We start from the raw sequence: 72089 nt of genomic DNA, 5'->3' as shown, positions 1-72089 counted from the left end.
CTCTCTCCCTCTTTTTTTAGTCCATGGGTCTCACACTTGGCCAATCACTTGTTTTCTTCAACAATTCTGGGTGCTTGATTTTTCTTATTATTTGGGCATAAGCATCAGTTTTATGGAGGAGGCAACACATGAATCCCAGTGTCCACATTATCAGGGATATGCATGACAGAGTTACAGCAGCTGTAGTGATGCTGTATCTAACAACATTGTGTGATGTGGCACCAGGTGAAACCCTTGCTTCTTCCCAATACAAAATTATACCAAATATCTAGAACAATTGCTGCTTGCTCTGCCTGCTTACTCTTCCACTTTTGATATGTAGGTGGTCAGCATGGGCCTTGCAACTGCTGGCTGTGCTCAGAGTCAAGCAGGGAAATGAGCAGGTGCACTGGCCATTCATAACACTTAACATGCAATTGCACAGCGGTATTGCTAATGAAGCCAAAAGAAAGGTCATAAACAGACTTGTAGTTCTGAAGGTGCCTGGGTATTTCTGCCATTGCTGTTATGAGTCTTTCAGCAATGATGTTCCTTGGTATTTAATTGTTTTGAGATGGCATCTGTGAGTCCCAAAAGCCACTGCCAGGCTCTTAGCAGAGCAATGTGAAACCAGCATGTAGCTGATTGGAAAGGTTAATGTGACTCCTGCCATCATTTCTCTAGTGTTGCTGAGGTACATTGTTACAAGCTACACATCAATAACCTGCCAAAGTGAAAGCTGGAAATAGATTGAAGCTTTCCTGTGGCCAACTCCATTAAGGTATACTGAATTCCAGGCAGGACAGAAGATAATTTACAAGCCTCTTGAAATAGATGGTTACTGCCAGGCACCTGGTTTGAAGGCTGTGCAATTGGCAAAGTAGTCAATCAGTTATACAGAGCAATAAACATATATGTAAAGCAGGGTCTGGCAGGCCCAGAAGGCTGCTCAAAGATACTCTCAGCCAAGGTAACATTAATCTGACAGTACTGCTCCATCTTTTAAAGAAATACACATTTCCACCGAGATCTAAATATTATTGCCGCCTGGCATCAAATGCATCATAGTTGATTTCTGTATGGCAGCAGCCAGAGATACAGGAGTAGTAAACAAAGCAACAGTTCAACTCTTCACATTATTTATGTGTTCTCCTTCCCACTGCTGGCAGTAACAAACCATGCTCCACCTGTCTCACATGGATCATTTGCTAAGCAGAAGGCTGCTGTCTCCAAAAACCAGCTACTAGCACTCAGGTGCACAGTGGACTCTGGGTCTACTAGCCAGTCCCTACTAGCAGCCTGGCTGGGCAACGTGGACACTTGCGGTGGCAGGGTTAGTGCAGTGACAGCACACTTGGCCAGTCCACGGTCTTAGCACAAATCCGTCATCACTATTGTGCTAGCATGAGCAGGCTCCAAGAGCAGGAACTCGCCGGGGGTCTGTCACACCAGGCTTCACTAAAGTGTTCAACTTTTGATTTCCCCGAGAGCTGATGTGAAATAGAGGGTGCAGTGAGAAATCATACAAGAATAGCAGCTGCAGTTAAGCTGGATACTCACATCTGCAGACCTCCTCTTGCAAAGACTGCCTTGCTAGGGCCGCTGTCACATGGCAGCAGGAAATGAAATAAAGCTGCAAGCTCTTGTTTGCGTGCTCAGATCCCTGCCTCTATCTGGCACATGAGTATAAACAACAAAGAACAGCATAGGCAACTTCGATACTGGTCAACCTGAAAGACATCAATTACCCCAAAGGAAGGCAAAAATTCTGTACAGGATGAAGGCATTCACTACCAGCACTAAATCTACAGGGTCTAAATTGGAATTGCTTCTTTGACTATTTGGGGGTCTTTGTTTTCTTTCCTTAGAAACACTGTATTTAAAGAAGTAAGAGCAAGTAATGCAGTGTTTGTTGTTGTGTCACCTCATACATATCTTTTATTGATATGGTTTAATGATGCATGCCAGACCAACAGATTATTTATTTACCTGCAGTATCTCAATTTTTGCAATGACTCCAGGACCCTCAGGACAGCTTTCTGTTACATATGCTTAGGTTGTTAAATAAGGTCTAGCAGTCAGTGCTGGGAATACAGGTGACACAGTGCCAGCAGGTGAAGACAGCTCAAAGAGTTCTCACCCAGCCTGCACTTAGTCACTTGGTTTTGCATCTTTCCTGTGCTGGTGGCAAGGATGCATTATGAGCTGGGGAACTTGCTGACATAAAGATCATCATCTTTTGGGCTGCTGTCCCAGGCTGTCCTGCTATCTGGCAGCCAAGCATCTTACGTTCAGTTGCTTCCTATCATCTGCATGACTCGTCTGAGCAACACCCAGTTCGACTTATGCGCCAAAGGTTCATTTGTGAGATAGCAAATGTAATGAAGAACCAAGCAAAAAGTCAACTTTCATGTCAGCTGCCCCCAATACTAGCACAAAATTAAGAGGCTGGAGTGCTAAGAGCGGGTACTGGTGGACTACTTGTCCCACAGCAACAATGAGAGCCAGCCTGCCTTGTCTTCCTGAGGAAGACCCCAGTGTCCTCCCAGAAGCCACTCAGGGTCTGTAGAAATCAGTCCTAATAAGTGACATGTTGCCAGGGACTGGGATATCTTTAGGGAATGTCAAGAAGCTGAAGGACACATTATGAATAACACAGACTAGAATTTATGGCTCAGAAAATAGATGCTTCCGGGCACAAAATAAATATTCATTTTGCTTGAGAGAACTTTTAAAAAATTAAAACATACTGTCATCTCCTCTTTAAACTACATTTCTAGAGAAAAGAGGTGATGAGATTTTCTTTCTTCCCTCCCTGACATGTCAGAGCTTGACGAAATTTAAAATTAATGCAACACACAAAAAATTAAAAAAAACCCCACCCTCCCCTGTCTGCAGGTCCTATGAACTGGTGGAGGTGATCTGAGCCAGGGCAGCTGAGTTGCTTTATGCCAGGGTCTGAAATACAGAACAAACATAGGCAGAACAGATGTGACACTGGTCTGTACTCTCTGCCTCAGACATCCCAGCATCTGGAGGGGAATCTCAGACCCTTCTCTCTTGGGTGTGGTAAGTAAGCATGATCACGCTGTAAAACAGGCTGTGAAAAGCTACCCAGCCAGTGCCGCCTTCAGCACCTCCAACTCCCTGCGGAGCAGGCGAAAACTCTTTCTGTCCCCTGCTCCTGGGAGCACCCAGGGAAAGTGCTAGCAGGATCAGCAGCTGTCCGTGTGCCGCTGGGACCCAGCCACCCCACCACCCAAGTGCCGCTCGCTCCCACGGACTGAATAGGACCTGTATTATAGAGTATGGAATATCTTCATCAATGACATAGACAGTGGGATCGAGTGCACCCTCAGCAAATTTGCAGATGACACCAAGCCGAGTGGTGCGGTTGACATGCCTCAGGGAAGGGATGCCATTCAGAGGGACCTGGACAAGCTCGAGAAGCAGGCCCAAGTGAACCTCATGAGGTTCAACAAGGCCAAGTGCAAGGTCCTGCACCTGGATCGGAGCAACCGCTGGTATCAATACAGGCTGGGGGATGAAGGGATTGAGAGCAGCCCTGCTGAGAAGGACTTGGGGGTATGGGTGGATGAAAAGCTGGACATGAGCCGGCAATATGCACTCGCAGCCCAGAAAGCCAACCATATCCTGGGCTGCATCAAAAGAAGCGTGGCCAGCAAGTCCAGGGAGGTGATTCCGCCCCTCTGCTCCACTCTGGTGAGACCCTACCTGCAGTACTGCGTCCAGCTCTGGAGTCCTCAGCACAGGAAAGACATGGACCTGTTGGAGCCGCTCCAGAGGAGGGACACAAAAATGATCAGAGGGCTGGAACACCTCTCCTGTGAGGAAAGGCTGAGAGAATTGGGGTTGTTCAGCCTGGAGAAGAGAAGGCTCCGGGGAGACCTTACTGCGGCCTTTCAGTACTCAAAGGGGGGTTGTAAGAAAGATGGGGACAGACTTTTTAGTAGGGCCTGTAGCAATAGGACAAGGGGTAATGGTTTTAAACTAAAAGAGGGTAGATTTAGACTAGATATAAGGAAGAAATTTTTTACAATGGGGGTGGTGAAGCACTGGAACAGGTTGCCCAGAAAGGTGGTCGATGCCCCATCCCTGGAGGCCAGGGTTCAAGGTCAGGCTGGACGTGGCTCTGAGCAACCTGATCTAGTTGAAGATGTCCCTGCTCATTGCAGGGGGTTGGACTAGATGACCTTGAAAGGTTCTTCCAACCCAAACTATTCTATGATTCTACGATTCAATGATCTTTATTGTCATAATCATTCAGTGTGTTATATGATGAGAAAGATAATAGAAGGTGCTTTATTGAACCCATCAAGACTTGTGGTTCACTGAGGAAGCTGTGATTATTCTCCTCAAGCTACAGCTCACTCATGAAACACTCGGGTAAAATCTGCTGCTTGAAATGTGATGGGAACCCCAGTCTGCTCCATCTGGAATTCAAAGTATAATACTGACCCAATGCTCTTCATACAGCAGTGGGCAGCAATATGGTGATAAGTTAAGTTATACATGAAACTGAGCATCATCTGTTGACAGCTGAGTCACATGTACCCTGCTGCTGGTTCAGGGCAGCTTGCTGCTCCTGAGCTATGCTGCTTCTGCTAGGTATCATAATTAGTTATGTTAAGGTACCAAAAGATATAAATACATATCTGAAAGGCTCCACAGTGAGTGCTATATATCCTTTTATCTATCCTTGGGTGTTCAAATATGTTGGAAAATCTGGACTAGCAGGCTGTATTGTCTACAAACATTGATAAAACAAAATGAAACAAACAAACAAAAAAACAAAACAAAAACTAGCACTGAGCTGAGAATGGTGGCACATTGCCCACGCTCCATCTCTACCTTCAATTTAAGAATGGCCTCACATGGAGCAGCATTCATGCCTTCTTGGCTTTTGACACTGGGAGTAGTCATTTGCAATGACTTCTGGGAAGGATAGTGAGAAATACTGCTTTATTACCAAACCTTTCAGCAAACCCTTTGGATCCCTAAATCTCCACAGCCATTCTCTGGACTTGGGTTGCTTCACCATGGACTCATCCTCATCTTGTGCAGGCACTGTAGCAGTCCTAACTGGACCTGTCGTAAGATATGCATACAGTACGCAATGAAGTGGGTTGGTATCACCACATTGTACAACATTGTACGTATTTGGTTTATATGGCAAGGTTTTGGTAGGGGATGGGCTGTGGGGGTGGCTTCTATGAGAAGACACCAGAAGCTGCACCCATGTCAGACAGAGCCAGTTCAAACTGCTGGCCAAAGCTGAGCCAGTCAGCGACATTGGTAGCACCTCTGTGATAACATATTTAAGAAAGGATAAAAGATGCTGCACAACAGCGGTTGGTAGAGAGGAGTGAGGACACGTGAGAGAAACAGCCCTGCAGACCCCCAGGTCAGTGCAGAAGGAGGGGGAGGAGATGCTCCAGGCACTGGAGCAGAGATTCCCCTGCAGCCCGTGGGGAAGACCATGGTGAGGCAGGCTGTCCCCCTGCAGCCCAGGGAGGTCCACGGGGGAGCAGATCTCCACCTGCAGCCCGGGGAGGGACCCCACGCTGGAACAGGGGGATGCCCGAAGGAGGCTGTGACCCCGTGGGAAGCCCACGCTGGAGCAGGCTCCTGGCAGGACCTGCAGCCCCATGGAGAGAGAAGCCCAAGCTGGAGCAGGTTTTCTGGCAAGACTTGTCACTCAGCGGGAGACCCACGCTGGAGCAGTCTGTGCCTGAAGGACTGCAGCCCATGGGAAGGACCCATGCTGAAGAAGGTCATGAAGGACTGCATCCCATGGGTTACACACTAGAGCAGGAGACCTCATGCTGGAGCAGGGGAAAAGCATGAGGAGGAAGGAGCGGCAGAAACAAGGTGTGATGAACTGACCCCAAACCCAATTCCCCGTCCCCCTGTGCCGCTGGAGGGGAGGAGGTGGAGAAGTTGGGAGTGAAGTTGAGCCCAGGCAGACAGGAGGGATGGGGGCAAGGTGTTTTTAGATTTGTCCTTATTTCTCATTATCTTACTCTGTTATTAACTGGCAATAAATTAAATTAATTTCCCCAAGTTGAGTCTGTTTTGCCTGTGACGGTAATTGCTAAGTAATCTCCCTGTCCTTATCTCAACCCATAAGCTTTTCATTGTATTTTTCTCCCTCTGTCCTGCTGAGGAGGGGGAGTGATAGAGCGGCTTGGTGGGCACCTGGCGACCAACCGAGGACAACCACAGGGCGATTCAGCAGGGCTGGGTGCAACCTGGGACATGTGGCTAGAAAATACTTCCAAGTCACAGCCCAGGCGTGCACAAGACACACTTAAATCCCCACAATCAATCAAACACAGCCATGGATGAGAGCTGCCAAAAAGCCTTGCAGCTGGCTCTGGGAAAGGAGGCTGGTGAGAATGGGCTCCCATGAGGCACCTATCTCTGCAATGAAATGGACTGGCGAAGATTCACAGTAGGGCCAGAAAGCTGCACCATTTCTAACACAGTCTGCTGATGTGTTCCTCTTTCTTTTTATTGCTCCCTACTTAGCTGTGTTTTCCACTTTTTATCTCTAATACTGGTTTACCCACACCATGAGGTAGTACTCCTAGAGGGACCCTGGCTGATGCTGTGATGTGTTTTCACAGGCTGGGACCTCTGGGCAATTAGAGAGTGACTGGAAATCAGTGGAACAACTTCACAGCCACATCCCGTCAAGATTTGATCTAAGCAATTGTACAAAAATTGAGAACTAGTATCTTCACATACATAATGCATGCTTTGATTTTCTGCTTGCTTGGCGTCCTTCTAAAGAAGCTGTTGAAATATTCCATCAACAAATGAAGATTTCAGCAGCAGCCTGAGATAGCACCCTTAAGGAGAAGAAAGCAAAGCACGCGAGACACTCGATTTTCCTGAAGTCAAGTCCTTTTCAGCTCCACAACATTCATGTGACAGATCCTGACCTACGAAGAGTCCAACCCATTGATGAGAGCCCAAAGGCCAAGGTGATATCTGGCCTAGCTGTGGACAATGCTGTCCAGGCAGCTGAACTAACAGCAGCACCTCCCGAAGGCACAGCTGGAGGCATGTCCACAACAAGACATCATGCTGAGGCCAATGCTCTCTTTCCGAAAAAGAGCCGAACTACAAGGCAGAAACTTTATTTGTGCTGGACTTTGGGAAGAAAAAAAAAAAGAGTTTTTGGAAGCCCAAAGAAGAGGAGCTACAGGCTCCTAAGAAAGAGGTTTAATTTCCATGTTGAGAAATTTCAGTGGAATGCCAGCTTCGGTTAAAGTAATACTTTTTTTGCAGTGACTATAGCCAGTAGTAAAATAACTACTTGCAGTAGCTTTTCCCTCCCCCTCCACCCTACCCCAAATAAAGCAATGCAATTCAAATTAGGTACAGTGCATAGAAAGTTGCTTGAGCATTTGTAAGTAATTGAAAGAGGTGGTTTTTAACAGCGTGTTTGGGGTGCCCTGCTCAGGAACACTACCCATGGACTGCTATTAGCGCAGAGAGCCAAATCCTTCACTGATGGGAAATGGCATAGTCCCATTAACCCCACGTTGACCACACTGCTTCACCTCCCTCCTCCTGCCAAATCCTTCACTGATGGGAAATGGCATAGTCCCATTAACCCCACGTTGACCACACTGCTTCACCTCCCTCCTCCTGCCTTAGGGAAACCCTGTCTGGTTTGCCCAACAAAGGATACTTGAGCCTCAGAAGGAAAAACTCAAAGTTACTAATAACCAAATCAAGTACAATATATCAAGCCCATGGTCTGCAATCCATGCAGGTCTTTGCAGCCATTCAGGGTGTGCAAATGCCTCCATTTTACAAGGGAAGAAATGGTAGAGAGGCATAAGTGCCCATGTTGTCCATGGCATAAGTGCCATGGAGTAGTTCAAGACTATTCACTGGAGCTAACAGGCCCAGACTCCTCCAAGGAAGGTACCCAAGATGATTTTTCTCCTTTGGAGGAAATTCTCTATGAGGGACTGAAGGAGTTAATGTCTCAAACACTGTGGTGGGGCAAGTTCTGCTTAAGGATGAACTCTGCACAACCTGGAGGAACCCTGCCTAGCAAGGCACCCCGGGTGAAAAGAAGCCCCTCAGCAGCAGGAGGGGGAGGGCGTGCCGGAGGGTGCACAGCTCCCTGGTCTGAGGTGCTGGTCTGAGGTGCTGAGCAGGGCAGCTCACCATGCTGTTCCGATGAGCTGTTGCGATATGCCGAGCAGGACAGCTCACCATGCATGGCCAAAGATCACATCTGCAGGGAAGTGGCTCCCCAAATGACCCCCAAGCCCAAAGGCTCACTAACTGCTCATGACACTTAACTAGCCTAAGGCGTGCGAGTGCCCCCCCGAAGGAGATGATAAAAAGACACAAACTGAAGCCCCAGGCGCACAAGCCTGCTGGAACTGGACCGCTCGGCTGACTGGACCGACGCTGGACCCAGGACTGGCGACATCTTTCTTCCTTCCTTTTTCTCGCTCTCTCTTGTTCTGTCTTTCCTTTTCCATCATCCCTACACCTCATCCCTTTAAACATAAACTGCTGACCAAGCCTGGGACTAGGAGTGGATCCAGCCACCCCCAGGCTCCTCTCTGAGAAGGAGTCTGGAAAGCAAGGGGGTCCGCTCTGAACCCCCCGACCCAACGGGAGGGATCTCCTGCTGCCCTGAAGTGATGGACATGGTCACCGCGGGTGACACAGGTCACTGAGGTAGTTCCATGGCAATTCCTGTTGTGGGAAACCCCACCGCCTGCTGTTACACCTCCCAAGTTCAGTTTGCTTCTGTCATGAATAAAATGTTCAACTGATCGTTTGGTGTCGTTTCACCTTAATTTAGCCCGAGGGAATTCCGAATTCACCACGACTCCCTGGTCTGTCCAGCCCGGGTCGGGACACAGAGATGGGGCATACCTCTGCCCAGTGCTGGCCTCATATGGCCCTGGAGGCACTTGGGGTGATCACTACCATGTTCAGATGGGAACAGGTTCCTGCCTGAAAGCGGCAAATAGTCAGTACGAGATCCCTGACAACCTCCGGAGGTTCCCTATTTTGCCTCAGGGCTTTGTTTAAGCTGTGGACCTCTCAGCAGCTACGTGAGATTGACTTGAATCGCTGTTCAGGTGTGTAAATGCTTCAGGGCCAGCAGGGAGTACCACTCGGTCAGCCCGCATTGCTCTGTCACTTCACCCACTCACGGGGTGTGCAGCCCGCGCTGGCTCGCAGAAACGCTGCAGAGGACTTCACTGTGCTCCCAAAGCCAAAGTGTGGTTGGTCCGTGCAAATGCCTGTGGTTGCCAAGCAAACCTGTTGCCTCTCATAAAAAAAAAAAAATCCAGGTCAAACCTGTTTCCCAGAAGACCCTGTTGACAGCCACTAACTATTAACCTCATCCACATTATCCCAATCTCCTCTTGGTCTCTCCATTATTTTTGCTATATCTGGTAACACTTGCCAGGTCATTCCACTCACCGTCTGCACACATGCAAAATGTTAGCATGTCCCAGACTCTGGAAACTCCTCCACTGTTTCCAGATTTGCTCCTGCAGGAACCAGATCGAGTTGGACCAGCTTTGAGAGTGTTTGCTTGTGTTGGGGGGAGTTGGACTAGATCATGTCCTGAGGTCCTGGGCAAAATTGCTTTCCTTCCAATTGAAATTATTCCAGTATTAGTTAAGAATGAACCTCAGTGACCTGGATTGCCTCCTCAGCCGTTGTTTTTGGACCTGTGCATACAAATGATTGGGGCCTACTGATCAAAATGTGTTTGTCTGTAATAAACACGATTTGACATGGCGTGAAGTGTGGAATATTTCCTCCTGCTTCTGATCCATTCCAAAGACAGGCAAGGCAAAAATGCAGTTTGAGTGAATGTGCATTTTCTCCACCATAGCAAGTAAATTCCATTGCCTGGCATTCAGTCTACTCCATCCCTACAATCTCTCTTTTAGTCACCGTTCTCATAGACCTCCTTTGTTGTTTTCTTAAACCCTGCCAATCCTAGCCATGCACACATTGTAATATCTCATTTTTATTGACTGCTTTCTCTGTATGACTTTTTCAAGCTTTTATGCAGTTTGTAATTTTTCTGAGGTTTTTTTATTATAATTATTTTTCTTTGATGCCTTCATATTCCACCTAAGCAGGAGGGTTTGGGCTAAAGTTTTCACTGGCCAGAGCTGCAGTACCAGTGTGCCAAATAGTATATTGTGTGATTGCTGGTGTGAGCGCTACTTTTTGATCATAACCAGGCTGTGATGATCTTTGATCTTATGATCTTTGGATCATAACCAGGTGTTAATCCCTGGGTCCTGGGCCTGCACTAACTTCCATCTCAATTGCTGATACAGCTGAGAAAAGAAGTACAAAACAGCAGCGTCTTTGCCTTTGCTTACTTTTAGTTTCTGTAATTGTACTCAGGATATTTTACTTCTGGTCTCACCAACATCTGCAGTATTTGGTGCCTGAACCAAAGGAGGCTTTTTTCCATGCATTGCAGGTTAGTGCTGCAGGGGCAAATTCGCCCTGCCTTGGGACAGAAGTGCTGCTTGCCCTGCCTAGGCTGTCAGTGCCTTCATCTTCTCCCACCACCCCCTTTGCCCAAGGAGCAGGCAGGGGCGGCACAGTCTCCACTACTGACACTCTCGCAGGGAAGGGCAAGACCAAAAGCTCGCTCTTTGGGATGGAAACAAGAACGCACAAATGGATATAGTGGCTGAGCAGGGAGCCGATTCCTGGTTTTGCTCCTGCTGGGAGGCCACCAGCAAGGCTGTAGGAGCCTCTACAACTCCGCATGCTTCTGATTCTCCCGATTCTCTTCCCACTGTTTCCTTTCTGCATGGATGGTGAGTCGTGCAGCATGCAGGCACTGAAACCCCAGGCTCAGCCAGATGGATAGAAGGATCTAAGGCATAAAGACCAAGACAGAATTTGACTATGTTCAAATTATTATTACATTGCACAGAACAAGAGAAATGCCTTCCCCTAAGAGAACTTTTGTCTTTTTTTTGGTGGGATCTAGGAGTTGTGAGAAATCTGCCAAAGAAAAAACATCTCTTCGCCATTTTCTCTGCCCCTGCCTCCCTCCCCTCAAACTTGGGTGAAGTGAATTTGAAGGTCTCCATAGTTACAAAGCACCTTCCTTACATTAAACAAGAGAGAAAAATAATACCTTGGGGACTGTGAAAAAAAATAAAGTTTATTAATATTCATATTATCCATTTTGCCCACTCCCCGTTGACAATATTGAAGTTCAGTAAGCTGTTTAGCAGAGGAAGGCTGCTGGTGATAATCCCTTGAATGTCCTGTGCATTTGCGGGTGGCAGACTTTGACTGTAGAGGTATTTCAAAGATGTCTCTATTAGCAGTGCTTCATTGCCAGTCTGGTGCTGCAAGTGCCTAAGAAGATAATGGTCAGCATTTTCCCAGATTCCTGCTCAGCAGCACATTAAGCAGTGACATGGGAGCCTCTTGTGGGATCCCATTACAGCCCATCACCAACACACAAAGCACCATTTCACATTACAGTGAAGGAAGCCTAGCAGCAAAATTATATTAAATGCTCAGAAGATGAGGCAAGCTCCTCATCTTACTCTGTTTTCTATTTAACACTGAACTTTGCAGGCTACATTGTACTAACAAGGCAAAGAGATGCCAGTCTATGGCAAACTCTTTGTAAAGAAAAGTGGGTTGATCCAGGAGTTTTCCATCTCCCTTACAAACATCGCATGGGCTCTGTATTGGTGGAAGTGAACAAAAGAAAACTTTTTGAATGACTCTGAGATGAGGCCAAAATATTCCGAAATAAGATTTACACCAGCTGATTTTCATTCTCTGGCTACAAAGCAACATATAGGGAAGCTGCTAAAAACTATCTTCCTATTATTATACTCAGTTCTATCTTGAGGTTGGGGGGCATCCATTTTAAATTTAGGGAGTATCCCAGATATCTTTAGGAATGTTGGACATTGTGGTGTAATAAAGTACTCCATTTTTTCAGTGGATGCCCTATGTCATATTACTTGTTAGGAAGAACAAAATCGTATCACCATTGATGAACAACAGAATTGAAATTATGACTTTGACGCATGGTGGCTGCTCTGCAGATAATGCTGAATCCTTTTTTTTTTTTCTATCTAGGGCAAGGATGCAAACTCGGCGTACATAGCACCTCCCTGAATCTGCTACAGGTTTTCCCATGCGCTGAGCAAAGGGCTTACCTGAGATCTGGCTGCTCAGCAAAAACCTAGCTGCAGCAATGGCCTGGGCCGTCCCTGTCCATCTTCCCTCCTGCTTCCCTCGGAGCTCACCCCGCAGTCCATTGCTCGGGATCCTGACGGACTGTCTGCAAGCTGCTGGCCCAGCAAGAGACTATCCCAGAGCTACCTCCTTGCAGCAAACCTGCTGCTCCCCATTGCCATAGGAGCTGCAGCACCGCATCGCTGCCCACCACCAGGACCTGCCCTGCGCACGCCGAGAGCCCTGAGGTGTCCCTGGGTCACCCTGCCTCGGGGTGCAAAATGAAAGCCATAGCCACCCTGGAAAAGCCACTACAACGCGCATCTGTCCAGATGCCGGCTCAGGGAGGTAGGGTGCCACAGAGCGCTCCCCCAGCACACAGCACGCGTACATGGCTATGTAGCATAAGACTTTTTGACTATTGCTTTTCTCGATGGAGGTCTTGGTGATCATCTGCAGCAAGCACTGTGAGCTGGAAATTGAAGATGCATTTCCCCTGTGCCGCGCCATGCATGTGCATGCGATGGCTGGGCCATCGCCATTGCGGTGCTGGGGATTGAAGGAGCTGAGCACAGCAGTGGAGCAGGGCAAGGGATGACAAATACATCCCTTGAAGCTCACAGGACCAACAGGTCCCAGGGTGCCCAGAATGCACCCAGGGGCCCTGGCTCAACAAAGCTCCCCTGGGCCTGAGGCAATTGCACAGCAGAGAGCAGCTCTGGCTCTGCCATCCAACAGCCCCAGGGAGCGAAGGCACCTGGAAGAGCCACTGCGGGACATGGGTCGACCCACAGGGCTGCAAAACCACCCAAACAGCCCTTGACGAAGAGAGAAGCAGCAGCGGCATGAAGGGAGAAACTACATGCTACCTATGGACACAGGAGGAGAAACACAGACGTCCAAAAGAGGAGGGCAAAATGTGGAGAAATACCAAGACTGCTATTTGGAAGGAGTAGGATGGAGACAAGAGGGAGAAGGTGGGCAAATCCAGCGCAGAGGTTGACGGTTGCTTTGGAGGAGGACCTGACATGCTCAGATGAAAAGCCTGTCAGGGCCACGCAGTGGCTTCACGGTGTGCCCCCACCCTGGCTGGCAGCCCGTCCTCCCCTGCCGTGCTATCACCTAGGACACTAGACTGAGATGAACGAAAACCGCGTGCATGAGAAAAGCAATATTAGTTAAAATGTCTTATCACACATTTAGTTAATTACTAAGTGAATTGCTTTAATGCTACACAAAATACACAGCTGTGTTTAATGAGCTGCTGAAATGCTCTCTGGGCAAACTTTAATAATATCACTATTCTCATGGAGGAAAATTGCTGCAGGGGAAACTGCATCTGTTCGCACCTAAAATGTTCTGAGTGACAGCTCGATGGCTATTATCTTTAGGGCACATGGTAGTCAATTTCATTAATATGAAATGTTAAAATATTTATGCTTATCACTAGTGTGCAGCCTCCAGGACAGACTGCAAGCCCAGTTGTGCTGGTGACAGAGAAGGCAGTTCCAGTATAGGTTAAATAAAGTCAACCCCTGCTTCTTTTTGCTTTCTGTCATTGCGCACATTTCCTAGGGCTCAGACCTGGAAACTACCTCACGCTTTCCCTGCGACTCTCTCCAGCAGGCCTACATCCCTTCCATGATGCTTGCCCCAGCTCAGACACAGCTCTCCAGCCCACAGCTGACCCATAGCAAATACCAAAAACCAGTTGACTCTACACATGCAAAGAGGACAGCTGCCTGTGATACATCCCGGTATGAGGCGTGCCTTCTCCATGACAGCACAGTTTCCTCCTGTTTGGCTGGTGATTGACTGTGGCTTAGGTCACTTCAGTAGCTCTCCAAGCCAAGGTCAGGCTTGCACGTAACTCCTACCCAAGTACAGCCCTCCACTTACCTGCATTGAGCTGCATCTCCAGTTTGTCAAGAGTAAGCTTCTGGAGCTGCTGCCTTGTACTTCTGCTCTTAGAGTTTGAGGAAAAAGCATTAGGCACAAGTGAAAGGTATGAACCAGAAAAGTCTACATACTTCAGAATAAAAGCCAGACTGGTTTCTCAGAAGTCCTACCATAAGCCAGCATTCATCAGGCTGGATATTAAACCAGTCTGGTAGACACAACAAATCTTCTTTGCAGCGTAGAAGGTTGTACCAACTTTGTGGGTTGTATGAACTGGTACATATGCTGATTATCTCATCCTAACTTCAGTGTTGTTTCCTAACCAAGCTGCACCTTCTCTGTGGTCTCAGGAAATGGGAAAATGAGAAGCTCAGGGGCAGGCTATGAGCCTCGAAGTGCTCACAAGAGAGATTATTGCTGATTCCTCCAAAGCAGCAGCTGCTGACCACATGCACCCCAGTGTCTGGAGTGCCCCCATCCTTCTGGGATGTGCTCCTCTGCTATGGCAAGAACAGGTCCACTCTTATTACATGGACTATTGCTTCCCAAGTGCTTCTGTCGTGGTTTAACTGTACCAGCTACTAGGAAGACAATTAACTCTATCCCAGCTGAAACCAGGACAGCTTCCCATTGGCTTCCCATGTTATGTGCATTCACATTCAGGCACTTGAGACAGATCTCCAGTGACGATTTAACAGAAAAAGCACAAATGCCTCCCTCATCATGCTGTCCACCATTGCTTCACCCATTTCCAGATTCAAAGTGTCCCAAATATTGCACTGGCACACTGTCGTGGTTTAAGCCCAGCTGGTAACAAAGCACCACACGGCTGCTTGCTCACCCCCCCCCCAGCTCTGGTAGGATGAGGAGGAGAAAATACAAAGAAAAGCTCGTGGGTCGAGACAAGGACAGGGAGGGATCACTCACCACTTATGGTCACGGGCAAAAGACGGACTCAACTTGGGGAAAAAAAACCCAAATCAATTTAATTTGTTACCAATCAAATCAAAACAGGATAATGAGAAGTAAACCCAAATCTTGAAACACCTTCCCCCCACCCCTCCCTCCTTCCCAGCTCAACTCCACTCCCGAATTCTCTCTCTCCTCCCTCCAGCGGTGCGGGGGGACGGGGAATGGGGTTGGGGTCAGTTCGTCACACGTTGTCTCTGCTGCTCCTTCCTCCTCAGGGGGAGGACTCCTCGCTCTTCCCCTGCTCCGGCGTGGGGTCCTTCCCATGGGCTGCAGTCCTTCACAAACTGCTCCAGCGTGGGTCCCTTCCACGGGCTGCAGTCCTTCAGGCACAGACTGCTCCAGCGCGGGCTTTCCCACGGAGTCCCGGCCATCCTGGGGGGCATCCATCCCCCTGCTCCAGCGTGGGCTCCTCTCTCCCCGGGCTGCAGGTGGGCATCTGCTCCCCCGCTCCCCTCCATGGCTGGGGGGGACAGCCTGCCGCCTCACCGCGGGCTGCGGGGGCATCCCCTCCTCCCCCGCTCCTCCTCCCCCTCCTTCTGCATTGGCCTTGCTGTCTGCACAGGGGTTCCTCTCACATCCCACTCCCCCGACTCACTGGCCATTCCCCTCTGGAATCTGTTCTCCCAGAGGCGCGACCGCCGTCGCTGAGGGGTTCGGCCTGGGCCAGTGGCGGGTCCGGCTCCGAGCCGGGGGAGCTTCGAGCAGCTTCCCACGGGAGCCGGCCCTGCGGCCCCTCGCCTGCTACCAAAACCCCGCCACACAAACCCAATACACATACCTATGATGTAGCTACAGAGATGGTCAGACAATCCTGCAGCTACCAGCGTGTGGGTTGGGTGACTTGAGTTTTGAAGACGGTCTCCAGTCTTGGTCCTGTACCTCCCTGTAGTTGAGACAGTCTTGATGTATGGGCCCAGCTGTCAGGTGGAGAGGGACAACATACTGATAGTATTTTTCCGAAAACTTGCCCCAGGAGTCTCGTGCTGCCTCAAAGTGACTTTCTGTATCGTGATGAGTTGAGACAACCTGAAACACCTAGAGATCCAAGAACACCTTGAGAAGCTTTTGTTTATCTTTGCTTAGAAGAAACCCAGCCACTTGGGAAGATAAGTTTCAGAGATGTTTTCAACATCTATAAACAAAGCCAAATATTTTGACTGAGGCGATGTAGTGACTGCCATGCATTACAAATACAGTCGGAAGCACTTTCTGCTGAGCGCATGATCAGGCTGGTGGATACTCAGTCTGCCTGCTGTTTGTTGCCTCATTCAGAATAAAGTACCAATGCTCTGAATATAAATTGTGAATACATTATTCTATTTTGAGCTCAGGAAATGTTTTAGTCTTTTTTGATTTGCAGAATACTGGAGAAGGACCAAGTGCAAACATTCTTGCCTGTATCATTTATCGAGGAAAGAAACCATTAGCTGCAGACAGAGCTATGTCTTAGCTGTGCAATTACACTTATGGCCTGTCATCTGCCACTGATGCCTAGGGGAAAAAGAGCTTTTATTGCAGAATTCTGCTGAAAAAGAAATAAAGCACCTCTGTGTTAGAGAAATCCTGACTTGGCTTGCTCAGCAATAGTGGCCAGGCCTATTGGCTCCATCTCTTGATAAACATTCTTGTTATGAGGTAGCCCTGGAATGGCTCTCTGCTCAGGTTTCTATAGCTCACCTATGAGTAAATGCTATGAAGGTCCATGCTTGCAGCCTAACACATTGCTTCACTGGATGCCTCTTCTCTGCCCTGCAAAAGCCCTGGCCCAAGAACTACAACCTGCTCAGCACCAGCTCTCTCTTCTCAAAAGCACAGAGTATAGATTGAGTTTAGCAGTTTCCATCCAGGCCAGAAGTGTCCCCACCTTGCCTTTTATATTGTCCACTCTTGCATTAAAATTCCACCCTGACCCTCCATAAAGAGTATAAACATATTTTGGAAATATACATGGGGCCATAAAGTTCCACTTCATACTCTGCACTTTTTAGTTCACTGCTTTACAGGAGGCTCACAAGATATTTTACTGGTTAAGTTACTGGATAGGAAACGGCTTGTGGATGGAGCTAAGAGCTTTCTGGAGATTTTTTCCAAAGCAGTCAAGTCTTCTCTGAGCCTCTTTGATCTCCAGTAACAAGACCTCCCAGGAGACTTACAGCTCTTCCTGGCTACTGCCAGGCTAAAAAGAACAGTATTTTTCTCTCCCTTTTTTCTCTTATTGAAGTATTTCGCCTTCTGGGCACAGCTTCCCTCCATAACAACCTGATTTTACTTGTCTTTTAAAGAAAGGGAGAGATGGACTGGAGAAAAAAAACCAAACCAGCAAAAACTGAGGCCAGCCAAATCTTTGTCAGAGCAGAACTAACCTGGAAGGAGATTAAGGATGAGAATGCATCCCTAATTAGCCACATGCAGAGAAGAGCCGGGGACCGGCAGAGCGGCTGCGCACCCCAGAGCGCAGTGCGAGCCAGCAGCTCCGTGCACAGTGCAGGGCTCCTACGTCCGCAACAGACACCTGGACTGGGGACACGACACGTACGGTGCCAAACAAGCTGTCAGCCGTGCCCCAGCGTGTTCAACTTCAGTATGCGTATTACACTAAGTTGTGTGGTAGCAGGCTCACAAACCAAGGTGGCCCTTTCTGCAAAGCTGATTTTGCTGTTACACATAAGACAAACTCCTGACAGCGTTCTCTGCATAAGCAGGGGCAGCATTGAACTTATGCGTGTAGCACCAGCACAGTTCACATCTTCTGTGATCCACAGCCTGCTCCCTTGCTGTTTCTGCCAGCCCAGCAATACAGACTACAGTGGCTGTAAAGAAGAGGCCTTCTCTTGGCCTAAATGAGCCAGGTAATGCTGAGGTCCTTTTTTCCAAGATCACTCAGGCTAGTGTTTAACCTGTGTCAAATCAGACACTGGACATTGTCTCTGTTTTCAAAGTGTTTGTTTTGCACATATGGAAGTGGGTATTTAAGGCATTGCAAAATGCATTGGGATACCAGTTAGGTTCCTGCGAGCTGCTACTTTGGCCTGTGCAAACAGTGCAGAGCAAATCCAGTACAACCCTGAGAGCTGGGAGAAACTGCTTGAAGCAGAACTAGAGGAAAAAGAAGCAGCGACATCAAGGCAAGAAAACTCCCAAGCAAGGGGATAAGGTGCCTGGCTGCCTTGGAAGGGAACACCTTCAGGCATTGCAATGTACACTTTTTGAAAGGGTAAGATCTTGATAGCAGGTCAGGGAATTGTTGTTATGGGATCATCAACGCTTTGAGCACAACAAACTACCTTTCTATTGACAAACCATTTCGTCTGTGGAGTGATACAACTCAACCATCGGCCACCTTCCACAAGAGAAAGCAGAAGGGCTGCAGCGACTCTGTTCTGAATGCAGTACAGTTGCACAGGCAGCTCTGGCATCGCTTGGAGGGATGCTGGGGCAGATGGGAGTTCTTCATCTCACTTTTCTGCTGTCTTCCAGTGCTGTTACTACAGCAGGCAACAGTCCCCTGCAATAAGCCCAGAGAAAAAACCAAGAGAGGCATGGACTGCCCCTTGCCCCACCAACCTTGATCCCTCCAGCCCATACAAGTCCAGGGCTTGGATTTCCATGGCAGTCATGAACTGACAGAGAGCACACAGGGCCACAAAGCAATAACAAGTTGTTCTCACCCCTCGTGTGCAATGCAGAGGTCTTGTTTCCTCTGCTCTGCCCATGGCTCATAGAAGTTTTCCTCCAGGCATGCAACATACGCCAACAAGCGCTAGAGAGATCGGAGAGGAACTGGCTAGTGACGCTCTTTAAGGTCATCATTTTATACAGGTTTCTGCAGGTCAGCTGGATTCATGCACTGATTTTACTGTCTCTGACTCTCGTTATTGTTGAAGAGAAGAGCTGCCTTTTTCAGCGACAGTAAGTAAAATGTTCCAGCTCTGTAGAGATTTGCAAAGGAAACTTGACAGTTCTGTGTAAGAGGGCGCATATGTGGAAGCGCCAGAAGAAACAGCAGAGCAGGAAGTCAATGAGTGATGGATATGCAGCAAGTCAAGAGACCGAGAGCAGCTGTGAAATCCAGGATGGAACATAGATAATGCCAGGGAACTGGCAGGAGGTGGCACTGGGAGGAGTGCTGGGTGCACATTGGTGCTGGAGCACCAGTGGTGTGACTTCTCCCTCTGTTGCTGAAGCAGGCTCACGGCTGGGTTGAGTTGTAAAAGTAACAGTCACGCAATGTCATGGGAGGTATCAGGGGACAAGGACTCAGACTCTGTTATTCCTAATCCTCTGTGTCACCACAAGGAATCCTGGACAGACACATCTATGTGCTTGTGAGTGTTGAAGAATGGGTGAGCAATGGAAATTGTCTTAAGATGAGCTTTGTCTTCCCCTTCTACACAGTCTCACTCTGAGTTTCGCCGCAGTTCTGTGCTCTCTCCACCATCTTTGCCTGTTAGGCCCTGGGGAGAAGTTCCTCTTCTGACAACAGGAGTTGACCAAAATGCCAGCTCTCACATTTGGGATGATTAGTTTGGCATCTTCCCTGGGAGAGTGGTGCAGCCAAGCCACAGGTCTTCACAGAGGTGGGGACTGCCATCCGCGAAGGCTGCCAAGACACGGCCAAAGCCATGGTCCACCTAATCTAGTGTTGGCATCTGTCCAGCTCTGAGTCAGAGGTTCGACTGGAGACTCCACAGGGCCATTCTAACCGGCACTTCTAGGAGTCTAAGATGACTCTACAACTGCTCAAAACTATCCATCAGATGTTGTTTGGAAAGCGTAAATGACATTTATAGGATGGTACTGCACTACCTTTATTCCTAAAGATACTCTGGACTTTTACTTCTTTGTGCTCTTCTCATTTGTGTAGCCACCCAAATGCTTATCGGAGGTGACCTGCAGCTTCCTTGGTTACCAGCTGTGTTAACAGCTGAATTTGGTGGTTGTGAGCTCTTTCTTTCTGGGGACTTGTGTCTAACAAATGCTGAAAGCAGTTTTCGTACACTAGCGAAAAATGGTAACAACTACAAAGGCCAATAATGTAGGTAAAACCATCAAGTGATGCATTCTTGCTTTTTGTCATTGGTAGGACAAGTTCATGTAAGTAAAAGATGTGCATCATATTTGTACTACAGTTGTACACAGATCTCTCGCAATCTTTACAACACTGAGTTATGTCTTGTGCAAGAAAATGCCACTTGGATTTGCCATGATAGATATATATTCACAGAGCAATGCCCTCCCACATCCAGTCCCCTCAAAAATCACTTGTAAAAAAATAATCTTTCCAGCCAAAGATTTTACCCCCAAGTCCAAATTTCAGCTTGGGAATGCCTGAACAACAACTCAGGGAGCTCCAGTTTTGCAAGGACCTGCCTCCTCACCACTGTGTGGTGTTCCTGCCAAGACACATCCCGTGTGCCCTCCTGCACATAGGGGACCAAAAGTAATGCAGGACGTGTAGTCCAAGCATCTTGAGAAGAGAATGGGAGCATGGGGCCAGCAATTTCCATGGCCTCTGAAACACTGAGCACCATGAGAGAACTGAATTGTTTTTTCTGTGGCCAGAAAATTCATCGTTTGGGATTTCTCCAAAGAACAAAATATTTTCAATGGAAAGACTAGCACTGGCATTGGCTAGAACTTGCATGACTGTAGATAGGAGGCAGAATATCAACTTCATAGTGCACCCCCAGGACATACCTACATGATGTGCTGTGGTCAGGACGTTGCAGGAACTGGGACAGTGATGAAAACCTAGACAGTGTTCTGCACCCTTGAATCACTCCCATGACTATAGAGAAGGATGTAATGCAGAAACCTGTTTGCTTTCAACTAGCCACAGAAATGCCTGTGGTTCAGTTTGGCTTCATATGAGTGGCTGTCTCCTTTAATCAACCTAAAGCAGAGTGGAATGGGCATCATTACATTTTAAAATAATCTATACATTTGTTTTGGTTTTTTACTGGTCACTCACTTTTGACAGAAGAGATTTTATCAGAAGACAGTGCTGCTTTCCAAGACTTACCTGTGTTATGGAGGGAACAGCTGGAAATGGATGGCATTCTCAGCATCAGCATTTTCCCAAAACTTGAGGTCTAAAACTATTCTGCTTTTGGTTTCTAAGCAACTGGGGACAACTGAAGCATTAAGTATGTTTGTAATCACCTGGGATGTTTCCATTTTTCTTCATTATTGAGGGCATTTTGGAAATGGGAAGAGCCCAATTTGCTTTCAAACACGCTGTGCAGCAGCAGTGACAGACCTTGGCTGATGATCATGCTTGGGACTCCCACCCCCTCAGCTGGCCCAGAGCCTCTCACTCACATCTGTTTTCAGATAGGCTGGCTAGTCATCTGGAGGTATCCGTCTCTCTCTGCTGACTGTAGAGGAGCCTAAGAGAAGATTTTAGAGCAGCAGTCTAATTCCTAGATGCCTGAAGTGAGCTCAGGTAGATCCAGGTTCCCAGGAATGGCCATGAACGCTGTGGCCTGGCCTGACGCCTCAGCTAGCGCTCCGCTGGCAGGCTAGTCCCGGTGGCAGGCGAACACATCCCCAGGTAAAGGGAGAACCTGTTTAGGAAGATTCACGCAAGATGTCCTGCCTGTTGTAACCTCACAGTCGCACATTTGCGCGCACACCCATAAACCCCCACACAACTGGGGTCTGTAGCCTTTGCAGTCTCTGCTTCTGAAAATAAATGGGGTGGATTTTGCATCCTGGTCAGTGCTGAGGTAAGGTCCAGGGAGACCAGGGCACTCTGGTTTGGGTAGGTTGGAGCTGACCGCCTGCTGTTATCTCCACACTGATGGAGAATTATAAGCAGATGGCTCAGGGAGGTTGCAGCAAACCAAACATCGATGGCATGAAGGAGAAAGGACGGGAAAACTTGATCCATTTGCTCTGGTGTCTCCCTCTGTGCAAGTGCTCTGGCTCTGATAGTCATCGGCATGGCTATTTCCCGTGTAGCAGAATGCCTGTATCATTTTGTTCTTCCAAGTCAGAGCAGCAGCGCACCAGGAGGCAGAGCTGAGCACCAGAAAAATGCCTTGGAATGGAACTTGGAAAAAGTAGGTTTATTCTCAGCTCCAGGACAAAACTTGTGGGTGAGCCGGCTCCTTCATCCGTAAAGCAGGCATCTGTGCTTGGCAAGTCAGGTGCTGAAAAAGTACAGTAGATGCTGTGTGAAAACAGACCATTTAAAAATGGACAGCTCTTCTTGGAGATAAGTCCAACATATATATATGTCTGTGTATATGTAGCTACCTATATACATAAATATATATTTATATATAAACATGTATATGTCAGTATTTGTGTATATATGTGTATGTATACATACAGGCATGTACACATACACACAGAAATAAATTGATTCTCTGGAGGACTAGAATCTCAGCTTGTGCTATTCTTCTCATCGTTCTCCTTCTCCTTCTCTGTCTCCTTCTTCTCCTTCTTCTCCTTCTCCTCCTCCTTCTTCTTTAATGAAATGGAGTGACAATGCTTGGAACTGTGAATGAATGCTCATTTCTGGCTCACAAGCAGGAGGCAGAGCAGAAGAAATCTCTACCCATGTAAGAATTTAAATATCCCAGCTTCCAGCAGAAAACTCAGAAGTTTTGAATGCAGAGGGCTGGTAGGTTGCCCTGCCTTTAAAAGCAATTCCCAGGCTGCTCTTCCAGTGGGTTTCTCCAGCTGACACCTTACAGTATTAAAGCTTGCTGGATTAGGGGTAAGATAAATGTCAGCCTCCACAACCTCTGAAACACACGTTCTTCTGCCCAGCATAAGAGAAGCTTTGGTAGGCTGTTGAAAGAAAATGTAGGCTCACATTAGTGGCCAAAGGAAGGTCAGAGTTCCTGACACCTACTGACTTGCTGTTCCTCTGCTCAAAAACATTTCTATATGGGGACAATCTGCAAAATGCCTACGTGAGGCATCTTCCTTCCCCTCAACCTCTGAAAAGTTTTCTGCACAATTGGACCCAGAGCTGCCACAACTGTTTCACTACATAACTCCACTAGTGTTGGTAGGAGCTGAGTGCTTAAAATCCAGGCTTAGGTCTTTAAGAAGCCTTTGAGTAGTTTACCCATCTTTTAATCAAGACCAAAACCCTTTGAAAGACCTAGAAACAATGAAAGCAAAATGCAAAACTTCATCCAGTCACTAAAATCAAAGTTAGTAAAAGTGTTTGAAGGAGGAGAGCAATGCCAGATGAATATATCCAGCTGTAAAAGCACCATTGCACATTGTATCTGGCAAAACAAACAAACAAACAAACAAACAAACAAACAAACAAAACCACACAGTGGATAGAGCAATCACTCAGTTTTGCCATTCACAGATCAGTGTGTTTTGCTTAGAGACATTTTAATGGCATCAGAGAAGCCAGTACAGGGCTTAAAGAATCAAACACATCATCACAAGCTCTTATTCCAGAGCTCAAGTCAGGAGCATGGCACTGGGCTGTATGCCAGGACCCCTTCACACAATAACACTGACCAAAGTCCTAGTCAGAGCTAACTGGAAGGGTTTAGACCAGGCAATAACCCCTAAGAACATGCCTTTCTGTCAAAGCAGAAAAAATTTGTGAAAACTGTGTGGTTATGATGAAAAACATACAGTGAAAATGTTTTTCACTTCACTTTGGAATATTTTGTTTCATCTGTTATTATGTCCTGATTTTGTTTGTAATATTCTGACATTGTGGGAAAAAATATGGATTCAATATTATTATGGGAAAATGCCACGGTTGAAAATCTGGGTTTCTGAGACTCTCCATTTTATAGGGAAACAGATTTTTCACAACACATACTGGAACGGGGACCAGAGTGACTGTGGGATCGCCATCCTTGCAGGTATTCAAATCTCAGCCGAACATGGCCCTGAGCAAGCCCATGTAATTGGACCTGCTTGGAGCAGGGCGTTGGACTTGAGCTTTTCAGAGCCAACCTACATTATTCTGTATTCTGTGATGTAAGGGATAGGAGGAGGCTTGCTCTGGCACAGGGGAATAAAGGCCTAAGAAAGACTTTTTCTCCATTTCACTCTCTTCTCCGCAGAAAAGCATGATGTGTAAAATGTTCTATTTCAAAAACCTAAAAATATTCCACAGTACTGTCTCATATGGCAAAAGGGTGGTGGGGTCATTTGGTCTTCCTTTTAATACAAACTTTTTTTCTTTTTAATTTAACATCAAACGGCTCCAGTTTGAAGCGAGACCTGAAGGATTAGTCCTCCCTGGGCCTGGCCTACTCTTGCGGTGGTGTGACAATGTAATCCAGGATGAAACTTCACAGCGCTTGGGGAAGGCACACAGCAGGGACTGACAGCAGCATCGGCTTCCCTGCCTCTGCTTTTCTCAGTTGCTTTCTCCACAGATCCAAACTGGGTTCTTTGTCTTTGGAGCCGGATCACCACATGTTCCTGCTCTTTCATGTTAGAGGCAACTGCCTTTCAAGTGAATATTGATAGTGCACCCCACATGGCACTAGCGAGGAGGCACTACTCTGGATCTAAGTGCTTTTGCCAGTCCAAAGATGCCATTCATTCACTTCAGATTTAGTAAACCTCACATACTTCATCTTTACTCATGTTTTACTGGAAAAGCAGTTGCTTCTCAGATTCCACTAACTCTCATCAAAGTAGCTAACGCGATATACATAAACACATGTATAATGTAAATATGGTATTGCAATTGCGCATTTGTGCAATTTAGTATGTATAATACACACACACACACACTGTGTATAGATAACACAATGTATCTGACATGAATGCACAAACCACCTGGCTTCCAACCAGCAAATCCTGTGATGAACAGCAGCTACTCGGTGGGCTGGCAACAAGTGTGTATTACTGCCTCGACCAAGCAAAATCCACCTGGGTCCATTCCTCCTGCCCACGCGTGAGGCTGGGTCCACGGTTGGTGTAAAACCCACCCAATCTCACCAATACGAACAGTCGTGTACCAAACCAAGCCGGCTGGGAATCCATCCAACACGTTTGCGCCAGATGTGAGCGCAGGACAGGACACGGGCGCTAAGTGCCCTGCAAGCAGCACCCGGTGTCACACCACGGAGATCAATTTTCCGTTTTCCTGAGTGTTTCAGTATATTGACCTTGACGTCCCCTTCTCTGCTGGGCCCCAGCACCAGTCAGTTGGGAGCCCGGGGGCTTGGTGCAGAAGATGGAAGCGGCTGCCTGCCCTGCATTGCCCCTCTGCCAGCTGCCACCAAACTTCCAGAGCCTCCTCCCTCATGGGCACCCATCCTGTGGTGGGTCCTGCATGAAGGGTGCATGAAATATCACGATACCGTGCCACGTTTTGGTCCTTTGCAGACTCCCTTCTTGAAGGCACTAAGCTCAACAGGCTCTAATCTAGAATTAGTCCGCTCTCTCTTAATAACACCAGGTCCTGTATATTGCAAATACTGCTTACTGTTTTCTGCCACATCCAGAGGAAATTAAACAGCACACAAACCTTTGCAGTTTGAGTGTCACAAATAATGTTGCACAGCCACTTTCAAGTTCTCAGCATTTGTCATCCAGGCTGCTTGGCAGGAATTCCCATTAACAATATATTATAGTTTAATACTGTGCAGTTAAAAAAATCAAATTTCCTCCATGGGAGAGACATTAGCACTGTAGAAAAAAGCAGTTCATGACATTGCAATCAACAAGTGTTGGGGGGGGGGGCGGGGAGGGTAGAATAAAGTTCGCACAGGCAACATTAAATCTGTTACCCGCTAAATCCTGGGTACTTGATTTTTGCAGTGGCAATCGTTTTCCTTTAATGTTGTTTCCTTTTATGTATTTTACTGAGACAGAGTTTATTCCAGGCCAGAATCCCTACAGATCCCATCTCATGTGGTTATTTCCTCTATGACAGATTGGAAATGGCTGGAAAGCATGCCTGTTTGAACTATAATTTAAAACTTCCATTTTAATTGTACCAGTGTAAAAACCTGCTGGGCAGGTTTATACATCAGGTGTGGATATGGGCACTTGGCTCCATCCAGAGAATGACAAATGCTGGACCTCAAATCCTGCAAGGGCACCAGCGAGGTTCTTCAGACACCCACTAACTCATCAGCCCCTGTCTCACCTACACAGAAGTCCTTACTGCACCTCTCGCTTCTTAAGGCCAAGCAACAGCCTTCTCCTGCAGACCTCTGCACTAATCTGCTGAGTTTAATTAAACAAATCTCCAGGTTCAATTAGCAGTGATAGTTAAGACTTCTGCAGATCTTAAAGAGAATGTCCTGCTGATTTTAATGCATACCTGATACCAGGCGCTTCTGGAAGAATGGTTGTATCTGTTCCCTTGGTTTGCTCATTTGCCTGACCCTGGTAGGCTTGTACTCAATTAAAGTGTAGCAGAGCCACCGTGAGAGGAGGCAGCCAAGGGAATAGCTGCCATCACAGGGCATCTCATTGAAAGTCACCCAATTTCCATGCCCTCGCCTTCCTACCCCTGTTTAAAAGTATCACAGTGACTTTCCGCAAGAAAAAGGGCATCTCAGTGAGATTAAGGAAGAAAGCCTAATTCCTGACATTTGCTACTCTCGACTTCTCCAGCAATCATGGAGCCTTTCTTTTTTTCCTTTCCATTCCCTTTGACCCTGCTCCAGAACTACTTCTGCCTCTTAATGTGGATTTCAGTGCTTCCATTTCTGCTTTCTTTTCAATATCTGCCCAAACACAGCACACATACACCATCCCACACGCACAACCACAGGAACTTCTTCTTAGGAGAACTTTGGTCCCCAAGAAAAGTGACAACCCCGGTTCCACATTCAGCCTGTCCAATGCAGGGAGACCGTTACATTCCTCGCTTTTACACAGTGCAAGTAATTTACGTTTGACAATTGCATAGTCGTTTTGCTGCCATGATCACAGTGTTCTTGGTTTGCAAAATCTAGTTTGCATTTGCAAAAGCTGCATGAACTGGACCCTTCTTAACACCTGATTTTATTACTAAATCCTGTTAGACCTTGGGGATGCAGCAGTTGGTCCCAACGACCCTGACCTCCTCCTTATTTTAGCTGGTTCCTCCACTTCTTATTTCCATATCAGTTGCCTATGTTGGGTACTTCTGAAACTTGAGAAAATAAAGCGATACCTTTTGGAACCTTCCTTTTCCTAAGGATCTTGGATGCAGTTACATCACAGCCATGGTCTGAGCTATTTCTTGAACAAGCCCTGCACTGAAAGCACAAAATGATGGCTGTTTATTAACAGTAGTTATAAGTGGTGTTTTACAGAGCATTTGTTCCACATTGCAGTGTGTATAGACGTGAAGTCAATCCGATCCCTGCTGTTTACAGGCTGTGCAACTGAATCATCACTGTAGGTTATTCTAAGGGTCACCATCACAGTTGCTGTTTTAGAAAAAAGAAAATAAGTCTAGAGGAATTATGCTTAAGGCCCCTATCTCAGCAGGATCCCTCTTGGTTTTTTCCTTTAATGCTTTTTTTCTTTTCTAGCTGAGGAAGTGACAGATGTTATTAAGTTTCCTTTGTGTGAAACTTGAGAGAATAATCGCAGTGATTTGAGTCTCTGTTTTCCTAGTTGCTAATGCAAACGTTGTTTCGAGTTTGCTTGATTAAATGGAATTATTCTAAGATCAGCATTTACCTTAAAAGCACTAAAAACTTCTTTCTGAATAAATGATAGCTATAAATACTAGAAATGCCCAACATATATTATTTTCCTTAGGAATACACAGTATTTGCCTCTGAGCACTTATGATGAACTTCACTTTCCAAAGTGCTTCAAGAAATGCTTTCTACTCAGCTGCAGGGCTGATCCTCCCTTTACTCTCCCATTGCTTCTAGCCAGAGCTGTGCAACTAATTGATTTTTCATTTCCCTGGCAGTTAAGAACAAGAAACAATTTCCATTACTATTTTGGTTTTTAACTGAGGTCCCTAAAAGTTAAAAACACATTTCACATTGGCCAATGAAGTTTAGCTGGAACAGGACTAAAAAATAGAAGTTGACAAGAATATAAATATGCATAAGAAGTCCAACGTAGTGCATTAAAAAAGGCAAGATCAACATTTTCTGAGCTGCTGTGAGCAATCTGGTGAAACGGCGTAGACTCTGTAGGACATTTTTGTGTCAGCTGAATCTGATTTGTTGCTTTCCCATGCTTATGAACCAATTGCACTTTCTTCACCCTATGGGTTGTGGACCGCTGCTCTGGCCACAGGCCCCACGTTGTGCTGAGCAGAATGCATGTTCTCACAGTGTCATTTCCTGAAGAGATTTATTAACTGCATTGAGCAAAGACCTTGTAATTAAGGATCCGATTAGGAAAGAAGACTGGTGTTGGTCTAGCTTTGCCCTCAGCAAAATCCTGCTAGCTGCAACACATTTTGAAAATCCTTTTCAGTGCTAATGCTTATGAGCTTGATATTTCATTACTGCGAGGAATTCTTAGTCCTACTCAGAACTCACACTTGAATTCTGCTTGCATTGGCCTGGGTCATTGCATTGTTCCTCAGACATATCCTGGACAATATCTCATAGGATTTTCATGGATTTTGCTACATGCAGACATACACAGGCTGAATAGACATAGGTTCCTAATAAAATAATCAGCAACCAGGCCCTTACAGTACAGTAGGGCTGGCAGGGTCTAGTCATTACATCCCAAAAGGGTTTTATAACATGAAGTTAATTCTATCTGATGTTTCAACTCCTCTGTTCTGTAGAGCTCATAATGAGAGTCTGGCAAACAATTTCTTCTGAATAATTTGTTGCATGAATTCAACCTCTTTCCCAGCTGACAAAAGCCATGAATAGACTGCAGTTTTTTTCAATATATTCAGTGCTGCCTGAATGAATGGAAATATGTTTTTCCCCAACTTGCCCTTCTTGGTTGGGAGGTCAGTTATAAAAACAACACTGCCAGTTCTCAGCTACTTCAGCAACTAATCTTTGTTTGGTAAGGGGGGTCAGCCAGTCCTTGCTGCCCACACCGACCCCAGCACAGTTTTAGCATCTGTCAGAATGTTTTAATGCCCCTCTCTGCTGGCCTCTAGCCTACCAACAAACCTGCAAGTAGTAACAATTGTCAGATAACTCCATATAACTGAGCTTGGGACATGAGTGTTCCTGCTCTTGAGGCAGCCAGTTGCTTCCCACCAACACCAGGGAGTCACAGAGCATTTTGGGATTTGGACAGGGATGTGCAGAGGTGTTTGGCTTCACCTCCACACGTGCCTTGGAAAATGCAGCAAGCTGCATGCGTAGCTGCTGCATGGCCATCAAGACGTTGCATTCTCCCAGGAGGCTGGGATGACTGGTACCCACCAAGCAGCAGCCAGGAACGGGACGTTGCCTGTCACATCTTACCAAGTGAGCTAGAGGGATATTCTGGAGCTGCGGAGCTCAGAGCGTTCCCCACTCCATGAGCAGTTTGAAGTGCAGATAGCCCTGCTTTGAACAAGTAGGCTTATAAGCTTCCACACTGGTTTCACTCCCGGATAGAGAAATGCTTGTTTGACAGGTTCCCTCAAATAAGTCAGGAGCTTTCCTGTCTCATCAGCCCAGCTCTGGACACCACAATAATAAAAATTAAAAAAACATTCTGCACAGACCAGCGAACCCTCTGTCCCTGTGGAAAGCTGAGAGAGGCACGGCTGGCTGTGCCTAGCAGGAGCACTTTACTGTCAGAAAAATGCTGGTACAGGAGTCAGCGTGCTGAGACCATTCCCTCCCCAGCTTCCCCCAGAACCCCAAACACCCAGGTGATTTTCCAACATAAGTGATGTAGATGGTAGTCCATGGTTGGGTAACAGCCAGATGTTCACACCCAGAGGGACACTGCCCTGTTTTCCCAGGCAAAGGGGACCGGGGTTTCTGTGAGAATTGGTGTCTTCTACCTGCTTTGGGGGCAATATGAAGCACAAGCAAGAAGGAGCAGTCTCAGTTTCTGTGGAGAAAGAGCATGTTCAGTTAGAGCATGTTCAAGCGTGGCTGGCTGTGCTAAGCTGACACAATGCTCCCAAGTTCAGCTGCATCCACACTCTCTTAAAATCCACCTAAAATCACAACCTCAAATCTCATGTCACCCAATCCAGCATCTAAGCATTACTTTGCTCTTGAGGTAGAAAGATACCTGGAATTTAGTCTGAAGTTGGCAGCAAGTATAACTTGCCAGAACTGCAAAGTCAACCCTAGCTGATGGCAGACAAGGGGTGGGGTTTTTTTTAGGCTGTTACAGCTAATATCCAAAATATCTTAATAATGAGTCCAGAACAGATGGGCATTTTTCCTCTCTCAGTGCACTTACTTAAGGTCAGCCTTGGGTTCTAGGTAAGAATTGGATAGCCCTGCTTTCCCCTAGGATTTTTAATTCAGCCCTGGGACAGCTTATCAGAGTCAGGGATCTCCATCCCTGGAGGTTTTTGGAATTTGTCTAGACCCGGTGCTGGTGACAGCAGGGGGTTGGACTGGAAACCCTCAGGGTCCCTTCCTACCAGCACTGCTGCGAGGCTATAACTAAACAGAAAGACAGCTTTCCTTCACAGTGAAGACACAGCCGTACCCTGAAATGGCTGCTTTCAGGCTACCGGTGCAAGGGGACAGTCCATTCCTGCTTCGGTCGCAAGCCGCACAGAACAGTGTTCCAGCCCTTGTCTCCATCCTGGCTTTGCCCATGGGGAACAGAGTGAACTATTGGAGAACCAGAAAGAAGATCATTTCAGTTGACAGTAAGGAGAATGAGGTGATTACCTGGCCAAGATGCAGGTATACAAAATATCCCCGAGCCAAAAAACAAGCCACTTCTTCCAGTTTGGCCTTCTTAGAGTCACAGGGGAGCCTGTGCAGAGGGCAAGCTGGGGAGCACACCCTGTGCTTCATTTCCCTAATGGCATGGCTCAGGGCCTCAGGTGGCACCTCACCATCAGTCTCTGCTCTTCTTACAGTGCCTGCTCCCACTGGAGGCAGTGGTGAGACCCCAGCTCCCCCCAGGGCAGCTCATCTTCTGCATCCTTGCCTTGTGAAAGTAACCCCATCACAAGCAACAGGGTGTCTCTCGAGCATCTCGGTTCTTGTCTCTGCTTGCTGCAGTATAGCACTGGAGGAATTGCCAAGTTTATAGTCAGGGGATTTGTCCTGTTTCAGCCACTGATCTTGGTATGACTCAGGCTCAGTGATTTTCTTTCCTGCTCTACTTCTGTCTTAGAATCATAGAGTATCTGAAGTTGGAAGGGACCCATAAGGATCATTAAGTCCAACTCCCTGCTCCTCGCAGGACTACCTAAAACTAAACCATACGAATAAGAGCTTAGTCCAGACTCTCCTTGAACTCTGACAGGCTTGGTGCCATGACCACTTCTGTGGGGAGCCTGCTCCAGTGACCAACCACCCGCTCAGTGAAGAACCTTTCCCTAATGTCCAATCTGAACTTTCCCTGACGCAGCTTCACACCATTTCCTCATGTGCTATTGCTGGTCAACAGGGAGAAGAGATCAAAACCTCCCCCCCCCCTCGAGAAAGATGTAGACTGCGATGAGGCCACCCCTCAGCCTCCTCTTCTCTAAGCTGAACAAGCCCTTTCACCATCTGGGTCACCCTCCTCTGGACACACTCTTAGTAGTTTGATGTCCTTCATAACTTGAGGTGCCCAAAACTGCACACAGTGCTCGAGGTGGGGCCGCACCAGTGCAGTGTAGAGTGGGATAGTCACCTCCCTCGACTGGCTAGCGATGCTGTGCTTGATGCACCCCGGGACACGGTTAGGCCTTTCAGCTGCCAGGGCACACTCTTGACTCCCCTTCAGCTTGACATCAACCCAAACCCCCAGATCTCTTTCCACAGAGCTGCTCTCCAGCCTCTCATCCTCCAGTTTGTATGTATGTAGCCAGGACTACCCTGTCCCAGGTGCAGAATCTGTCACTTGCTCTTGTTAAATTTCATGTGATTGGGGATTGCCCAGCTCTCTAGTCTATCCAGATCTCCCTGTAAGGTCTCTCTACCCTGGAGGGAGTCCACAGCTCTTACTAATTTGGTATCATCAGCAAACTTACTTAATGTACATTCGACTCCTGCATCCAGATCATTTATAAAAACATTAAAGAGTGCTGACCCTAAAATTGAGCCCTGCAGAACCCTGCTGGTGATGGTCTCCAGCCTGATGTAACCCCATTTACTATAACCCTTTGAGCCCAATCTGTCAGCCAATTGTTCATCCAGCGTGACATGTCTAGCTGTATGCAGGACATTTTGTGCAGAAGGATACTGTGAGAGACAATTTCAAAAGCTTTGCTTTTGAAAAGAATCCCCACATCTACTGGCTTCCTTTGGTCAACTAGATGGATGACCTTGTCATAAAAGGAAATTAAGTTAGTTAAACAGGACTTTACCCTCGTGAACCCATGCTGGCTGTGACCAATGACTGCATTGTCTCTCAACTGTTTTTCAATAACTCCAGGAATAACCTCCATAATTTTACCAGGCACTGAAGTCAGACTAACAGTCCTGTAATTACCAGGGTCTTCCTTCTTACCCTTCTTGGAAATTGGGATAACATTTACCAGCTTCCTGTCAACTGGTACCTCTCCAGACTCCCAAGACCATTGAAAAATAATGGAGAGAGGTCCCGTGGTAACAGCGGCCAGCTCTTTCAGTACCCTGGGATGCATACCATCAGGCCCCATAGATTTATGCGCATCCAGCTGGAGCAGCAAGTCTTGAACAAGTTCAGAGTCGGCTGGGAGTTTGTCATTCCCCCAGGCACGGTCTTCCAACACAGGGCTCCAGGGGTCCCAGGGCCCAGGACTGATGTTAAAGACAGAGGAGAAGGTGGCATTAAACGTCTCTGCTTTGTCTACATCCCTATTTGTGAGGTGACCAACCTCATCAAGTAACAGACGGATGTTACCTCTGATCCTCCTTTTGCTGTTAACATATTTCAAAAAGCCCTTTTTGTTGTCCTTCACAGTACTGGCCAGCTTGAACTCTAATCAAGCTTTGGCTGCATGAATTTTCTCCCTACAGAGGCAAATAGCATCTCTGTAGTCTTCCTGTGTTGCCTGTCCTTGCTTCCAATGTCCATACACTTTACTTTTCCACCTAAGTTCTGGAAGAAGATTCCTGGTCATCCAAGCCGGCCTTCTGCCCCGCTTGCTTGACTTCTGACACTTTTGAATTGCCTGTTCCTCCACTCTTAAAGGATGGCTCTTAAAAAGTGACCAGCATTCATGGACCCCAATACCTTCAAAAGCAGATTCCCAGAGGACCTTACTAACTAGTTCCTTCAGCAGCCAGAGTCTGCTCTCCCCACATCCAGGGTGATTTCAGGGCACTATTTCAGTGGACACCAGTTTCACTATAAGCATGAAAAATTCCTAATATTGATAATAACACAATGAGACACAACATTATTTTTCTTCTTACTGGTCCCGTGGTTTTTATTCAGAGAGGCTATGGTCAGAAACACAGCAATGCCATGGCCTGACAGCTGAGTTCTCCATGTGCATCACAGAACTTTCTCAACTATTTCAAAAGAATAAGAGTACAAGCATACGTGATACCTTCCCCGCTTATATTCTTCTGGACAACTATTTTCAGGGCAGGGGAGTTCCTGAAGTTGTGATTAATTTTTTTCAGAGCCCTAACAGATGTCTCTTCTAAGTACTGTCTTGTACCCACAGTGTCCTTCAGAAAGGAGTTCCACTAGTTTACACCTGAAGTGTGACAAGTTGCCTCCTTTCATTTATTCTGGACTTGATCTCAAGCGGCATCGTTTTAGGACCCCTAGTTGTTACACAGTCTGTCACTATCCAGGTTTTTCAGACCACTCGGGATTTGGCAGAGCTCTATCACATGCCCTCCCACAGGACTGCTTCTCCAGACTGAAGAGTCCCAGCCTACATGATTTATCACTGCTCACAGGGAAGCTGTTCCAGATCTCTGACCAGTCCTCATCCTTTGTTGAACCTTCTCCCATTCTGCTCCATCCTTTTAGAGATGTGGGACCAGAACTGCACAATGTATGCAGACTGATGGCAGCCCATGGATTGTTTTGAGAAGCACAGTGATATCCTCTATTTTGTGCTTATTTCTTTCCTTATAGTTACAAACGCATTAAGCTGGCACTTTCATGCCTTGTTGCTAGCATGCCCACCAGGTCTCTCCCTCCCAGCCCTCAGCCCATCATTTTATACATGAAGATAGGATTGTTCCTTCCCTGTTGTATCACTTCACATCTGCTTTCATCTGCTCCCGCAGTTTTCCTTGCTCCGGTAATAAATTATTTATTTTTGAAAACAATTTCAAAACAGTGTTGCCTTGCATGACTTTGATTAAAATTTTGGAAGTCTTTGCTTTTTTTTTTTTTTAACTGACCACCCTCCAAATGAAACAACACTGGAGAACAGATGTGACTTTGTGAAACATTTGGTGAGAGAAGATTGACAGGAATATTTTCTGACCCCCATTAAACCTGACAAAGAAAGAGGGCCAGGAGAAATTAGCTGTTTAATAGAGTTGATCTTGGTGGTAGAGAAAATGCTGCTAATGAAAGCAATTGCTTAATAAAGGCAGCTTCTTGTAGAACAGCCTGCCACCGTGTCTTTGAACAATTACATGGTGTTGCACTAAGTAAGCACTGCTGTCTAAGCAGCTCAGTGCCATAGCCTGTCATGTTCTGATACCTTCCAAATCATTGCATAGAGGCATTATAATTAACCTTAGTGATCCACCATTATCCAAACAGCAATCTTTTTTTTTTTTTTTTTTTTCCTTTTTCTAGAGGCTTCCTATTTCTCTTTTACCCCATGGCCATGTGGTTAAGAGCAAAGGTTAGGAAATTATGCTCAGATCCTTTTAACAGGAAGAGAGGCCACATTCTCTCAGGGCAAATGGGGCATTAAGGCTCTTCATAGGCCAATGGAAAGTGGAATTTCCACCTACCACAGATGGTTTCAAAAGCAAAGATAGAAAAAGGATCAAGATGATTTTTCATCTGCTGCCCCCAGGAGTGCTAATTCAGTTTGTCACTGTGACTTGGGGAGGAGAACAAAAAAACATTAAGTCTTTCCATCTGACTGAGCTTTACAAAATGTGCCCATTGAAGGTGTGAGAGAGCCTGAAAGCATGTGATGCTGTTTGCTGTGCAGTACCCATGGATGACTATTTTATTTCTTCTCTCTGCAGTGACTTCATTCCACCTAGTGCATGAATTTCTTAGCAACATTCATCTTACAGCTCACCCAACTCCCTGCTATGCACAGCTGATAATCTGGTTTCTAAAAAAAAAAATAATCCCCGATGATACTTTAAAACTACTAAGAGGCATGAATCATCTCTTTAATTTAGGCCATGGTACTATCTGAACCAATAACTTCTTTAGCTCAGAGAGAAACCAGGGCTGCATATACCCTCTTCTTTCTCTTCTGTGTTTCAAACTGCATGAAGAAACTCATTCCACATGGCTCCCACACTGCTTTGCTCTGCTCACTTCAGACCTGACCACACTGCAACCATTTCTCATCTTGATTATTTAATGCTCCCTTTTTCCTCATAAAAGATCATATTAACCCAGATTCTTCACAAAAGAAAAATGATCTTCCTTGCAGATCTATGAGGTGCTAATTAGCAGCCATGGCTGGGTGTTGCAGCAGACATGCTTCTGCCTGCAAAGCCTTATCTCTGTAGAGAGACTAGACTAGACTAGACTAGACTAGACTAGAATAGAATAGAAATTTCAGTTGGAAGGGACCTACAACGATCATCTAGTCCAATTGCCTGACCAATTCAAGGCTGACCAAAAGTTAAAGCATGTTGTTAAGGGCATTGTCCAAATGCCTCTTAAACACTGACAGGCTTGGGGCATCGACCACCTCTCTAGGAAGCCTGTTCCAGTGTTTGACCACCCTCTCGGTAAAGAAATGCTTCCTAATGTCCAGTCTGAACCTCCCTTGGCACAGCTTTGAACCATTCCCACACATCCTATCGCTGGATCCCCGGGAGAAGAGCTCACCACCTCCCTCTCCACTTCCCCTCCTCAGGAGGCTGTAGAGAGCAATGAGGTCGCCCCTCAGCCTCCTTTTCTCCAAACTAGACAAACCCAGAGTCCTTAGCTGCTCCTTGTAGGAAATGCCTTCCAGTCCAGATGAGAACACAACAGTGCATTAGGAAATTGGAAGTTTGCCCTGCTGGACTCCCCATCTGCTCTCTGTCTAGAAGACTGAAAACAAGTGTTTCCAATCAAAGCAGAAAAATAAGTTCTGATGAGCCATCCCATTTCACTGCTGTCCCACAACCTTTTGTTGGTGCAGTTTCATTAATGTGCAGGACAGGTACTGTGATTGTTCTGGCTGAGGAGAGGGAAACCAGCACTTAACATCATATCTTGTGTTAGCTTTGCTGTTGCAAAGTCCTGTACCCTGTGTGTGTGTGTGTGTGTGTGTGGTATGCCCTTGGGGTGATAAAGGCCAAGTATATACTGGGCTACATTAGCTAAAAAGTCAAGGAAACTGATTATTCCTCTCTATTTGATACTGTTGAGGCTGCACCTGGAGTATCGTGCACAGTTTTGGGTTCTCCAGGATATGAGTCATCTAGCAAGAGACCGCTAAGGCAATCAAGGGGCTGGAGCACATCATGAGTTTCTTTTGTCTAGGGAAGAGAAGTCTTATTGCTGTCAGCAGTTGTCTGAAGGGGCTATCTCAGGAATGCAGAGCAGAAGGACAGGGACAAGGGAAGTTACAATTGGAAATGAGAAAAAATTCTTCCCCATAAAAGCAGTGCAGTCCTGAGACACCTTTTCAAAAAGAGAAGGTCTGTAGAGAAGTGCCTGTGTCCATGTGCCATTTCCAAGAAGTTTAGCTGGCTGCTCAAATGAGAGGTTCTTTCCCATCACAGAGCTTTCCTGTGCAATTACTATCCATGGTAAAGAAGGCTGCAAACACCATTTCATTGAGATGAAGACCCATCAGTGTCCTTCATCTTGGTGGAAAAGAGCTGCCCACTGCACAAATTTCAGGGCCCCCTCCCCAGCATTGATCCTGGAAGCAGCCCTGCTATAGGTATAGGGATACAGAAGTCCTTACCAGCAGGAGCAGTGGAGGAGAAGGAGGAAAACACTGGCTTTGTATTTATGGATTCCTTGCCTTGGTCCTTCAGCCCCCAGAATATAATGAGTGCCCTCCAAAAAACCCTGAACATTTTGTTTCCTCATGAGAGCTACCACCCTTCTGAACATGTTATACTTGTGCAACATCCTACTACAAAAGTACCCGAAATGACCCTAGTCCCTTTGCAGCAAGGCTAATCTCTCTGTCGTGTCTAGATAGCACCAAGCACAAAGTGGATTTTACCCCCCAGCTGTGCATCTTTGACACAATTGTAATAATATTCAAGGCAGGTATATTCGGGGTAGAAGTAACACCTGTGTTGGAACCCAGGGACTTTTCCGAAGGCTTTCTGAAACAGCAGGGACTGGTGAAAGCCCATTAGCTACATCCATGTACTTGCCTGATCCAGGAATGAATGTGAAAACGTCCAGTTTATTGGGACTTGCAATCTAAAGTTCATCTCCGCCTCCCTGGTCTTGGCTAGGCAGAAGGGCAACAGCTTTCCTGTGCAAGACTTCATTAAGATTGAAGAATTTTTGCTGTACGCAGATATATCTTCTGCAGAAGAGCTTTGCTATGACTGATGCTCCTTATTAAACTGATTAATATTCACAGCAGAAGAGATGTGGAGGTTCAGAGCAAAACTCTGACGTGAACAATAAAAAGGAAAAAAATCCATAATTTTGAAATGTGGATGGTTGATCATCCAGCCCCCCAGTGTTAGTTCTACACTTTTGATTGCAATCCCAAACACCTCCTAGGAGGAGCGCAAGCAAACAATCTTCGAGTTAAATCACTTCTGCCAGGCAGCATAGCCAAAAGCAGCGAGCAGAGTCCTGCCCTTCACTGCGGTGCCAGCCGGGATGCTGCGGGTCTGGGGCTAAGCTGGGTGGAAGACAGGGGTAGGAGGGACTGAGGGACGGAGAAGGTATGGCATGCCTCATGCTGCTGGGTTATGGAGGAGCAGTGGCATTTTCTTCCACAAACCCTGGACTTTGGCTTTTGGGGGACACTCCACATCCCTTCCTCCTGCCTGAGGGAAGCCAAAAAGCCAGGCTGAGGTGAGATCTCACTTGAGCGGATAAAATTTTTCTCCTCTGGAGAGAAGAACCATGGACCTGCCTACCCCTGCAGCATAAGGCCCCCGGGGCACCATGCTATGGGGGTGGGAGAAAGCTGGCAAGCATGGGGCAAGCTCCGTCCTGAGGATGCCTTGGGCTTGCTCAGGCTAGACGTGCCATAGCACGTGCCTAGACACGACACTGCGCTGCAGAAGGGCCGTGCCATCAGCAATGCTGGACTGCAGGACGGCGACCAGAAGCGATGGAACAGGGCTGAAACGCAGTGCTGACTTTGGAAGAGGCTCTCAAGGAAGAGCTGAAATTTAAGCCCAATATGATCCTATTTCCCAAGACCGCTCCACTTCCTGAGGCTCACCATATTAAATGCAACTATTTCCCTTGGGGCTCAACAAATTAATTTCTGTAAAAAATGAAGCGAAAGAAAAACATTTCTCTATGTGACATCAAACACAGTGATGTTGCAGGGCAAAGCTGGAGCCCTCCCTGCAGTAGGCTCGTGGGGACACTCCTGCCAGAGCCCTCACTGCAACATCTAGTTGAAGATGTCCCTGCTTATTGCAGGGGGGTTGGACTAGATGACCTCTAAAGGTCCCTTCCAACCCAAACTATTCTATGAATCTATGATGCCCAGAGTCACAAATCCCATTCTGCTAGGAAAGCTGAGGAGACTGAACAGGAGGCAGGAAGCAGAGACTCCTCCAGAAAAGTTCATTAACACTTGAGAAACTCTGCTCTCATCAGAAGTTTTTATTAATACCACAGAATTATTTTATTAGTATTGCAAAAGCTGCAGCCAGCACTCGGAGGCTTTGCACTCGGCTGTGTCAGCTAGGAGAGGCACCCATACTTGGCAACCAAAGCACATGACTTTTTTTGTTATTCAGGCAGGTTTTTCAACTCTATAATATCTTCCTCCTCAAGCTTCTGGAAGCCACTTGGCCACTGCTCAGCATAAGGGGGGGGTGACAATGCCCCTGCTATCCCCAGCCACCACCCAGCAGGCACAAATAACCTCCACCCCAAAATTCAAAAGGGTAGGGTGCCTGCTGGCTGAGCTGTGGGCAGTGCTGTAGCCCGTGAGGCTTCGGTGCAGGAGTGGGTTTAGGACAAAGCACAAAGACCGTGCTAAAAGGGTTACCACTTGGCTACATGACGAGTATAACTCACTGCTATTCAGTGGTGTTATCAATGCTGATAACAATTTCCGATGAAGAGGAGACTACCAGGAACTACATACAATTAGATACCTGTATGTATAATAAATGTACAATAGAGTACGTAATAAAAATGATGGGCCACTTAGTTGACCTACACAGTAAGTATATCCCGTTCAAAGAAGTGCATTTAAATTAGGGCTGGACAGACAATTTCAACGGTGCAGGAAATGCTAATGCTTCAATATTTAATTTAATTATGAAGTGGAAAGATAAGGCAACATTTCACACCGCTTCTGGAAGATGAATTTCCCCTCCCACCCAAATTCTTTCAACTGCCTTGAAGGCGTGGATGTGCAAAAGTCATGTTGTGGTTTTACTGCCTAAACAATGTAACGGAGGGTGGATTATGGAATACATTAGTCTCAATGAAGAATATAATGTATTGCTGCAGTCATATCAAACTCAGATTAATCAAGAGATCGCATACAACTTTATTTATATGAAAGTAGAAAGGCAAAGGAATTGGGGGGAGGGGGAGCTGCTTCTTGCTTAAAATCTCCATTGCATAGAAATGTTCTGTTTTCTCTGGTTCCAACCTTACTCTGTGCAGTTTTGATCCACAAGCATTTTCAGAAGGAAAAAAAAAAAAAATTGGCCTAATTACCAGGTCCCTCTGCTAGTGAGGGACACAGGAGCAGGAAGGGCGAGGGGACATTGCCAGGATGCTGTGGTCAAGAGGGACATCACCACCTTTGGCTGTGCCGGGGAGCAGTAGCAGAGCACCAGCTGTGCTGACGAGCCTGGCCCTGAGCAACTTCTGTGCCAGGCTCAGATCTGTGCTTCGCTGAAGGCTGCTGAAAAGCTGGAGAAAATCCGGAGAAAATCCGGAAAAGGACAATAAAAGTTGGCCAGCAGCTGGAGATGATACTTCACGAGGAAAGAGAGCTTGTTCTGCGTTGAGGAGCGTGAGGTGACTGGATTTAGTGCATGCAGCCTTCAGGGGTGCAAATGTTGAAAGGTTTCTTTAACCACATGGGGGAAGAAAAGGTTAATGTTTCTGACGATGTCTTGCGATTGGGCCTGTGGGTTTGCTTTACCCAATAGCAGATTCTTAAGACCAGTGCAAAGGAAATGAGTGATGCAGATGCATTTGGCTGGCCAAGTGCTGTGGAGGAAGCAGGTCCCGCCGTGTGATGCCCCATGCCCTGCCCCTGCCTCAGCCATGGAGGAGAAGCAGAACTGAAGAGCTAGGAAGGGGGGAGAGACTCAGCAAGGGGCAAGCTGGGGGGTGGAGGAAGATGGGTGAAAGGACCTAACGGCACTGTGCCTCCCCATGGTAGTGTCTGCCCCTCTCCCTCCAAACACAGGACACACAGAGGCAGTGGTGAGCAATGCCAAGACCAAGAGACCCGCACCATGACTCTTTGCACGGAAGCACAAGCCATTTTTGCAGGCTTCCAAGAGGCAGCTGCAATGTGAGCCCTAGAAAAGCAGAGCATTGACATCTGGGGCTGCCAGCTCATGCTCCTAGATCTAAATTCACTCAGAACAATCCCTCCTTCAGGCATGGCTGATGCACCGTGCTCTTGTACCTGCTCTGGCTGGGGTGCTGGAGGTCCCTGTCTGGGATTCAGCCTCTTACCACAGATACATGCAAACATTTCTTCACCTGGAACAGCAGCACCATAAACCGTCATGGATAGGCTTTCATTTTTCTTCTCCCACTCTTTTAACTTAGTAGGAAGAGACCTAGATTGGTTTGCTTGTGTTGACAAACCCTGAACTGCCACGGGGTACTTGGAGTGGGAATGGGGGATAAGGAAATTCCCACCTGTGTTCCCATGAGAACACATCCCACTTCATGTCTATCTCTTCCTGGCACTGCTCAACGAGGACCAGACCTGCTCTACTGAGCTAGAGATTTGAGGGGCGACCACTTGGGACTGCATGCAGCAAGCAAACCTGGCTTTGGCAACAGAGGGGCAGTATCTGGCTGTGAATGACTTTAAAGTGGCTCCTTGAATTTTTAATGCCATTTCTAAATCTCTGTGCTGCATCCCCCCATCCCACCTCAGCCTTGAAAACCTAAGTAGGTTTAAATGACAGCCCCAGGCCACTGCTCTTGTTTTAAACCCATTATGTAATGCTTAGATACCATGACAACAAGCGCATTATAAATTTGGATAAATACACCAAAACCACGTTCCTCTGCTATGCAAGGTGTCCTTGAAAAGCTTATGTTCTTTAGCTTTTCTCTCTGAACAAGACTGCCACCTCTTCCCCTTTTGTTTTGCTGCCTGTAAGCACCAGGCAGCTCTGAAAGATCTGCAAAAAAAGAGCAAGTCCGTTCCCAGGAAGCTGAAACATACTTGCACTGGAAAATGTCTAAGGGTCCACAGATTGAGAAAACTAGATGTCAGCTTAGTTTGCAGCTATGAATATACAAGGAAGGAGAATCTATTGTAGTCTTTGCAATGGTGTTCAATATCTTAAGTTAAATGTCCATCGATTAACCGGAGGAAGAGACATCTGAGAACAATTTCCTGAAGTGAATATAAATATAATTTGCTGTAATCTTGAAGCCCTTTCTATTGCCATAGTGGCTTAAAATGGCCTTAGTCTACCTGAGAATCAGGTTAATAGATTCTGACTTTAGCTCACGTATCAGTTTGCAAAGAGCTGGTAGATCATCATAGTTAGTTATTCAGGTTATCCAGTGGTGGATGAGGACCCCACTGCGTTTGGAGCTGTGTGAGCACAGAAGCACCCCAGGACAAAAGACAAAATGCCCAGCATCTCAATGCACTGCTTGTCCTCCTATGAAACTAATCCCTATTCCCTTGAATTGTGGCTGGGGTGGGCAAGGAATGTAGCGAGGCATTAATGTTTTTATTAAGAATGCAGGGAGAATATCCATAGCCAATGGACACATTGTTGTGTAACGATGATCCAGATGACATCTTGTGGGCTAAGCTTTTGTCAATGCACTATTTTGATTTAATAGGGCACAATCTGTTTAGCTGGAGCATTTGGCTTCTAGGTATACAAGCTTGGGAAATATCTGAATGTTAACTTCCACATTCCTGTCTGCTTTCTAAACTTGTCTGAATGCTCAAATACATGCTTGAAGTTGCCTGTTCTTATTCCAGATGGCATCTCATTGGAAACAGTCATGCCCAATGTGTGCAAATAAGCTGTGATGTGCAGAAATGTTTATGAGGCAACCATAGGTCATTTGGCTCCTCTGGCTGCTGCCAAGGGTCCAGCACTGCTTCTCCTAACCAAAGGGAGAAGCTCAGCTTCTCGCCTTCTCAGCTTCTCGCCTTCTCAGCTCCAGTGAGGCTTTGGACAGCCACAGCCACATTCAGTGATGCACACTGCTAGCGGTGGCCAGATGCACAACTGCATCTGGATCACTACGTACCACATGGTACCACATGTTGTAATGATGGGCAGGTATTTGCTCCGTGGGCAACACATCTGAAATCTATCTTAGACTTTCCATTGCCAGGGGGCATTTTATACATGATAGGAGCAAGTCACATTGAGGTAGGTTAGCATCCATAAGCCCACCTTGTGCTGGAGGCACAAGGACTCTGCCCCATGCGTATGACCACAAGGCTGACAGACTGACGCTACCTTGCTTGGAGGGTATGACATAAAGTTCCACATTACTAAAGTTTAGAGCTGCTCCTGGGGGACTCAAAGATGTAGGAAACAAATTTAATTGACTTTCCATAGAGTATGCATTCCCAGTCGCTCCAGGAGCATTTGAACAATATCTGCCCTGAAAGCCCCCGAGCTCTGGGCATAGCCTACCCTACACATGGATAAGTAGCTACCTGAGTAGCATTGTAATTACTCCTTTGCCAAGAGTAATATATCAGGCCATTTAAGAAGGTGGCTAGAGATTCCCCTGGATTTCAGCATGCTTTGAAATTGTCAGGTAACTCAGGTTCACACATTTTTTCCATTCTTAGGGGGAACTACAGGAAAGGTGGAACAAGAGTGATTTGCCCCAGGTCTTTGAACTCTATTGTTTTTATAATACCTGATATTTCCATGTCTTAGCCAGGGTCAGATTGGATCAGGTCATTATGGCCTGACCCTGGCACATTCCGAGATTTTTTCCCCTGTTATTATTATTTCCTTCTCTGCTCTTTAAAGAAATTCCCCATCCACTTTAACAAACCACTCCACTAGTTAGAAAAGTTGGACATATTTTAAGAGCTATGTGGCCAGGAGGGTTTTTCCAAAGTGCTCAGGTATCTGCTAGAAGTGTTCCAGCAATATAGCTGTCAACATGGAAAAATGCTAACAGCAAAATGCTAAGATGAAAATTTAAGATATACAGAGGGGAAGATATTAATTTTCTGATTCACTGACAGAGGTCCTTGCTCAGTCTCTCCCTTGGAAATGCTATTGAGTGAGAAACATTACCAGCTGAGACAAAACCATGTGGGATTTGCTCCTTTTCTTTCTTTGCAGTGGAAAACAGTGGAAAAATAACATAGTGGGCCTGGACTGCTACAGATCCCTGCAGCAGGATCTGACCATCTCCTGTATGAGGCTCCCACTGTGGAGACTACCAGCTTGTGGCTGTGCAGGGGTGTAGGATGGAGGGACCCCCTCCAGCTCAGCTCATCCACAAGAAAGCCCAGGCTCCTGGGCAGCGGGGAGCTGCATGCCTTCACTAGCAGGGAATAAGTCTGCTGCAGTAACTAGGCTTGTCCTGTAACTAGCCACTGCAGCAGCGGACTGCCCTCCCAGCTCATCTCATCTTGGGTCTTGTTTGCTCCCCTCCCTCCCCTGGCTCCCCGACATTTTCACTATCTGTCTGCAGGCTCACCATCTGTTGGAGCTGTTCTTCTGTGCATGGGGATGAAGATGCTGATTTTTTTAGTTCTCCCAGTGGACTATCTCCAGGAAGGGCAAGGGACTGAATCTGTAATTTAACTGAATTGCATCTCTGAGTTGGAAACTCAGACAGCCTTTATTGCTAGATCCATTCTCCTTTACGTTCTAAGCCTGGATCTTACAATGGTAAATACAGGTCCCAGTTCCTTTCCTTTTGGCCTAGGAAGTATTCTACCAGTAACAAGTTAATGTTATCACCTAGATCTTGATATTATTATTATTGTTTATATATATAATTATAATAGTTATTAATTTGGGCTCTTGCAGCATTGAAGGCCAAGCAAAATCTAACAGCATAAAACAACCAGTTGCTCTTCTGAGACCCCAGAGGTGCAATTGAACTCTGATTTACTGTCAGCATCTAGCCAGCAATTTTACTCCTGGTAAGTGCTCGGCTGTGCACCTAGGAGTTAGATGGAAACCTGCTCAGTGCATCTTTGCTGAGCTGCAAACCCTGACTCTGTAACGGACACAGCTGCAGCAAGTTGGGTGTGCTGTTTTGAAATCATGGTGTCAATGCAGGAGAGGCTTGCCAATCCATCAGAGCTAGAAGAATCTGGTATACTCCTTTTGTAGGCATGGATCGTAACTCATCTCTTGCTCTAAGCCACTGGCTTCGGTCTTGCTTTCCTGGGAGCTGATTGAGCCCATGCAAATTTGTCTTGCAAATCACACCTAAATTTTGTATTCATTTCCCAATTGCATATTTGACAGAGTGCAAAACTCATGCAGTGGTATGATCTAGGAAGCCCCTTGGGTTTGCCAAACAAAAAGCAATTTTCTACCTACAGAAAATGCATGGGGAAGAATGATTCTCAGAAGGGCACACACTGAGGATGCAGGAATCACCCAGGACTCAGCATGCAGGCAAGGGGCCTTGGGTGGCAGCAGGCAGTGGGATGGTGAGCAGAGAATAAGTGTTGCATCTCCCAGAAACCCTCAGGTCCCTGCTCAGACCTCCAAGGTACGTGGAACGTGTCCCATAACTCTCTCACTCTGTGACAGACACATGTGCAACTGCAAGGCCACAAAAGGCTTGGTCTGGGGCTCAAAGGTTTGTTTACGTAATGTTCTTCCAGTGCAGGATCTTGCTTTCTCCTTGCCCCCCTCATTTCCTAGTGCCCTGCATGAGATTTACAACCCCCAAACACGTGAGGTTCAGCTCTGTGCCATCACTCCTCTGAATTCAGAACAGCTGTTGGGGCTTGCAGCAAATCCACACTTGCACAAGCCACGTCACAGCCATTTGTAGGCAGTGCAGCCCACGTACATTCTTGGTGGCACATGGACACATGGCCAGCCCAGCCTTGCCCTTCCAGGTCCCTGCGTCACCGCACACAGGGGCACCGTCAGCCTCTGCTAATGCTCCAAGTGCAGCAGCTGGGCCATGGACTGCTGGTTTCTGCTGTAACTTTGCTGGGGACAAGCAAGTGTGCTGGCCTCCGGGGCCACCTGCAGGTGCATAAAAGGTGCTCATCAGCAGCTAGTGCAGGGTCTTTTCCCCAACAATGTCACTCAAGCTAATAGAAGATACGAGCTGTCCCTACAAAGCCTCGTTCTGCTTGCATGATCAAGCCATCACAGCTGTAACCACAAAGCCAGGACACTTTTCTTTGTGCTTCCAGGTGTAGCGGAGCCTGGTACTCCCTTGGATGCTGGCCATGGGTGTGTATTTTCTGGGACTAAGCGTATTTGTTATAGTCACTGACAGTCCTGAACTCTGGTGTGGACAGGTTGTGTTTCCCTATGGAGGGTCAGAGAGAGCAGCACAGCTCCCTGCTCTCTTCTTATTGTCTCTAGGCATCCTCTCGCAACCTCTGCTGGTGATAGACACGGGTGGGTATGCTGCGAGGCAGTTGCTCTCCTGCTCCTGAGCTGTAGGTCATGGGGACTGCAGCTCTGTGCTACTTTGGTCTCTCAGGTGTAGCTGCCATAGGGCTGGGGCAGGACATCCTTGTGCGTCCTTCAAGATGGTAACAGTGAATGGAAGCACTGACTTCAGGAGGCTGAGACACAATTAAAGTGAATCAGTTACAGCAATTATTCTGATTTCAAACCAGCTTCAAACTTAATTCTCATTGATTTTAGTTTTACCAGTCGATCGCAGAGAGGCAGTGGGGTAGAAGCATTGGTGGTGAGATGAAATCAGTGTCCATCAAATGGACAGAGCCACAGTAAATTACAATTAATATCAGCAAGCTAAAAATGGTGGTGATTAACCAGAGAGAGTGCAAATGGGAGCTGTGAAATTGGAGTCACAATAGCAGGGCAGCTGGTTGTTAATGAGATGTGGCAGCAATCAGAATGGCCTTATCATATTAAAGTACTCCCTCTCACGTGGATTGTGCTAGTGGACTTGTCAAATGGCATGTTACAAAAAAAACCCCAACAACAAACAATCAAGCTTCATTTTAGAGACTGAGGATTGTAACAGATGAGGTACAAACACAGTTGCTTCAGATATGACCCTAGTTCAAGTTGCTGTTGTGACATGTAAGCCTGCCTGTATCAGCCCATGGAGGGAAGTGACAGGCTTGGTTGTCATTGGAGCCATCATGTCTTATAAAGGCTCAGATTTCAGCATCCCAGTGAGTTTATTTTCCATGGGAAACTGTGTTTAACTTCTTTTCTGGCTTGTTCTGGTAGGACAGCATCTTGTTCACTTTAACAGAAACTACCATGAGTGCTGCTTCCGATGGATAATCCCTTCACATTTCCCACCTGTGTTGCCATCCAGCAGCCCCTCCATTGCAAACCCATGGAACAAAGCAACAGCAAGGAACTGCTACCAGGAATCCTTTTTCAGCTGTGATCGGAAACATCCGTGTTAAACTCTTCTTGCCAGACACAGAGAGGAGGGGAATCCAGCACGTCCAATTTTCAGCTTTTTAACACAAGGTATTTCACTTTCTCTACTGTTTTAAGACTTTTGCAGACAAAGGAAGGTCCGCTCTGCTGGGAACAGCCAGCCATGGCTGCTAATTAGCACTGTGAGGAAGAGCATTTTTCTCTTATGCTGGGATTGGGATAATGTAATCTATTACAAGCAAAAAGGGTACATTAAATAATCAAGGTGAGAAATGACTGTAGAGTAGGAAGGTCTTACACAGGCAGAGCAGGAGCTGCGCCAAGTCCAGATCCAACTGCTGGAAAACTGCTTAAGCAGTCAAAAACCAGCAATGCAGTCTCTGTTTTTTGGGGTTTTTTTTAAGAGCAGATATTAGACTGAATGCTTTACAGTCATACAGAACATTCAAGAGCTGTTGCATTAAAGTGATACAGAGAAGGCCCTTGCTGTGGAAAGAAGGTAGAGATGTATTTAATCTCATCTGCCATGGGATTACTGGGTTTTGCATCTCCCATCAGTCTTACTCAGGCTGATAGCACAGCAGCGTGAATAAGCAAGCCCAACTCCCACCAGCAGCTGTGCCAGTTAGCTGCCAACCCCCACAGAGACAGCTCTCCGAGCCACATTTTTAAGAGAGGAGAAATCACAGGGCTCAGCTGGAAAAAGGGCTCTGGGAAGGAGCGGGGGAAGGAAGCATCAGGTGGAGGAGCTGACCGGGGTCTGCATCCTTGTGAGAGGCTGGTTTGGAAAGAGGCAAGGCGAGAGGGAGGCAAGGAACGGGGGGGGATGGGGCAGGGGCCCCGTGGGCTTGCTGGGCTTCTCATGGCTTTCCCCTTGCCACACGAGCTAGTGATGGTAAGGCGGCCATGGACACGCAGGAAAATCAGGGTTGTGTAGCCCTTTGGATGTGCTTTGGGATGTATTATGGCTTTGGGAGGAACAGATGAGTTCAAAGCTGTGTGCTGCAGGGGACAAGGAGGGCAAGGACAGCATCCAAGGCCCAAAGGCACGTGCTATCCCTGTGGGCAGTCGGGGCACTGCCCCAAGACCTGCGCCATTAGGACACGTAAGTCTGGTCACCTCACCACGTACCTACCTCCTTATCAAATAGAAAATCTTCCTGTACAGGGACCGTATCCAGAGAGCAAGGACACTACTCGGCCCAGCCTGCAGGTGGAAAGGAACGTTGTTGCCTCTCCTTTGTTCCTTCCCTTCCAAGCCTTTTGCTGAAACTCAGCTGCCCGTTCATTCAAACAACGCCTGTTGGAGGGGTTCTCCTTTGGGGGCTGGCCAGTGCAGGTGCAAACTGTCATAGGAAGAAGCATGAAACAAATGCCTCAAACCATAACCCAGACCTCAGTCTCCTGTAGATCGGCAATGACGTTACAGATGTGCTTTCGGATGAACGTGGCCCTTCACAAAGAAACAGTTTGACTTAATCTAGGAACTGAGAGAGAAAACCCGCACACCTTTATTGTTGGATTTTTGCCTTTAACTCCTTGAATTTAACTGCACAGAAGTGGGTTTTGGCTGCCGCGGGCTTTTTAGATATAGCATGGAAACAGGCTTTCTTTCTCTTTAGGTCACGATGCATACCACATGGTGTTAACCAGAACAGCTTCCCCTGCTCCTTAGCCCAGCTGTGTATTAGTATCTTTCCCCTAACCAGGGCAAGATGTCAAACTCCCATATGCCTTTCAACAATCGCCAAGACTAGCACTTCTAATAATACTGAGCCTTGAATTTTTGGTGGCAGATTTCAGGAGGATTTAATATTACAGCTTGGCTGTCAGATAAAGCTAAATCCTTAAACAAAATCTTCCTGCTGTCTTCAACCTTTCTGAAAGTGCACATTTCTGTGGCTATATGTATTTTTCTCAGTATTTTTTATTATGTGAAAAAGTTGCTCTGCCTCCCTGTAACAGTAGGTAATAGGGATTTATTGTGTTTGGTGGCTATTATTAGTCATAACATGTTATCACACAAAGCACCATGAGCAGTCACGGTACATAAATGGAAAAACAATGTAAGTGATGACACTTTAAATGAAAAAACAGGGGTCCGTAAGTCTTAGCTATAGTCTGGATTCAGTCACAGAGAGCAGGCTAGCTCACTGTGGCTTTTTATCATTTCTTTCCTTTCTTTGATGTGACATAGGTTTAAAACTTATTATAGGGATAGAAACCCTTTGCTAATTAAAACACTGTAAGGAGTTGTTCATGCTGTATTTCTAGTCCCTTTCACAAGCAGGTTTTTAAACACATGGCAAACTTTTCAGTGCTCAATTCTCTTATCCAATTTCTTTGTGCAATGGCTTTGTAAAGTGCTTCAAACTGGCTCAACGCTGGAGGTTATCTGCTTGGAGGTCTGGTACCGTGGACAGATGAAAGGGGAGAGAAACTGCAGAGAATTTTCCTATTTCCTGCTACATAAAGATGAAGAAACACAAATGGGCCAATTTCCTAGAAAAAGCTGCAATGCACGGAAAGATTTTGCAGGCTCACTGTTACTAAATTTGTCGTGTTGTAGGGCTGTCAATAGATACCAAAATCATTATGACACGACTTATTGCTACAAATCTTCTGGATAGAAAGCACAGATAAGCTTCCTCAAGACAAGATCACTAATTCAAAAGTTTTTACTATTTAGTAAAATTATTCAGTGCTATTTTGACAGAAATGCATTGTGGGGTGAAGGTGATCTTCCCTACATCCAAATGTCTCTTGGTTGTAGTGTACTTTGCCAGGCTTTCCTTGTAAGATAAGCAGAGACTTTTTCATGTACAATAGCTGTTTCAGATCTGTATGATATAGAAGCTGCATTCAGCAATTTTGAATTTAAAGTTTTATTAGAGCTTCTTAGGTCATTTTGGTAGTACTCAGGAACATTGTGTTTCCCTGAGAAGGAAAACCTTAAAATAAAAAATAAATTTACTACAAAATTGCCTTTTCAAAACTGTCTTTTAAATGAATACTCTAGGAATTGCATTTGCATGCTGTTCCAGTCAGGAATATAAAGCAAGACAACGGTTAAACTGACAGTTTTCTACAAATAAGAAATTATTTTGGACTGCCTTGCAGTATATTCTGAAGGAAAGAAGTCTGATACCCCTTTGAAAGCTCCCGTTATCTAAACACTAACTCTTGATGTCTTTATAAAAATCCCTCCCTCTTAGGAACTGCCAACCTCTGCCTCACGACTTCTGCCCACAAACAACTCCTGCTGCTCTTGGGGTTCTTCATGAGCACATTGTATTTTGCTCCCCTCACCTCCTTCCTGGGTTAAAGTCACATTTTCTCAGCCTGGTTTTTTGGTTTTTTTTTTTACTTCTTTTTCAAGAAAATAATCTCCTTGTGTGTGTAACTTTGGCTTGGCCACTGGGAGAGCATTACTGTCTCCAAGCAGATGTCAAGATATACATTTCAGCTCGCCTTATTCTTGTGACAGAAGGATTCAGCCAAGTTTCAAAGCTTCCCCGAGAGCATTTGTGCAGTCAATGGTGCACTCAAAGGAGAGCCTTCAGCCGGTGCACAGGGACTCTTTGCTGAGCTGAAGCTAACTCTGCTGAATAACAGTTAAGTATGTTTTTTTCAGCTTTTTGGCTGGTTTCAGCAACTTGCGGGGGGGCTGTGATTCAAACACGACTGCAAGGACACTTGATGTCTGGAGATGATCCACGTCTCAACGTATCTGCTGCTAAGCTGCTGAGAAATAAACTGATGGTTGATGTTCCTTTCCCTTCTCGGTCACGGAGACTATTTTGGAGGGTAGATCAGGCTGCTCTGATGGGCTTCACTGAGATGTGTTTCCTTTGCTCCCCCCACTGACTGAGTTGTGGTCTGTAGCCCACAGATTCTGTCCTCAGTCCAAAATACTGCATGGGTGAAGGCCTTCAGGACGGAGTGTGTGTGCAAGGAGGCTTCCTGAAGAAAGCCTGGCACATTTTCAAAACTATGGCCTCCTGGTGAGACATGTCAAATTCCTGCCTGCTGGGTCAAAGACATCAAAGTCCTGTGAAAGGGTGAAAGAGTTGCACTTTGGAAAGAGGGGCTTGGTGCTCTCTTTAAACTCATAGCAGCCTTGCCTTGAATACTGTGTGTGTGCATAATGCTGCATGGAAGTTGAAGAGAAAGTGTCCGACTCCAAACACCTTTGCTCCTGCCCTCTTCTCAGGGGAAATCACAAGTGCTGGTCTGTGCTCTTTGTCACACAGCTGCCTCCCAGGGAAGCTACTGAAGCCCACGCAGCATGGAGCTCCAGCAAGGTGCCGTGCTTATTGCTTTGTTTATGGAGGCTGAAGAGCAAAATCACTAGCAGGTTTATACCTTTGTGATATTCCTGCTCCAAGAGAGAGGTTGAACTGGAGACCAGTGGAGGTCCCTTCCCACCAGCACTGGGCGTCCATGAAGCTAGGACCATCACATGGGCCACAGAAGTGACCAGGATGGAGAGATCCCTGCATGGTCCTCTGTGTGGAGGCTGTTGAGCAGCCCAAGCCTTGACACTGACATTCGTCTCTCTTCTTTGTTGATTGGAAACGCCTCCTCAGCTTGCCTCTTGCAAATGCTGCATCTGTTGGGAAATGCTGCACAGTCAGAAAAGATACCCACCATGCCTGAATGGATTTCACTGGAGCTTGCAGCGACTTCACCGCAGAGCAAGGAGCACAATTTGACATATTGCGAGCTGAAGGAAAAGCTCTCCAGGCAAAGCAGACCAGGGAAGAGGAGAAAAGAAGAGATGCTGAAAGGGCCTGGGGCTGTGATGGAAGCGCTGTTAGCTCCAGTGAACCACAACTGAAGAGGGAAGAGAGGACCAAACATAGACTCTAGGTACAAATCCCCTCCAACACACCCCATGGAAACTTTCATCCTACACAAAGCCACCTACATTGTTCCTTTCTGTGATCTCCTGTTGGTTATGAACTGCACTGCTTGGCCTGGGGTCCCTTTCAAACCTTTTCTCTTCCAACTTCACACTTCCTCAGCCCCGTGAGCCAGCCATCACTCCACCCCAGGCCCTGCCATACAACCCCAGACCTTCTCCTCCCCTTCCCAGCAGCTGCCTTTCCTTTTTTTTTCTTAGACCTACCCCACAGCTGTCTTTGAATACCAGCCTCGGGGTCTGGTGTCAGGACCCTTTTCGGTCACCATTGCTGCCAAAGAGATTTGCCTCTGTCTCTGATTCAGGACTTTTTCTCATCTTGCATGGGGACAATTCGATCTCTGACCCTGTACTACTTCATAACACAACCTGTTACTCACGAGGCACAAAACCCGGGGGATTTGTGCCATTGGGTCGGAATATAAGATCCTTTCTCAGAGGAGGTCTTATATATTTGACTCTCTCTCAGAAAAGCTGAAGATTTGCAAGTAGGTCAAGAAGTAGATTTTAACCCTGGTGTGACCAGAGATAAAACAAGGTCAAAGCAGTTTATTTCCACCAGCACTTTTCTATGGCTAGTAGTTTTCACTGTGTTTATAATTAGAGAACTATGCAGATGTCACCCTGCCATATCACTGTGTTCACAATGGTGAAGGACGTTGGTAGTCCATAACGTTGGGCTCCTAATTAACACTTGCTTCTGAGCACTGCAGGATTGTAAAAGAGCCATCACTTACGTGGTGGCAGACACCACACCGGGCCCATGAGTACCCAGGGGCAACCATTGAGTCAACACCTTCACTGCAGCCTCTTTGCAAGGCACCAGGCACAGATCTCCCAAGAGTGGGGATGCATTCCTACAACCCCCTTCTCTGTTCCCCATCAGATGGAGGCTGCATCTGTATGGCAAAACACCAGCAACGCTGGCAGCCAAGAAAAGAGTTGCTAGGCAAATCTGAGCAGTGGGAGGATTTTCACATCCTGCAGCCACCTGGACTGCTGCATGCAACTCTCCTCCAGCTTTCTCCCTCCAGGGCTCTCAACCCCTCTTCACTCCACCCCTGTGCTTCCCCTTTCCGTGCCTTATCTATTTTTAGGGCAAACCTCTCTATAACTCTGTCATAAGCTTATTCCTTACCCTTCCCCATGGGGCAACCTCATGGGACAATCCACATGTGCAGACAGTGAGCAACAGCAACTTCCAGTGCTCCAAGAAGACATCTGCTTTTCCCGGGCTGAAGGCAACCACACATCTATATGACACTGAGGTGATGAAAGGTGGGGGTAAGCTTCTCGAGAGATACCCAAGGGTGAGACACAAAGCCCACCAGTACAGCCTTTCCCTGGTCTGGCTGTGCCCCATGTGCTCAGCAAGCTGGTGACACAAAAGTGGCGCTGGCTCCTGGAGGTGCTGTCAAAGGAATAAAGCCCCTGCTGCCAGAAGGTCATCAAATTACTGCAGCATTCAGCCACCAAAAGCTAAACCTGGGAGAACGCAGTATTTACAGTTAAGGTGCTATTTTTGCACTGTATTTTTTAACAAAACCAGTGGTACCGAGACCCTGGCTCCGTTCCTGGTAACATCTAACCAAACCGAGGCAGGAGGGTTTTGTACAAAGCCATCTCTAGCCCACCTGGGTGCTAGCTCATGGTGGCCCTCCAGCTTGCAAAAGGCAGAGACTGGCAGACCCTAGCATATGTTGGCCAGGCCACGATCGTGTTCCCTTGCCGCCCCTGTGTGAGTCGTACTGGGGAGGTGTGCTAGTAATTGCATCCTCTCTGATGGGGAGTTGGGGATGTGTGGAAATCTCAGCTGGTGTCAGAATTTGTGAAGGGGAAAGGACATGTATGGATGGAAAACATCCAGTCTGTTAGAAGAAGAGCACCCTACGTGAAAACTGCTGTGACTCCTGACCTGGGGATAGAAAGCAAAAGGCGACCCAGAGGAATTAAAACCCAGTCACTGCAGAACAGCTGAGCAGGGATCTCATCCCATCAATCCCTGCATGTTTTTCAGTTTATTAGCATGAACTTAACGGAAGGGAGAGCTGGGAGATGATGGAGGAGCAGCGGTAGGAGGTTATTTGTAGAATGCCAGCCAAAAAAGAAGAAAATTTGTAGGAGGGGTTCGAAGGATGGAAATGGACTTGTTTGTTCCAGGCATAGTCTGAAAATAGTCCCAGGGCTTGAGGCTGTGAGAGGGGGCTGCAGAACAGAATAACATGCTTAGCTCTGAATGGACAGGTTTGAAACAAGGACATCCCCTAAATGAAGAAAAGCCTGAAATAATAATGTACATTTGCTTTGTGTTATACTAAAACTTTTTTTATTTTCCCCTCCATTTTTGGGTTAAGGAGATTTTTTTCTGCAACCTCCAAAATGCCCTTTGGAAACCACAGTTTCAAAAGTTTCAGAAGACTTTCAGCAATTTTCCAGACTTACCTGGACGAGGCCCTGGACTGATGGGGCTGATGCCAGTGCTAAGAGCAATGAGATGTTGGACTAGCTGGAAAGCCCTCCCTTACTCTATCGCTCTGCAAACTGGAAACAGAAATAGGAGGGACAAGGGAGAAGATTCATACGCTACTTTAGACCAGCCGTGCTGGAGGAAATTGGTTGCCCAGTAATCATGCTGCTTTGTGACTGCTGACACTGGCTACAGCCCATATATCCCAGAAATTCCCAATGCCAGAGAAGAGAATAAAACACAATAGAGCCCTCCACAGTAATTTGTATTTTGCTAGATCTGAGATTATGTTTAGCACTGTGGCTGACAAGGGAAAAAAAAAAAAAAAAAAAAAGAAAAAGCCCAAACAGCTTTAATAATAGATTTTGGAGGACTTTGAATTGTCAGAGACATTTTCTAGTGACAGTTTGTCTGAATCATATTTGGCACTGGTAATATACCACATCTCCTGTCATTCTTTTAATTACTTTAGAGCCTTTTAAAAGAGCATTTTAAAAATTAATTAAGAACACCTCTGACTTGAGACCAAGCATGAGAAAATAAAATATCCCCGCTGTTCCATTTTAAGTGGCAGATTGTCCTGGTGCTGCAGATAAGCTTTCTGAAAAATCCAGCATGCCAACACCAGAACAACCCCCAAAGATAACTTAATTTTGTATCCATTTAAGGGCTTGGGAAGGGAAGTGTAACATTTGTGAATTTAAAGAGACAAAGGACCTCAGTTAACTAATTATGTTACCAGAAGTCTGCACTAAATGGATTGGTTCTGCTTCTTGCTGATTAAAGCCTGAAAAGAAAATGAGGCTAGGCTACAGCTGATTGTAGCCTGTGGTAGAAATCACTTGCAGAAGATTACTTGTGTGCAAAACCAGAGGAATGAACTCTTTGGAAGGCAGTAGAAATATCAAAGTTGTAGGATTCATATTAGAGCTGAACAAGTTTATTATTTTTTTTTTAGCAACTTATTTGATGAATTTACCTCTCTGCCCAACATCTGAACGCTTTGTGGTGTCTAACAGTCGTATTCACGCAATTTATTCAAGTGCAGATTTGGGGTTCAGTGGAACAGCATTACCTGTTCTACACTTCAGCTGCGTTGCTTGCTTGTAAGTGGTCAGCACCATCCTGGTGGGGTAGGTGTGAGAGGGAATCCAGGGAATGTACTGAAATTCACTGTGGAGATGTGCACACATAAACATGGTTATTTGCTGCAAATGCATTCTTGCACACCCAAAAAGTGTGTGTGTGATGGAGGGCTGCAAAGGGCCTAGCTAGGATCTCAGATAGCAACATCTGAACCGCTGGTCCAGCCTTATTCCATCTCACAGGTGGATGCAGCAACAGGACCAACTGCACCAAGAGGAGAAACCCAGAGGGAAAATCTTACAGGTTCACTGGGTAAACGTCTCACCCTTGACTCTGTTCGCAGAAGAGGCAGCCTGGTCCAGAGCAGAGGGCACTACCCAGGCTCTGGGACGCCTGTGTCTGCTCCTGATTCTGTCGCCCACCCCAGCCCAGGAGGCTTTCATTTGCCTGTTCCCCAACTTTTAAACTAAGCAAACAGTGACACCTCAGTTTGTAACCACGCGGCTGTCAGGTTATTACGTTTCTTCAGAAAAAGACTGCCTAGCGTAAGTCTCAGCAGATAAGTCAAGGGACCCTCATCCAGCTGCTCAGACCAGACTGGGAATACCTAGGGTGGCAGGTTTGCACCACCAACCACCCAGGTCCGATGTCCTTGCCGGGGAAGCCGGCCGTCTCGCCGGCTCCTTGCGCCTCCCGCACCCAGCACACAGAAGCAGAGCAGAGCTGCCCTCTTCTTCAGCTCTGATGCTCTTGGTGCCGCTGTGCAGGGGCACAGTGTGAAAACAGGGTGGCGGGGAAGGCTGCTCTGAGCTGCAAGATGTTTTCAGAGCGAAAGATCTGAATGTCTCCTGGGCTACCTCCAACAGCTGGTGAGAACCGCCTGCCCACCAAGAAGACTCCTTGGTCAAAGGCATCTGTGTCTTGGCTCTTTGGGCCAAACAAATCAGACCAGGCTAGACAAAACTGTTTCGAACTACACGGGACTCAACCCAGATGCTAAAAGTACAACCCTCCAGAGCAACCTTTGATGCCCAGCTCCAATGCCGAGTTTGTCAGCACAGCACTGGTGTAGCTGAGCAGCTGCTCTATCCCCACGGCTCTTGGGAGCCCACCCAAAGGCAGAGGAGAGAGGAAGCCAACAGAAGGACTCCTCCAGTCTTGGCATGCTTGCTGCAGAGCATGAGAGGTCAGAGCTGCATGATGGTAAGGAGCCAGTGTGGGTAAATGTTCCCCTCTCCCTTCTGTAAAAATAAAAAAATTAATAATAATGAGTAAGACCTGGAGCTCAGTCTCACCAGTGCTGTCCATTAGGCACAGGGCTGGGACATGTCACCCAGTGCCTACAGCACATAGTCTGTCATCCTTTCCACAACTGTGACAACTCTGCCTTAAGGTTCGCTTTTCTCACCACAGCATTGATTAAAACCCCAGCCTGTGTTACCAGGAACACTTTTCTCCCAAAGGAGGAAGCCAAACAGCTGGGTTAAATTTAGGTCTGCCTTCAACGCTTTTGACTACCAAAGAGGGTCTGTGCATATTATATCACTGGTGATAACTTTTAGACAAAATCAATGGCAGGTGAAATCAATGGCAACTAGTTTTCAAATAGCCTATTTGCAAAGGTAATATATCAGCTTACTGAAAAGGGACAGCTACAGATTTCTTTCTTCTGACCCTCAGCCAAGGCTCTCTCCCCGCCCCTCTCATCTCACATGTGGAACACATTAAGGCTCTCAACTTCCAGAATATGTCCAATTCTTGACCAAGAACTGCTCACCAGATGTAGAGAAGAAGAAAGAGAAACGGGAATACTGCTTTTCCCTTTACTGAAGGTGAGAATGCATCTGTCTCCTATGCCCAAGCTGTTCCCTGGCATTTACTCTGCAAAGAGCAAAAGAGCAGATAGGCAGCTCTACCCTGAAAACATCTCCCAGCTAGCCAACCTCCTGCTTAAGTTAGTGGAAACAGTTGCACGTGCTAAATGAGAACATGCTTGATGGGAATATATAGTCATACTGCTTTCATGTAAAAGGCTCCCCTCCACTCAAAGCAGCATACTTTTTACCTGATTGTGGTGGGATTCAAGTTGCCTTTCTTTCTGAGCTACTTTTGAAGCTGACCCTGCTTTGAGTGAGAGGTTGGACCAGAGACCCCCCACAGATCCCTTCTTGCCTAAACCCTGGAATAAAAGTGTTTATGTTTTCCACACTAGATTTTCCATGCTGCAGGGCCTTTCCTTCAAAATTTCTCTATATTGCAAGTACAACTGAAAAGTATTTATCTTGCTCAATCCACAATCTTTCCTTCTTCCCCAATCCCCTTCCCACCCCAGTACCATTGTTTTATCTCACCAGAAGTTGGTGACATTCACTTACAATGACCTCAGTTTAAGGGGTTCAGAATCATACATTAAAAAAAAAAAAAAAAAAAAAAAAAATTTTTTTTGGCCAGCTTGAACAGACTGATGAATAATTCAGGGTGATTCCCTGCCTCGCTGAGGCACTGTATTAGCCATAGGTTAGCCCCTGCAGATCTAGTCCTCTTTGCCATGAATAGCTGCATGCATGCAGCTATGCCTCTGGGGGAACAACTAATGAGTCTTAATTGTGTTCAGATGCCCAAAAGTGCAGTTGAAACAGTCTCTTCCTTTAGGCACAGGTCTTTCAGTCAAAGCTGCAGAAGTGTTTCTGCCATTGAAGAAGTCTTCTGTGCAGCCACTTCTCCCTTCAAACCAGAAACCTGTACCTGCAGCACTGATGGAGAGAGGAAAGCAGTTCCCATCACCGCTGGTACCGAGGGTCCCTGGTTAGACTCAGCTGCGCGGCGTAGCGATGACCACATGGAGCAGGATCTGCTAAGCACTTCTCAGGCCCACCTCTTCACAGCTTCTGATTTACAAACCTACGGGTCTCTTCATTTCTTAGGTTTGTGGTAGCACCACTCGCCCAGCGCACATGTATAGTCTTCCCTTTACAGTTTGCCATCAAAAGTCACCACCAGTATCGCTCGTAGTCACCATCTCATTAAAGGTGGCAATTATTTATTAATGTCTAATTGGCAAGGAAAAGAAACAGAATGATTTCGGTTATTTTGCTTGTTTATCAGCAAATATTTGAGGAGAGCCACAAATAACTAGCCCTGCCACTGAGTCAAAACCTACTTGTGATATCATTGGAGAGCTCTACCTGTTCTGCTGCTGGCTATGCAGTGTTTGTGAAATAAATGTGTGCAGGCTTAGCTAATATCACTGCAGCAACACTCAGTCAGCTGGGAGGCTGGTGAGAAAATGGGGCAATAATTTACAGAAAGAGCTGAGTATTTCTGTTCAAAAGCATCCGTGCCATGCTTGTGGCTGCTGCACTCTTACCTGAAGGCTTGATTGTCTGATGCAGTTTGGAATCATGTCAGTTAACTATAAAGTTTAAATAATTGCTATATATAGAGAGCGCTTGAAGGTCTATCACTGGAAATGTTAATAAAAGCTCAAGATAGAGTCATCCTGCTTGTTTTTTCTGTTGGGTTTTTTTTTTTGTTGTTGGCTTTGGGGGGCAGGGGGCTGTTGCTCTGTGCAAGCTTTCCCCTGCATGACCTTGGCTCTCTGAATAAAAAAGGTTAAAGCATGTAAATGAGAGGCTCTTCAAAGGTCACTGGGAGAATTGATCTTAGAAACTGTTGAAGATTTCCTGGTTGTCATAAAGCTTCCTTGTAGTTTGCACACAGCGACTCACATGATCCCACGTGGGCTCAGATGAACTGCAGTCAGCTTGGATTCTGCAGTGCCACATCTACAAGCTGAGGAAGAGAGCGGGGTGTCAGTTGGGGCTGTACTGCTTCAGCAGATGCACAGTTCTGGAGGCCCAGGACAGTGCTAAACACAGGATGAAATTTTTCAGGGCACCTAAGAGATCTGGGACCTCAGCTCTCATCACAGTACAAGGATTTGAGGATTCACAGTACATGAATTGCCTTGAAATTGCAACCCCTCTTCGCTTATGGTTCAGAGGAGAAGCAAGCCGCAGGGGCAGTCTTCCCGTTCACACTCTCCTGCTCCCAGCCTCCTCCACTTGCAAAGAAGAGGAAGAGGAGGTGAAATGAGATGGAAAGAAGGGAAGATGGCCAGGGGAGCCTTCACTTGTCATATGCAAGGAAAGACAGGTTCCTTATGAAGCTCTGAGATGGAAGAGCCAGCTGGATCTGTCCTGCTGTCATCATGTCCTTGGTGCCTCTCCATGCACAACGCACTCCAGTGAATTTAGGACACAGACATGCTCATCTACCCTTCAGCCAGGATTGTGTCACAGTAGACTCTCATAGGAGGAGGATGAAGTTGCTAAACTCTCAGAATAGAGACTTTTTTTTTTTTTTTCCTCTTTTATCATCCGAGCTGAGCCCTGCTGTCTTTCTGCATGCCCAGCTTGCCATCAGAGCTGGAGTGACATGTGTCTGCCTCCTTTGTCTTCACCACCCTGACTGATTTACACGACCTTGGCTTTCCTCTAGTGTCCTGCCAAAGAACATTGAGCCAGTCTTGAGCTGAAGGTGGAAAGGACTTCTGCAAAGTAATCTGGGGTGAGAGTAACATCCATCTGGGAGCCTGTAATAACTGGGCCCAGATTAAACCCCATGGGGATGGGGGTCCCAGCTGCCAGCAAGGCAGGAGTGAACTGGTAGCCAGCCACACACTCCAGGGAACGATGCCTATAGGAATTAGAGAGAAAGCAGAAAATAAATGGCTGTTGTACCCTTCATACAAGGTCCCTGTGTTAGTGTGCCGACTGGAGACTTTTGAGACAAGTGGGATGAGATGGGATGGCATGGGATGGCATGGGATGGGATGGGATGGGATTTTCCAGTTGTGGAGTTTCATCCTAACTCTACTGCTCCATGGCCAAGGGCAAAAGCCCACGCTGGGTGCTGAGCCCTTTTACGTCATAGCCTGTTCTGTCCTGGCAGATAGTGAATAAAGGGTTTGCAGGTCATGCAAAGACTGTTCCCATAATGGCACATCTATGGCTTATTACAGGCTCTGGGATTTCATGCAAATCCTTTTTTGACTGAAATACAGAGACAGTAAATGATTCATGGATAAAACCTAGAGATGCTGGTTTTGGCTAGACATGTTCTGCCTTGCAATCAAAGGAAAACTTGCCGATGGACATTTGGATAGAAAGGGTTAAGACCAGAGAGTGGAAGATGGGGACAGGTCTCTGTTCCGACAATCTGGATTTATTAAGGGAGGAAATGCTGCCTTTGTCTTCCAACTGTTGCAGAGTCTCTCTCTCACTACATGAAATCTTAACTCTGTTGAAACTGGAGCACAGCAGCACGGTGCTCTCACCCATTTTAATGCAGATTCACTTACCATCGATTAGCCATTCAGAACTGCTTTGATATCAGGTCGATGTCACTTCATTGAGCACTTGTGAATGTCAGATTGATTTAGCTACACTGCTCATTTATATATTTCTTTGCAGCAGAACTTAAAGTACTTGACAGAGCCCTTAGAGAAGCCTCTGTGGAATTCCTGGATAAATGACAGGAATCAGACTGCAAGGTGAGGATCACTGCCTGGCGGGAAGCTGAGTGTCTCCTGTGAGTCACTGTGTGTGCTGAACTGCCAGAGGTTTTAGTCTGGCAAGCAGGAAAGGCCAGCCGGCATGTGAGTCACCAGCCCTGATGCTGGATTTACAACACCACCTCACAGGAGCCAGCACCATAAACTCCCTGCAAGTCCAGGCAAAGCTTCTCCCATAGTAGTATTTTAAAACCCAAGTTTCAGAAAGCTGTGCTTGATATCGTTTAGCAGAATAGTACTTAGCTCAAGGAATGAAGCAGCAAATATCTACTTGGAAAAAATAGGTGGGAATGGCCCTACCTGAACGTTTCCCTGGCTGGCTGCTTTCCACTCCTCCCCAGCCTTTGGCTGCTCCTCCACCACTTCAGGTCTCTGCTCAGCTCTTTTTACTCGCCCAAGGCTCCTAGTGGAGCTCTTAGTAGTTTTGGACCAGGATTCATCAGAAAACCTACTTGCTACAAACAATTTGCACTACTGGGGGGAGTATTAGAAATGCTACTGTGGTTTTAAAAGAACTTAAGTTATGACATGTTAAAAAAAAAAACAAAACAAAAAAACCCAACCAAAAATGCATAAAATGTTAATAGAGTTACAAAGAAGATGGCACCTCTCTCCCCAGCACTGCTCATCCCAAGAAATATGAACCAGTATTCATCTAGCTTGAGCACCACTGCAAAGAAATTATTGTCTTCATTTACTTGTTTGTTTAGAAATTGTTTTGTTTATTCCCTTCTCAATTGCATTTGCACTATATCTATGTTGGAGCCCTCACCATCTACTTGAATCTGCATCCAGGTGGAAAATTAGAGGATTCCTTGGCCTGCCAGGCACATCTCCCATTTCAGGCAGAGGCAGCCTTCCACACCCTGTGGTCAGAAGATGCACTGTCCTCCCTGAAAACAGGTTTTGGGGCCATGTGGCCATGAGACAGCCATGCAGGATTGTACCTGGGACACTGTTCCCGAGGTGCTGAATTCAACACAACTTGAACATGTTGTTGAACTTCATCAAGTCAAATAGACTATGGCACTGCTTCACACGCCTCACGTGCACAATCACTGAGGTTGCTCCTTCACATATGTGCACTGGAGAAGGCAGAGACCACCACCAGCTCCCTATTACATTAGCAGGGGAATGTAGTAATTACCCCAGATAACTGCTCTGAGTTTATATGGCAGCGCTGTTCTGTCTTGCAAGAACTTTTTCGGCATGTGACACATTTATAACCTCACTTTTCAGAAGAGGAAAGCAAGCTGGGAGAGGTAGAAAGACTTACCACAACTGGTAGGCAACATCAAGACTAGCAAGACTCTTGTTCCTGGGATCTGAACCCTCTTATGGGAATAAGCTCTGAGGGGAAGGTCTGTCCCTCTTTTTCGCTGCATTGCTTCCCAAGCCTGCAGGCTGATTCCTCAGAGCAGCCAGTCATGATTGCACAGGGCTTCCAAAAGCCTGGACAGGTAGTAAGTTCCAAACCAGGGTTCATCTGTGCCTTGAGACACATCAGCTGAAACCACATGATGACTGCCTTGGTTATCACTACAAACATCAGGCAGCATTTCTTTTGGGAGTCTCCTTTCCAGTGCAGTTTTTCCCAATACACGCCTCAGGCCTTTGTCGTGGCACTCTGCACCACATGAGGTAGAGGGCTTCGTCCCACTCCATCTGGGAGAGCTTTTTCTCCCTCCTCCTTGAGGCTGACTTTCTGTCTTGCTTTTCTTCATCTCCCTGTTTTCCGAGTTCCAAACTGAAACACCCATCAGTTCTCTGAAAAGCTTATGCAAAATGGAGCAGCTTATTGGAAAAATACAACTCGGAGAGATTTCGTCCTCCACGGTTGTTTCTTCTGTCTTCACAAGGGGCCTTCTCTGGGTGCTTTTTTAGTTCTCTTAGGCAGGCAGGATTTCCATCTTATTAGCTGGAAAAATGCTGCTTCAGCCAAGATTTCCACAATGATGAATAACACAACAAAAACAACAAGCTCTCACATTTTATAGCAGCACATTAGAAAAATCCAGTTTTTGCAAGGTGGACGAATATATTACGCAAGAGGGTAAAAAAATCCCTTCAAAATCGCCTTGTTGGACACATAATCTGCTTGGTAAGCTATTTAAAAATCAGCATTTATAAGGTATGTGTCGGCCTCCAAAAATGCTAAGTACCTAATTAGAGGCTTTTGCACTGAATTGCAACAGTGGCCATGTATTTCTGTTCCTTGCTCAGGCAGCCCTATGCAGGAGAGCTGAGCAGTGCAGGAGATGATACAAGCCCAGTGCTCCTACTGGTCCCTGCAGACCTGCTCCAGGAGAGGAGGACGGGGAGCTGTTCATCTCGACATCCCACCGTATGGGTGCAGGCACAGGGTGGGTGCAGAAAACCCTACTCCTCCCCAGTAAAGCCGCACGTAGCTGAGCAAATGCCCGGAGTCTAGGCATCCGGAGAGCAAAGCACCAGTCACTCTGCCAGGAGAGCTGAGCCAGAAAACCCTAGTAGGAGAACAAGAGGTAAATATGTTGTATTCCACTATCTTTTAGTCACTGCAGGCATCAAAGGAACAAGGCAAGAAAGGAGAGCTTGGACAAATTCAGAAAACCGTTCCCATAGGAAACCCTCATATTTCATATCTATTAAAATACCAAACTGGGTCCAAAGACAAATACTTCTTTCCCCCCGACCTTGAATTTTAGACTCACTTGCACCAGAAATGTTGAAACTTCTTATTGAAAGACATTTAGTGGAATGGAAAAAAAAAACCAAAACTGTTCTTTTTTTCCTTCCAGGAAGTTTGCCTTGCTTCAACCAGTACTTAAAGTTACTTGCTCACTTTTTCTGCTGCTAGGACAGTTATTGGGAAGGGAAATACCAGCTTGCCATGACGAGTCACGGCACTTCGTCACCAGAAAGACCATCCTGTCTATGTCACTGTAACCATAACACATCAAGCTGTGGCGATGTGCAACCTTTTTGGAAAAAATCAACTTTCTTCCCCTCTCTGGAGAAGAATGCAGATTGGTTTGAGTTGAAGATTAGCATCAGTTATAGAACACATCCATCCGCAAGGGACTTGGAGATAATTTTTCTTCTTCATTTCAGGTAACTATAGGGACCATTAAGACACTTTGCATTTTCTTTTGATAGGTTTTTTCTCTTTGCTGATTTAAACTCCTCATTTCAATAGGCTGCACTGCTTATGGTCAGAGGGAAAGCAGTGGTAGTGTTAAGGCAGAGCTCGCTGGAAGCCCTGGGCTCCTGTGTTTTGAACTGCTAAGCTGAAAATGAACATCTACTGCTGAAATGCTTTTACATTATTTTTTTAAATACATTACATTTCAAGAGGTTCCAAGCAACCAGCCTTTTCCAGCTGTAACACAAGAAATATTTCAGAAAACAGCTGGGAATTGGCAAGATGATACAGAAGTAAGGACATATTTAAGAATCATTAATCGTTTATCATTAACTAGAGCCGTCACTGTTCAAAGACCCAATATTAGTTAAAAATGACACATATACACACACACACAGAGTCTTATAACTAAATCAATTCTGTAACTATGCAAAGCCAGGAGTTAGGTTGGCTATACCTCACTTACATCTTGTGCACCGTTTAGGAATACCTTGCTGCCGGTGGGAAACAGGTCAATCAACCTGCTCTGGAGAAGTGCAGGACTTTGCAAAGCACAGAGTGATGGAGCAAAACTTGGGACTGGGAGTTCCATCTTGATCACACCACTGGTACAGTCTCTAAGCTGCTAGAAGAAAGGTGGGACCTGACCTAGGTCTGGCAGAAAGAGCTTCTCACATTTTCTGGAATTTATTCTGTACAATAGATATCTAAAATTCTAAGAACTTTATTTTTTTCTGTACAATATATATCTCTCAAATTCTAAAAACTTTATTTCTCAGATAAAAAGTCCGTATGTGGCTTTCAACCAGTCACAGAACCAGATGGAACACTATCACATTTTCAGTGAAATGTCCCCATTTTTAAAAAAGCAACAACAGTGATAATAATTTGGGAAACAGGCTACCTTCAATTCAACCACTTCCTTCCAGAGAAGCCCACTGGAGACTCTTAATCTTTCGTGTGAGTAGTGGACCAGTGCTAACAGCAATAAACCAAGGACTGGAAGCATAGAAAAGTATTTAATAAACATGCTCCTGCATCTTCGTTGTATCAGCAGAGAAAACAAGGAATGCCATGAACTTCGTATTTGGGGACAGGCAGGGGAAACCACCCAAAACACAGGGTGTGTGGAATACTATGTGTTGAATTCATTAGCAATTAGTGGAAATTTTCATTTCTGGTCAATTTAAAAGGCTTTTTGGCACATCTCACCTCCTCCTTGTATTTTATGAGCCCAAAGAGATAAGTGCCTTTGTGTCCTCTTTGATTATTCCTCAGCATCCTTTCCAGGAGGATTTTGACCTAAAGTTTCCCTGTAAGAACTCCTCTCGTATAGGACCCCCGTTCTAGGCTGGTTCCCATCCCAAACAACAGGAGAGCCCAAAACATCTCTGCCTTTGTGTCCTGGGCCCCTTCAGACAAGCCAGCTTCCTCAACCAGCTTCCTGCGTTCTCCAATATGACTCGTCCTTACTCAGCCCTCCATTTAATTTAATTAGCAATAAGCTCATGTGATCCAAGCTTGGTATTTCTCCTGCTTACCAAGTCAAAAACAGCACTCTCTTTGATGGACCATTAACTTCTTGAGAAAGAAACCTCTCAGCTCTTGCATCCCCTTATAATTTTTTTTCCTTCCCACCTCTAGGATGTTCACATCTTCCACCACACCTTGCAGGACTCACGCCCTGAATAAGAGAACAAAACTGTATTTCCCAGAGCAGAATTGAGAGCAGCACCATAGATACTTGATCTAGCAAAACTAATGCAAAGGAAAAACAAAAAAAAAGCAAAATGTTGGTACCTCTGGTCAGAAACCGTTTCTGTGGCTGGAAACGGCAGGGGCCATGTCTGGATGTGGGTGTTCTGCAGTCGGTACTGTAGACAGAAATGAAGAGAGCAGAAGAGCAGAAGGCAAATTCCGATTTGCCGGCTTGGGCTGCGATGGCAATGGGCACTGCTGACTCCGCTGCCCCTGACACATCCTGCTCACAGCGGGCTTGCGGCTCCCGCTTGCTCCTGAGAGCGAAGGGAGCTTTTCCCTTTGCCGTGAGCTTGCACTGGGCTGGATAGGAGGGTCCTATCCCTCCCAGCCCCTGGATGGTGCAAGGAGCTGACTTGCAGCCCAGTGACACCCCTGCCAACACTGATGGGGACTAAGTTTGCGAAAATTGGCAATGGAGTATGCTAGTTCATAGCAATTACAGATGTGCCGGTGGGAAGGGGTCTCTGCAGGTCTCCAGTCCAATCTCTTGCTCAGAGCAGGACTATCTCCAGCACTAGGTCAGGTTGGTTGTGTCTTTGCCTTGGAAACCGCCAAGGACGGAGATCAATCACGTGACTTAAGCCCCCACACAGATGCTTTACTGGTTGGGTCTAGAGAGGACTAGATAAAGCCTTTTATACAGATACCACAGAAATCCACCACAGCCCACAAGTCCTCCACTGTTCTGTGTTGTAATGGAACCCCATGGGGAAAAACCACAGCTGTTTTGATCTTCCTGGCAACCTGTGGTCTCATCTGCTCAAGAACTTATTCATTCTCACCATGGCTAGTGCCTGCTTATCACAGGCAGAGAGGGATCACAGCAAGTCAGTCTCTGCTCCAATTTGCAAGGGAGGGAGAGCAGTGAGTTTGTCAGCAGTCTCACAGAGGGCTCCAGCGAGGCTCATTTAAATATGCAGAGCACACACAGCAGAAGGAGAACACTGGAAATCTGGCTGTATGAACACCACTTAAAAGGAAGCAGCCATCGTAATTAGCCTGGCAGCCAAACTCAGGCGCTGCCCTCCTTGCTCAAAGCTGCGTTCGTTTGTAGGTCAACTGATTTGCTGTGCAGGGGCAGTGGCCATGGCGTAGTGACCCTTGTTAATATTACCAGCTCTGCTAGGCACCTCCATGCTGCCTTCCCACTCGAAAGGACAACAAATAGCTGCCAGGCAGACAGACAAGCCACATGCATATTCCTTCTGTGCTTCCAAGAAGCACGGGGACCCAAAACTTGTGCCCCACAACAGCTGGGGTCAGCCACCCTCTTTTAAGAGGCAAATTAATTGCCAGTGAAGGATGCAGAAGATTTGTGCCAAAACAGGACTAAGTCATCATTTGGAACAGGAGAGGACTGCATTATCCCACAACAGTTCTTGTTATTACACAAGAAACAAGCTCTGCTTTCTCCAACCCTTTGTTTATTCACTCCCCATTTGAGAAGATCCAGTTAGTTACAAATTGCACCAAGCCCCAAGCTCTTTTTTTTTTTCTTTTTTTAATTTAAATCCTGGTCTAGAGAAACCAGAACACCAGCAGGGTTTCATAGACTCAGATGGTATGAGCCTCTCTTTTTGAAGGAGCTTGTTTTCCTAAGGAGGTTCCACTCCAATCTCCATCACACCAGTCCAAACCAGCACATGGGCACATACTTCAGTTCACTACAAGTGTAACTCCTTTTGGAACTGTCTTGGCTTGCATAAGGATCATTTCAGTCAAAGCTCAGGATATTTCCATTTGGCAACGTTACTTCAGTGTCTCAAGAGCTTGTGGTGGTCTTCCTCAGCACCCAGGTGTCTACAAACCCAGCCTCCAAACTGGCACCATGCATCAGTTTTGCTGCTGGTATCAGGAAGATGGCACATAATGACAAATACAATCTGAACAAAATGTCAGGATCAGAGAGAAGAATGGGAACATGAGCAAATCAATCCACAACTCCCTTGTGGGCATACTGTTAAAGTTTTTCAGAAACAAAACAAAACACAGAGAGAGAGGATTCCCCATTCTCCCAAATGACACGTTTTGCAATATATCCCTTCATGCTGTTGTAAATGCAATATTCCATTAGAAAAGAGCTTTTTTTTTTTTAACAAGTTATTAAACAATTCACCCTGAAATCCTGCAATTTCACTTAAAAAACTGGGGAAAACAGCTCCTGTAATATAAAAATTAAGCAAAATTCCATTTCAACAATTTCCCCTTGTGTTAGTCAAGTCCTAGAAAGCCCTCTGAAGTGCATTGATTTCAAGCCTAACTTTAATGTCCCACATGTTGTCATAGTTCTGGAAACCAAGCAAGATGAAAAAACGACCAGGGTTGCAGAGAAAGATGAGCAATGGGAGAACAGGGTATCTACTCGCTATGTCTACAGGTTCCTGGAAATTTCAAATGGTTTGCAGCCGAGCCCATCAGCTTGGCCTTAGTATTTTAGCCTGCTCTTCTTGTTACATCAGAGCAGAACAAAATTTGATTTGCCTTGGTTGGCCAAGGTACCCATCTTAGGTAGAAGGCAAAAAGTAGTGTATGTCGTGGGTTTTGAAATGTGGGGCGCTGCTGCCCCCAGATTCCCCTGCGCAGCAGGAAAAATGATGACAGTGCAGAGGATGGAGTCCTGCCCTGCCCCAGGGAAGTCCTGGTCACAGGCATGTTGCTGCCCATCTGATTTCTTCAAGCAGCTGCCAGACCTTTTGGCAAATACGGGAGCAGAGCATTCCGAAGCAACAGTCCGATCCCATCTACTCACAAACCAACCCTCTTTGCAGAGATCGCTACGCGACTGCCATTATAACCCTGCAGCCTCACCTGCGGCTCAGAGCTCTGCGCGTTAACATCACTGCTTTGACTCTTTGCTAGCCTGCCTTTTAACAGAAAATGTCTTTCAACAAAAAAAGAGATTAGAATGACCTTTCTGCTGCATTTTATTCCTTTAACCCATGCACAAAAGATCATCATAGCCATGGGTGGAGAAAGACAAAGAGATGTTGGAGCTCCTGAATTTCCTCTTTGTTGATGTGTGGACACATCTTTCCAGTCTACTCTGTCTATAAATGGGTTTGACGCCACAGAGCAGTGAATGTAGAGGTGGCGTCAATGCCCTTGCTAGTCCCATCTGTGATCTCAGACTGCTCTGAGGTTCATGGAGTGAGCAGAGTCGGATTTGTCTGAGAAGGACTGTATGCATTTCTGGTGCTGCAGAAGGAACTGGTGTTGGGCTTGCCTCAGTTTACCACTCTCAGACCTGTGCCCAAGTGGGATCTAAGGTTGCTTATTCACTTCACTTACCTTACTTCTGTGGAGATTTTCCAGGGACTAATGAACCCTGGGGACACAGGGGACAGCTCAGGGAGCAGCAGAGACCATTAACCTTGTGGAATGCTGATCATCTGCTATGCATCAAGGATGTTAGTAGCTGGAAATAACTCCCAAACAGCAACTAGATTTGGTTTTGGCTTGAATGGGTAATGCTGCTCTTGGACTTCCTTGGCTCATTAGTAGAAAAACTTTTTTTTTTTTCTTTCAGCTACTCCTATCTGTCCTCTGTGTCTGAGACACCCCAAATTTGTAGGTGCTCTCAGCCTCTGTACTTGGTTATCACAGGACAAAGGGCTGTGGGGCTGACTAGCTCGGTACCCACGCTTGGGTGGCGTGGACAAAGCTTCATCCCACATTGCACATCCACAAAGCTTGTGTTGCACCTGCATTTTACTTGCCCAAGACAGGGAGCAAGCAGCAAGGGCATGAGCCAGCGCTAGCTCTCTGCAAATCCCCTGCCATTCCTCCCTTTTGTTCCCACAGTGCAAGCTCCATGGTGAATGATGAGTCTCAGAGCCACTGCAAACATATGCCAAGGCGAAGGAGAAAAAAGTTTGAGCTGGTGCCACAAGGCAGCGTATTAGTCATTACTGATCTTGACCCATAAGCTGCTGTGATCGACTAATGATGATACAAAGTTGGAGGCTTCTGCAACGCATCCGATGGAAAGCAGAAGGATCATGATGACTTCAAAGCTTGGAGTGATAAAAACTGGGAGGAGAGGAGGGCGTTCAGAGGCACAAATTGCAAGGCTGTGTTTTCAGGTACTAATAAGCACGACTGCTAAGGGAGGGGAGCTCAGTGCCTGGAGGAAGCAGGGAAGGGAAGCCTGGCTGTATTAGTCAGACGCACGCTTTCTAACGCAGGCGTGAAAAGGGTGAGTGGATCAAGCTAGCTATTTTCCATACACACCTATTAGTGTCCCTGCACACAGACAGACAACATTGCTTACAGCCCTCATCAGGCATCCAGTAAAGAGCAAGTTGCTGGTATGCATGGGGACGGGAAGCCCATTGCACAAAGGAGACAAGAAGAGCTTGGTGCACGCAGCCTAGCAAAACAGAGGTGAGGAGGAACTGCTGCCACTGTCTACATTAGTCTAGAAAGTACCAGCTCAGGGAGGAGTGCAGTTTTGGGAAAGCCTTCCAGGGTGTGCAGGGAACAGAGGGCGACTGTTCAGTGTTGAACAGTGCCTGAGCAATTTATCAGTGGCAGAATACAACAATTTTGCCATCGACAGCTCGGTCTTGCATGGATGGCTGTGCTTCTGTGGCTGCAAATCATGCTGCGTAGTCCTGGCCTGCATTGCCTTATCCCATCCCTCCGACCCACACTGATGGGAAGGGTCTTTGGAAATCTCCAAGGGTAGACATCCCCCATATCTCTGGGTGGCACTACCCTGGGGCAGGATTTTTTCTTACTGCCAAACCTGAACTTCCAGAAACACAGTTTCTGGCTGTTACCCCTTGTTATAATGTCTGCCACAACCATCGCCTTTCTTTGTAAAATTCTTTCAAGAATCAGTAGCTGCTCCCAGGGGTCCACAGGAGCAGAAAGGAATAAGGGTAGAGATAACCAGGTACTTCACCATACTCTGGATAAACCAACACCAAGAGAAACCTGTAGAATTACCACATGGGTGCTGAGACTAAGCACAGCAGAAGAAATGCACAATGCCAATATAAAAAAAAGCATGTTGAAATTGTGAAACTGTGCTTATTAAGGGCATGAATTTTCATTCCTTTATACTTTTGCAGAATTCAAAGCAAAAAAAAAAAAAAAATCACATTTTCCAAATCTTCCGGATAGTACACCTTCAAGAGTATGAATCATCATTTCCTCCACTTTTGATTGCTTAGGACTAAATGTACATGTTCAAGGGGCTCCCCAAAATTTTTCCTTATTTTCCCCCATCTTCAGGTTTGAAGGTTGTGGAGGGGTTTTTGTTTGTTTATTTGCTTGCTGTCTTCATTGTCAGAGGCAGAAAGCAGCTAAGTTGTTTTTTCTTCTGATCTCTAATTTTTTTGAAGTTGAGGATATTGTAAAAGCTTGCAGAGAGAGAAGAAAAAAAAGGAAAATCCTACCCCAGGATCATCCATCTTCTAACAATCAGCAGGAAGATGTCAGATGTTGGTAACTTTCAAAAGCAAAATTGAAACAGAAACATTCATTTCAATTCCAAACTTTTTTGGCAATTATTTTGTCTCAAACAATCTACCTTTTGAAAAGGCTCTTTTCAAACTAACTCCAGTGTCCAAAGGGGTTGTGATTTGAGTCTATAGCCTGTGGTACCAAACCCAGTTAACTCTGAAGTAGCTAGGAAAGAACCAAATCATTACAAATGGGAAGAAAAGATTGCTCTGCCTATTATTAGTGCACAGGTATTGTCAGCAAGCAAGCCATGAGCAAGGGTCAGAGCCCGTAATAGCCATCTCTGGAGCAGGCATGCAAGGATTAGCATGAGGCTGGAAGCCAAAAAAACCAGGCCAGCTGAAACCTGCTTTGCTCAAAAGGATGGACTGGCCTGGCAGAGCCACACTTGATTCAGTCATTGAGTGATAGAGAAGATCAGACCAAGCACAGCAGAATCACATTAATAAATAAGAAGTATTGTCTTCTAATTATCCCATCTCACAAATAATCTCTGCCAGAGTTTCAGGTCTGAGAAG

This window comes from Aquila chrysaetos, chromosome 2 (genome assembly GCF_900496995.4).
Source record: "Aquila chrysaetos chrysaetos chromosome 2, bAquChr1.4, whole genome shotgun sequence".
Classification (NCBI taxonomy): Eukaryota; Metazoa; Chordata; class Aves; order Accipitriformes; family Accipitridae; genus Aquila; species Aquila chrysaetos.
The sequence above is the reverse complement of the archived record's forward strand: the minus strand, read 5'-3'. Positions refer to the sequence as shown.